The sequence below is a fragment of the Mesoplodon densirostris genome, chromosome 12 (genome assembly GCF_025265405.1).
Source record: "Mesoplodon densirostris isolate mMesDen1 chromosome 12, mMesDen1 primary haplotype, whole genome shotgun sequence".
In the NCBI taxonomy this organism is placed as follows: domain Eukaryota; kingdom Metazoa; phylum Chordata; class Mammalia; order Artiodactyla; family Ziphiidae; genus Mesoplodon; species Mesoplodon densirostris.
In genome coordinates this window covers 100,990,795-101,062,883 of record NC_082672.1, presented here as the reverse complement: position 1 = coordinate 101,062,883, position 72,089 = coordinate 100,990,795, and the positions used below count along the sequence as shown (strand labels likewise).

General features: G+C 43.1%; 1 protein-coding gene across 1 annotated transcript; it reads right to left on the bottom strand.

Annotated features, from left to right (window-relative positions):
- Positions 1–19,224: 19,224 nt before the first annotated feature.
- On the bottom strand, positions 19,225–62,562 carry LOC132499910 (uncharacterized). The gene is made up of 8 exons (XM_060114574.1): positions 62,520–62,562; positions 59,234–59,334; positions 57,322–57,612; positions 56,424–56,812; positions 23,535–23,662; positions 20,992–21,118; positions 19,766–19,916; positions 19,225–19,332 (listed from the first exon to the last, which is right to left on the bottom strand). The coding sequence occupies exons 1-6, from the start codon at positions 62,560–62,562 to the stop codon at positions 21,111–21,113; spliced, it is 960 nt and encodes a 319-aa protein (XP_059970557.1). The 3' UTR covers positions 19,225–19,332; positions 19,766–19,916; positions 20,992–21,110.
- Positions 62,563–72,089: the final 9,527 nt, after the last annotated feature.

The following is a 72,089-nucleotide window of genomic DNA, read 5'->3' as shown; positions in this document are numbered from 1 at the left end:
TAACCCTTTTTCTTTCACTATGGAATGGGAATTTTGATTTCTCATCTTCAAATTTGCCTTTAAATACATGTCTACCCCTATTTTTTTTCCATCTGGAAGCTAAGTTTTCAAGAGAAAATTTGTTTCCACAAATATTGAATGTCTTCATATTAGGAATAATTCTAATGCAACTACTTTGTATTTGGAAATGTGCCACTGTGTTTAGGAAGGCTAAACACATACTTTTGGGTAAGTTCAAGAAAGATTACTCCAATGATTCAACCAAATATATTTCAAGCATATTGATAAGAAATTTCAAACTAATTGTGTGTGATAGCCATCAATTAAAGATGTAAAATGAATGCCTGCTATTTTAAAACATAATTAAGCCAAGGAAAAGCTATGCATAACTAGCATGTTCCGTAAAGATAATTGGCTCACTAACTAAATTCTAACAGCCCATTCACATTTCTAGATTTTAATTGAAGAATGGATGGAAATAGTAAGGTGAGCTCATTGCCCAATACACATAAGCATGTGACAATTTTAATTTCTGCAGAGATGCCCATATCGTATGAAATCTTATTAATATTGTGATGGAATACAGTGAATCATGCTGTGAAAGAAGCACATATTTGACTGTTGTACATGTGTTCACACACACACACACACACACACAAACACACAGATACACACACATTTCTTTTCTCTCCTCTCTATTCTCATTTCAGTCCCATTTTTCCTTTTCTTAGGTAACTGGTATCATGAATTTAATATAAATACTTTGAATCCATGCTTGAAGTTTTTACTATATGCAAATGAATCCATGAAAAATACATGATTGCTTTGAGTTTTAAAAATTTGTATACATGTCATCATGCCAAATATGTAATCTCGAAAATCATTTATCATGTATATAATTAATTATTTCGAGTGAAGTATTGCATTGCATCTTAAAAATAGTTTACATATGTCTTTTGTAAGCAGCAAAAACTGGAATTTTTAAATTTATTTTTATTGTCTCTGTGATCAAATGTATTGTGATTATTGATCTATTTCTCCTTTATTTTTCCATGTTTTATCCCTCCTGGTACTAACTTCGTTTAAACACATTTTTCATTCTCTTTTTATGGTCTACCTTTTTATGAATCATATATGAAGTATTCATTTTTAGTGTTTTCTGAAAAATTTGACATATATTTCTAACTTCAAAAAGTCTAAAACTAATTATCTCATCTTCCTCCTAAGCGGTTCATGGACCCCTCAAATTTTAAATCTGATCTCCAGTATTTCAGTATATTATCTAGTGTTTTAGTTTTACTTTGTATATACCCCCATTGGCTATTATTTTTTACACTCAACCGTTATTCAGATTCATTCCAACATTACAAATTTCTTTGCTGGTCACTGTTCAGTGCACCTTCCTACTTCTTTTTATGCTTATTTTCTTTCTTACTGAAGGACATTCTTTGTACAATGGTCTCCAATCTTGCCTAAAACACATGAGAATTATGTGAGAACTTTTTAAAGCTCCCATTATTGAAACACAGCCTAGATCACTTTGGTTAAAAAAAAAAATCTCAAAGTATTGGCTTTAGGCATCAGAATATTTTTTAATGCCTTCAGACAATTCCAATAGCTGCTGCTACTGCTTTAGTCATTTTTTGTTGTTGTAGTTACAGTTTGTGGGTGGTAATTCCTCTTTGTCTGTGAATGAAAATTTCTTTACTTCTTGTTCTTGAGTAGTTTTTTAAAATGAGGTGTAGAGGTGTAGAATTTTAATTTGGACAGCTATATGTCTTCAGTACTTTGAAGATATTATTCTATTGTTTTCCAGCATCTACCTGTTTTCTGATAAGACAACAGCATCTACCTGTTTTCTGATAAGACAACGAATATTTAAAGCCAGCCCTCAAAAACAAGGCTTATTATTTCCAGGGCCCCCTTGAATTTCTTGGTTTCAACTCCTCCTCACTATTCTAATGTTGAATTTGTTTTTTCCCCTTAAATCCTGAGACTGGGGATCCCCCCCCCCTTTTGTGTAAGCTTGTTCATTTGCTTTTTATGTGTTCCTACATGTAAAAGCAACATATAAAAGAAAACACAAGTATAACAAACTGTGTGTTCAGATTGGAAGAAAGGATTCTCAATATCAGTTCAGCCTATCATATTGACTGAAAGCATTTACCTTGTTTCTTTTACAACTAACTTGAATATTATGAGTGTTACATCTAATATACAGTACTCTTCACCCTTCTTGGAATGTCTATGCTCAATAAGGACGTTAGTTGATTTGTCACTAATATTGCTTTCCCTACATGTGACCTCATTCAGAGTTCTATCCTGTCCCATATACATAGCATAATCTTATATTTTGTATCTAACTGGCATCAGTTTTCCGTTTTTTTTTTTTTTCCGATTTACTTCTAAGCTTTACTTTTAGCAGGACTGTACTGAAACACTCTTACACCTTAATAGATCTAATTGTCTGGACTTAAAATAATAGATTTCTCTATCACAGGGGAATTTGTCTTTACAGATACTGATTTCTGTTCTCTGCACATGTTTTCATGTTATATGCCCAGTGTAATATGAAGCGAGTTAATTTATTGTGTTACATAAAGAATCCAGCAGAATAATGTTATTTAGGTTTTTTTTCATTATTTCTATGAATAACAACAACATCAACAATAATAGTAATAGAAAAGATAATTTTTACCTATAGCAAGTCTCAGTTTTTTCTTAAATGCAGTAGAAGGCCCTTCACACTCTATTTGTCAGCTTGGCTTCAGGTTTTCATTTTGTTGGCTAGAAGACAGATAAAGGGGATTATGGACAGAACTGAGCCTGGTTTCTGCTAATCTCCGACTTGAATTCTTTCAAGGGTTGCAAAATATGATTCAAGTATTTCACAGGCCTTTATAACCTTTGTCATCTGTCTGGTATATGTGCCATCATGGGTGGATTTGGAACTGACATTTTATATCTCTGATCTCAACTGTATAAATATTTGTTTAGACTGACTATCAACATAGAACACAGACATCCTCTTCTGATGTATGGATGATACAATAGTCCTTAACTGGGCCCCTAAGGATGGGGCAGGCACAAACTAACAGAGGGCAATGAGGCAAATTTACAATGAACTCAGATTTTATAGTTTCCTTTAGGTAAAAGAGTGGTTGCTTCTATACCAAAAAACTATTTCTTATAATTTGGGTTACATTAAAAATATCTCATATATACAGCCATTTATCTGAATCTATAATAGTGACTTGGTTTTCTCAAATACATTATATATGGAGTCCTTTAGACTGGAATTAAATTAATCATGGTTGTATTTTTTTTCTATTGACTTCCCAGCTATTTACCCCTAGGAAAACTCTCTTAAATAATCAAGAGAAATATTTTAGGCAACATTATGTAAATCATCACCCTTATTAGATGAATTAATATTCTTGAAGTTACAGCTCATTTCATGGAAATCAGATTAACCTGGTGTTATGGGCATTGTCATTTATCAGTAGGTTATTTGTTAATATGCTCAGTATGTGCCATAAAATATGTAACTTTAATAAGAGAATGGATCACCTCAAATAATTTAGCAAATCTTGAAAATGATAAGGATTAAAATTGTGGATGTATAAAGGACACAGAAGCTTGGAGAACTTTAAAACCATCTATTTCTATCCTGTTTCCCTCAGACAAGGAAATGAAGGCTGACACGTTAGCATGGTTTGGAAATCCTTCTAAAAATTATCTGACTTTCTCTTAGAATTAACAAGTAATTTAAAGTTTTAAGAACTGCAGAACTGATCACATGAATTACCATAATTTAGTCAAGAATTTTTTTGAATATCCACCTTTTGACAAACATTGTGCATATATGTACCAGGCTGTAGAGATGAATAAAATCATCCTTAGTCTCAAATAACTGAAAGAAAAATCCCCCAATATTAGTGAATACTGAGGAATTAAGGATGCTGCTATGAGAAAAGTTTTATAATGTGAAATTTATTAAGTTAAATAAAATATTTTGCTTTTGAGATTAGAATGCCTTGTTTTTGTTCTAATGATACTGATGATAGATAGTGGTTGTATTTTGCAGAAGTTTTATGGGAGCAAATTAAAAACTTGGTAATGTGATATAAATTTGGTCCCCCAAGGCGATTTTTATTGTGATTTCTATTGGTGTTGTTAATGAGAGAAATTTCTGTGAGCTATTAGAAAAGAACATGTGGATATCAATATCTAATCAAAAAGAAGGACAAAGTAATGGATAATTAGAGAATATATATAACCAGTAAATTAAAAATATACTCACATGCTAAGGAAGCACAGTGGTGGAAGTTTTGCTCATCATAAAGCTTTAACAGTGAGTAGAAGTTATCTTGGTGTCTTGGGTGTGGGAAGATATGCTAACAACCAGTGATAGATCCGTTGTAAAATTTGGAACTGTTTCTTTGGTATTCAATTTCACTTAAGACCTGTGCTTCTGGACAGGATGGAGTAATAGGAACTGGATTTACTCTCCTGGCTTAAACTGCTAAAAGTAAAAAAATATATATATTAAACAATAATTTTAGACATTGAACAACAAACAGCACAAGACAACGGTTGTATAAAACTGTTAATTATAATGATAACCCATAAAAACCAGTGGCATAATGTTTTCTGTAATACAGTTAAATGTTGGTGTTTGAACAAGTCCCTGGTCACCTGTAAAAAATAAAGGTGGATTCTCTTTTCATATTTATTAACAAAATGAATTTCATAGGGATACAGTATTTAAATATGTTAAAATACTACAGTTACTAGAAGAAAACATTTTTGTTTTATTTAATAAAAGTTAATTTTAAAATTTTTTAAATATTTTTATGTGTTGCATTTATTGCTTTAAGATTATACAAATATGTTTTGATATAATTTAATACATGCAGCATCAACTAGAGCATTCAATACACAGAGTATTCAATGGGTATAGCCTTAGTAGTGGGACCAAATTAGCCCTAGACTAAATTGTTTCAGTTGCAACCTAATAAGGCTTACAAGGAAGGCTCAAAATGATCAAACTATTTCTTAACTACCTCTTTGAGCAAAGTTACAAATATTTAAAAAAATACAAAAACGCCCTGCAACCAGTAAAGTAAAATTCACAATATCTGACATGCAATCTAGAATTACCAGGGATGCAAAGACAAAGGAAAATATAACCCATAACAAGGAGAAAAATTAATTAATGAAAAGACACTGAAAAATGGTACAATCAGTAAACAAAGACATTCAAACAGTTATTATAACTAATTTTCATAGGTTCAAAAAGGTTAAAGGCAAGCATCAACATCTTAAATAGATATATAGAGGATCTAAAAATAACCCAAATTGAGTTCCTAGAGATGAAAAATATAGTTTCTGAGATGAAAAATAAACTGGATGGGATTAAAAGAGATGAGGCAATGCAGAAGCAAAGATTGACCTCCCTGCAAAAGCAAAATTTTGTTATTATAATCTGTCCCACTGAGTAGTCCAAATATAAAGTCTGAAATGAAAAATGCCAGCTTGGTCACCTTTTTGCATTTCGAATTTGCTTTACCCTTGCTTTACCCTTTCAAAAGTAATTAAAGTATAAAATTATGAAAATTGTATTCAATGGTATTAATACTAAGCATCTATCCATCTTATGGATTGCCCTGCATAATGCAAATATCTAAAATCTAAATATTATGTGTATATATACGTATATGTATATATATCTCACTAGCAGAATGAAAAGAAGATATGAAAGTACACCACAAGTTGTGGAGGAATATAGTAAAGGAAAGTAAAATAGTATTTTTGTTTTTAGATATAGTTGCTCTACGCAGTGGAAAAATGATATATGGATTAGCATATTTTATTTTCTGAGAAGCATGAATCAATTTAAAAGGCGAATGGGCAGATGAATTTAAAGAATGATTAATTTAAATACATTATCAGTCTTCAATTTTTCTGTTACTGACAACATCCCCTTTAAGATTTTCAAAATGCTGAAAGGTGGGATTCCAAGATTTTTAGTTGCTATAGAAGCAATTATTAGCAAATCCTTTCTTCTAATCTCATTACAGAAAATACTGCTCTTTGTGCCCAGAGAACTCCCATTAGAACAGATAGCTAGTGGGAAGCAGCCACATAGCACAGGGAGATCAGCTGGGTGCTTTGTGACCACCTAGAGGGGTGGGATAGGGAGGGTGGGAGGGAGGGAGACGCAAGAGGGAAGTGATATGGGAACATGTGTATATGTATAACTGATTCACTTTGTTATAAAGCAGAAACTAACACACTATTGTAAAGCAATTATACTCCAATAAAGATGTTAAGGAAAAAAAAAAAAAAAAGGAACTGCATTTCGGAGCAGCTCAGAACATAGGGTGTAGCAGTCTGGAGCTATCCCACATTTCCTGTGTCTTATTAAATATTGTGTATATGTGCTATGTATTTATATCTCCATCTAAATATACATCTATATCTCCTAAAATACTGTCTCACATATAATGAAGGCACAGTTTCCAGATAGTTGTTCTGGTAGTCATTAGACAAAATATAGTCTCATTTATTTAAAAAATGTGAAATGAGAGAAATGTATGAAAAACTTGATCCATCTTCTGACTGAATTTGTGTTATTAGTACCTTCAGAAGAGGAAATAATTAATTTATTGTAAATTATTTTATTCCTCATTTATTAGAGAGGAAATTTATAAACTGAATCTGTTAGGGCTTAAAGGTTTTTTTTCCAGAAGATAATATCTGTGGTTCTCACCTTACACTGAGCAGTATATCACTAGTGAACAATCTGACAAATATGTACATTATTAAGTTATTTTGTTTTAACCTGGCTTTTTAATACTATCATCTGATATACATCATATTAATTGACACTGCAATTTCTTCCTTGATTTGTATATTTTTTCTACAAACACTTTGCATTCCATCTTCCACGTACCTTATTTACTCAACCATGTGATGGTCTTCATCTTCAGACATCTTGCTGTCTGAGCTGTTCAACCCTGTGACAGTAAAAGCACACTCACTAGGGACTAGGAGTTTGAGAAGGACTTAGAAAATTGTTTGACACCTGAAAAAAATGGCTCCAGAATATGAAAAAAAAATCTGCAAAATTGAGATCAAAACTTGTGTAATTAATATTTTCAACTAATATTACTACAACAGCAATGTTACTCAGCTTTCATATAGTTATCTATAAATTATATTGGATATGTGACTTGGGCACATATTAATGCATTTGATAACATTTAGGGTAAAGCTTCTAAAAGGGCAATTGCCTAGGACTGAGGAAGGTTTAAAAGTGGCCCTGCACAGAATGAACTAGAAGTGACTTGAATGGGAGGCTGAGGCAGAGATGCTGGACCCAGAGAGTTACAGAGCAGGCGTACATTGGAGAGAGCTTTCCTATATAGGAGAGCCAAGAATTTGTTACTTATTGAGTGGGGAGCATGAAGGTAGTGGACCCTATAATGAGAATCCTAGGATTGCTCCTAGATTTCTAACTTGGATAAATGACAGGACGGTACTCTTTGGTGAATACTAAAGGAACAGCAACAGCAGCAAAAGCCTAAGAATGGAACTTTAACATATCACAATGCCACCTTTAAAGTAAATTTGGCATTCTTCTTTTTGAATGAATGAAAATGCATTAATTAAAGACATACACGTTCACACACCTGCTAATATCTGCTCTTCTGCAATCATGTGTTTTCTGTATAGTGTCTAAATATCTATTCCAGTTGAAGTAGTGCTTAAACACTGCAATATGCCTCTTTTCAGCCAAAAAGAAAAACTGTCTATGACTGCTTCAACATATTTTAAATATATGTATAATCATTGCCAACTTATCTGCTTTGCAGATACTAGTTTCCTATACAATATTTAATATCTCCCTTTATTGAAAATGTCATTGCTCAGTATTATGATTATTTTTCATTTTTATTATATGTCTGAATGTTAGAATTATTGATTAATCTCTTTATTAATGGAATGATCTCAGCACAATGTTAAATACTCTTCTTCTCTACCATTATTATATGTTATTTTAACGATTTTCCATACAGTTACTTCAAATGGGATTTTCAGATTTTTCAGGCTTTTTGAAGTCAGTAGGATAGGCTCCACTGAGTAAAAGAAATGCTGAACAACAATATGAATTAAACAAAATTAAGTAGTTAAGAAAGCACTAATCTAGTCATTGAGAAATATATAATATTTACATAGTATGTATATATAAATCAATAGTTTCAAAATGAGATAATCTATTGAACAAAATATCTTAAAATGAGAATGAAAAGATGTTGTAAAATCTCTATATGATTAAAGTACAAAAATTTTTATAAGCTTGGAATATAAATAATAAGTGCATTTTTGTCTGGGAGACAAGTTGTTATCTGGGAAACCTCAAGACATTTTGTAGATTATCGAAATCACTTTACTATCAATCTTGAGCATTTCTCCCATCAACTCTATAATTAATATTGGAAATTAGCATAATGACTATTTCACTATCAGGAACATTGAAGAAACTAAAGTGCTAAACATTGGTTTTAACAAAAAACAATTCATCTGAAGAAGATGTTACAATGAACTGAGGAATTAAAAGATCTCAAAGTAGAGAAATTTCACTGACTGCAGTATAAACAACTTGAGGGTAGAGAGTGTCTGTTTTTCCTGTTTGCCCTCCAAATTTGGAAATAGTGTTATATGCACGGTGCAGGGTAATAAGCAAATATTTAACAAATGAAAAGTACTGAATTCATTACCTTGTGGTACAAATTAGGATTTCTTTTGTACTGTAACAAGAAGATTTTAACTTCAGCATTATGAATTATTAATGTCTTTATCTGATTCCCAGTTCTGTGTCAACCAAACTTATTTGAGTGATAATTAGAGGACTTCATGTTTATCCTATCTTCTAGGATTTCACTTTTGCATATCTGTTAATTCATAATTTTGACATTTTTATAGCACAACCAAAGACTATAAAAACACATAGAGAGTGGGCTTCCCTGGTGGCGCAGTGGTTGAGAATCTGCCTGCCAATGCAGGGGACACGGGTTCGAGCCCTGGTCTGGGAAGATCCCACATGCCGCGGAGCAACTAGTCCCGTGAACCACAATTACTGAGCCTGTGCATCTGGAGCCTGTGCTCTGCAACGAGAGGCCGTGATAGTAAGAGGCCCGCGCACCGCGATGAGGAGTGGCCCCCACTTGCCGCAACTAGAGAAAGCCCTCACATAGAAACGAAGAGCCAACACAGCCATAAATAAATAAATAAATAAATAAATAAAATTAAAAAAAAAAAAAACACATAGAGCAAGCACTTGCCAAAGAACTCTAACTAAAACAGGTGTCAGATATGAAATTAGAGCCATGCTTGGTTATACTTCTAAGTGCTTCATCTAAAGAGAGACGTGCAACACTGCTGCATGAATTAATCACCTAGGGTGACTTTTAAACCTACCAACAGCTGGCCCCTCTATCATATCTGATTTTATTCAATAGTCTAAGTGATAATAATTTTTTGATCAAGAACTTTATTTTACTGGTTGTAAAGGTGCGTGCATGCACGCGCACACAATCCCCAGTGCTTTTAAAAATTGTGGGACAGAATTAATCATAACTATTGAGTTTAAATGTCATTTATCAACTTATTAAAGTGCAAGCATGCAGGGAAAATAAGCTAAAGACAAGACTTTCGTTCTTCAATTTATTTTTAAAAAGTCTTGTAGAAATCTTTATGAAATTAACACAAAATGGTGGTACCAAAAATCTTTTGGCTTTGTTTATTCCCTAGTCTGTGGCAATGTAAACAGTGGAAGTTAACCCGGAATTTAAGTTATGGAAAGCTATATTGTATTAAGTTTAGCCAAACATCGTCTAACTTGCCATCATATTTTTTCAAATAAATAAAATTTCTATTCTCTTCCCTCTCTCCTCATCTCCCTTAAGGTATGTCAACTCTAACCCCGACCCCCCCATACATACACCTTGTTGCCTCCGACATTATCTCCTCTACTAGACGCCCTTTTGTACTTATTGCTACACAATAGTTCAACAATAAAATGTGATAAATGCAGGCAAAGGTGTTTCAAGAAAGAAGGTAAATGTCCTTACACATTTTCAACATAGAAACAGAATTTTTCAAAAATGAGTTACAAAACAGCAAAATTAAAAAAAAATAGTTATAAAGTTTGCAGATAATGTTGTCATCCCTCTTAAAAGAAGAGGGATAAGGCACAGAAGAAATGTAGTGTTGAGGACAATGAAAATAAGCAGTTATTGCAATCTATTTATGCTGCATTCGATGGATTTAGAAGACAGAGGCTTGAGTGCTGTCGTTATTACTTGTTTGCCATTTGATGGTGGGCAAAATATTTAATTTCATTGGGTTTCTCTTTCTATGCCTCTAAAAGGTGGATTCCCAGGCTAAGAAAATATTTCAAATCTTTTCCAGGTCTAAAAGTCACAGACCTTAGTGTACCCTTTATAAAGGCCACATTTTCACAAAAAATAGCATTCTTGTAAAACACCTTTATAAGAAAGAAAAAGCTATATTTAGAAGGTCCACTCAGTGTCCAAGGTTTTCTGAAGTCGTACTGCTGTTTATGACCAGGTGTAGGCCAGTAGGACAACACATTTGCTTTAATAACTGTCCAGATTTCTTGGAGTTAAAGATAAGTTTTTCATTATTCTAAGTGTTGACCTAAGAAATTATTGAAAGTAAGAATTGTTCTAATTTACTTCTTGAATTGCCCAGTTCTTACATGGCCTGACATGAAAGGTGATTTAAAAGATTGCATTTAAGTTTGGACATATAGCCTTCATCCTGCTGTTTCATCACAGACCTCTTACAAGATAAACATGTGCAACCATTTTGAGTTTCTGAATGGGAGTGCTCCTTATAGTATTTTCCCCTTAAAAATTTCTTGCCAACTTACTCCAATTTGAATGCAGGTAGAAATTTATAAATTTCTCCAAGAACTTACTTTTATTTTTATGACTCTTTCTGATTTTGTTTTAATACCGAGGACTTTATCAAATTCATAGACATTTGATAGAATAAAAAGCAAAAGCATAATTAGGAAAAATCCAAAAACCTCAAATGGAAAATAAGATGCTATGTTGTTAGTAACAGAAATTAGCACAAGTAGACTGAAAAACTGACCACCATTGTAAACTGAGCTTTTAACTATGGGAGTCGCCAGGAAAAGGAGGGTTACCTGACTCAGGGGTCTTCTCCTCTTTCTTTGCCTTCTTTTAACAATCTCGAAAATTAAAGAAAGATTGAAATGACAATAAAAATAATTTATTTCTCAAACCATTTGAGAGTAGTTGCCAACACAATGCAATGTCTCCTCCAAATCCTCTAGTATTTCCTACAAACATATATCCAAATATAATCATGAAAATCAGGAAATTAACACTGACACATGACCACAGAGCTACTAATCCTCAGACCCCTTTCAAGTTTTGTCAATTATCCCCATCATGTCCTTCATAATAAAAGGATCAGCCCAGTGTCACATGTTGCATTTAGCTGTCCTGTCTCTTTAGTTTTTTAATCTGGAAAATTTTCTCAGGCTTCCCTTGAATTTCATGAACTAGAAAATTTTAAAGAATACGGATCAGTTATTTTGTAGGATTTAGCTGTTTGTATTTGTCTCATGATTATTCAGGATATGTGTCGTTGGCAGGAATAACACAGTGGTGAAGCTCTGCTCTTCTCACTGCTTCCTATCAAACAATTTCGGCCAACTTTTAACTTGTAACCTTACTGGAATATTATGTTACTCATTTGATTAAGGTGTATCACCCAGTCTTCTCCATTGTAAAGTTATTTTTTTCTCCTTCATTATTAATAATTTTTGTGGTAAGGCACTTTGTAATTATGTAAATATCCTGTTCCTCATCAAACATAATTTATTCAATTTAATTATTTAAATCAGTATGAACTCATAGACTCCTATTTTATTCAATTGACTATAATACGTTTCTACCATTATTTATTTTGAGGCTTAGATTGTTCAAGATGTGTCCAGTGGAAACCCCTTCAGTTTGGCTTCTATATCCTTTGATGTTTCCCAATTATTCTGTGATATCTCCCTTCTTTTTTTTTTTTTAACATCTTTATTGGAGTATAATTGCTTTACAATGGTGTGTTAGTTTCTGCTTTATAACAAAGTGAATCAGTTATACATGTATCCTCATACCTCTTCCCTCTTGCATCGCTCTCCTTCCCACCCTCCCAATCCCACCCCTCTAGGTCACAAAGCACCGAACTGATCTCCCTGTGCTATGTGGCTTCTTCCCACTAGCTATCTATTTTACGTTTGGTAGTGCATATATGTCCATGCCACTTTCTCACTTTGTCACAGCTTACCCTTCCCCCTGCCCATATCCTCAAGTCCATTCTCTAGTAGGTCTGTGTCTTTATTCTTGTCTTACCCTTAGGTTCTTCATGACAATTTTTTGTTTTTAGATTCCATATATATGTGTTAGCATACGGTATTTGTCTTTCTCTTTCTGACTTACTTCACTCTGTATGACAGACTCTAGGTCCATCCACCTCACTACAAATAACTCGATTTCGTTTCTTTTTATGGCTGATCCCTTACTTCTTGAAACAATAATATGTTCTAGGGTCATCTTATATTTTCCCTGTAGTGGTTCTAGAATCAGCCATTTCTCCAAAGAGCTTTTGTTCCTTCAGTTGGAGAGCTGTATTTAGAAACCAAGATCTGGACACTAGGTGTATTCATATTCATTGCTCTTGGGAAGTAGTGGTCCCAGGTACTCTCAATAGGCAGAGCTAGGGGATTTAGGTACATATATACATACACACATATGAAAACACATATTCATAACCACTTACACATATTCACAAGCACATTCATAAACATATGCAAACATATTGTCTATGTTTATTTCTATAATGTCTCTATATTGAAAATCATGTGTTCACATTAACATCCTCCATTCCCTTTCAACACACTTTCATTCTAGTTTTTGCCCTTTTCATATTTTAACTCCCTCCACAGATATTAAAATAACACTGATTACCATATCCTTAATATCCTTACTTATTTGATCAATCTTCCTGTATTTAAGTAAATTCTTGTAGCTGCCACTTTCCCATCCACACATTTTCTCCACCTGGCACGGGTTATGACTATCTGTACAGAGTGGTTGCCAAGGCCACTTCCTCACGTGGATGCCCTTTCACACGAATCAGACTTCAGCAGTCAACTCCAGGCTCCCTTATGCAGACATCCTCTCCCCTTTCTCAGACTCTGAGACCCAATGCCAAGTCATGTGGTTCCTTGAATGCCCACCTACCCCATGTTGACAAAGGTTATTTTACCTCACTTAATGGACTGATTTGTTCAAGAAGGGAAGGGATCACAACACTATAAAGCAATTATACTCCAATAAAGATATAAAAAAAAAGAAGGGAAGGGACAAGGAAGGGGATGAAGGGAGGTGGACAGGGATGAACAGGTATCTTTTTTTTCTAAACAATATTTGAAGAGGTCCTTCATTTAGAAGTTACAAAGACATTATGAAGTATCAGCTGAGGAACTGAAACAACGACATATATTTACACATCTATATCCCTACATCTATGACACACAATGTACACCTAATTTTATAGCAACCAAAATATAATTTAACGAAACTTATGATGCTTAGCCATACACTTTAATACTCAGCAACTTAAAAAAATATGCAGTGCCATTTGGCTGTTAACTATCAGTCCATTTATATGAATGGATTTGTAAAACTCCTAGCCAAGAGTGCTTGGGATAGCGTCTCTACTGGTCCTACTGGATCCTCTTCTTCTTTTGTCACTCTTTTCGGTCATTTGTTGATTCTCGATTGTATCTCATTGGTGACTTGCATGACCTTTGCTAATCATATCTGGGCAAATACCCCAGCTTGGTGTCTCTCAAAGGGCTGACTGAAAACCATCTGCAACAGAATCAACTGTGGTACTAGATAAAATTCAGGTCCACAGGCCCTGTTCTGATTTCCTGCTCAGAAGCTCTTTAGAGAGTAATGAGTATTTGGAAAATACCTTAGCTAATTCTCACACATTAACACGGAAACCATGGTGTAGTTTGCATGTCTACAATTCCTCAAAGTTCATGGTTTAAAACACGTAGGTCTCACCAACTGCAGTTCTTTTATTTTAGCTTCATCAATTCACATTTGTTATTTAACCAACTTGGAAATTGCTAGATGTGTGATAGCCGCCAAAGTAAAATTTATCTATCTTCTGCAAAAATGTCTTTTACCAAATATCTCTACAAAATGAAATGTAAATACCTTCTAAGATCTTGCTTGGAGGAATCTTACAGATTTTTAAAATCTTCCAGGTTGTAGGGAATAGCAAGTGCAAAGGCGCTGATGTTGGGAAAGCCACTGCAGAAAGAAAATCTGGATGTGTGTGTGAGAGAATAGCAGTATTAAACGAGCTTGGAGAGTAGGGCAGAAGAAATACTGAATAAAGCATGTAGGACACGTAAGAAGTTTAATTTTTATTCTAAAGTGATGGGAACGGGTTTTGCAAAATAATGTGATATGATTTATGGTTTTTTTTTTTAATTATTCTGGCTATTGTATTGCTTATAGACTATAAGGATTGGGGCAAGAGGGGAAGAAGCAAGGAGGTTGTGGAAGAGGCTGCCTATTGCATTAGATGAGGCAAGCAATGATGGCTTGGAGTAAGTAAAGATGGCAAGAGTAAGGTGAGAGGTAGGTGGATTCAGGATGTATTTTCAAGTTAGACTGGCAAGAATTTCTGATGGACTGGACATAGGAATTGTGGGAAAGTGAGAGTTTAAGGATGAATCTAACATTTTTGGCCTGAGCAACTGGATGAGTTATGGAGCCAGGAAAAACTGGAGTGCAATGGATGGATCAAAGCAAAATATTTAGTTTTATTTGCTAAGTTTGAAATGTCTAGTATGCATAGATTGGAGATGTTTAGTGGGAAATTGGAATTAGGAGTCTGGAGGTTAGGTGAGTGGTTAGGGCTAGAAGTATGAATTGGGGAGTCATAAGTCATCTTCCCATTAAAGTAATGGGACTAGATTAAAACTCATGAGTAGTTAAGGTAGATGGAGAGTGAAGGGGGCCAGGAATGAGCCTTAGGGCATTCTAACAGACTTTGAGGGAGGAGAGGCATCACCAAGGGAGACTTCCAAGGAATGGTGAGTGAGGAGGGGAGAAATCTAGGAGAGGATGGTGTCCTGGTAGCCAGTGAAACAAAATATTCATTCTGGAAATTATGAAGTTCATTTTCCAAAGTTTCTTGAATTGATGATCATTTGAAACTTGGTATTTTAAAAAGAGCTTTAGCAAACAGAAAAGAGAATAATTTTCTATCATGAGTGATTGATTGCAGTAGCATGGGGAATGGAAAAGTTGTGAAAAGGGAATCAAGAATTTATGTAAAAGACAATTTTAAACAAAAGTCTTCATTTAAAAAACAAGTACACAATACTTAGACATTATATTTTGTCTTTGTGTCAACAGCAGCTACAGCATGCTGTAAGTGAAAGATGAAGGATTACAGTTGAATATCAAATCAGGGAAAAAGGTGAACTAGTTGAATTCTTTGTAGATTTTTAATAGATTTCAAACCTCTATTGGTTTTGAATAATGTCATATTTCAAACATAATTTTCTAAATAATCATAACAATTTTAGAATCAGAATAAAACTTATACAAGCCTTATTTAAATGCACATATAGTTCATTTTTATGGGTAAAACTAGGACTCTAGTCTTCTGATTACCAGTACTATTTCTTATTGCAACACACTGTTTAAATGTATAGATGATTGAAAAAAAGAGCATACCAGTGATCTCTTAAATGGTTTACAAAATATTAAGTAATTAAAATTAGGGGAAATAAAGCTCATGAGGATTAAATTACAGGAAGAGTTTAAAGGGGGCAAAGAAGTAGGAGATGTATTTCCACATGGATAAATATGATATTTTAGGAGAAAATGACCCAAACTGCATTTATAAGGTCATGATACTAGCTAAATGAAATAAAGACAACCATCATGTGAATAACATATAATTTTGATGGTGAATTTTGAATATGGAGACTGATACAGATTAACATCTGATTATAATAAAAACCAGATAGGCAGGGTAACAAGGTCTTCTTCATCCAATCACAGCCTATCAGGAATAAGGGAACCTCTTGTGCCATTTTAGGACAATGAACTTGCTACAAAGTGAACACTTGACACAAGAAATAGCTTAGAAACATAAATATGATTCAAGAAATTCATGGATGGTGAAAGCTATGTTGGATTATTTCAAAAAGTTGGGGATGACTAGGTTAAGTAACTTCTCTTTTTAATAACAGAATAACTGTCACATGAAAGATCTCACTATGCCATTGACAAAGATAAAATCCCGGGACTCCATGGCTTCACAGTTTAATAGTCTAGAGATACAATGTCCAGTATAGTGTCCATTAGTCACAAGTGGCTATTAAATACTTGAAATGTGGGCAAGTTTGACTTAGGAACTTAAATTTTAATTTTATTGAACTTACATTTAAAAATTTAAAAACATATGTGACTAATGGCTATAGTTTTTGACAGCACTAAGAACATTTCCATTATCATGGAAAAGTTCTATTGACCAGAGCTGACCCATAACATTTTTATTTAATTTTACATTTATTCCTCTTTGCTAAGAAAATCCTCTCTCTTACTAAAAAAACAATATTAGCAAGATGGCTAGATATAAGCTCAAGATGCAAAAGTCTATTGGATTTCTATAATCCAGGAACAAAGAGAGAGCTTAAAAATTATTTAAAATGGAAAAAAAAAACTACCTAGGAATAAATCTCAATAAAAATGTGCAAGACATTTATGGAGAAAATAAAACCTTATTGAAAGATATTAAAGAAGTCTTAAATAAATGGAGAGGTACATCTTGTTTATGGAGAGAAAAGACTCATCATAATGATGTAAATTTTCCACAACTTAATTTATATAGTCAATACAATTACAATAAAAATACTTAATAGAGGTTTTACAGGATTGCCAATTCTGAAATTTATGTGAATGGTCAAGAACAGCTCAGACACACCTAAAAAAATCCATTCATTCCAAAATGGTCCTGGAAAACTTAATTATTCATAAGAAAACAAAGAAATTGGATAATACAGACAAGTCGATTGTAAGTGAATTAATGGCTTGAATATAAAACAAAGATACACTAGAACTTTCAGAAGAAAATATACTATATCTGGGTAGCATTAAACTAGGGAAGGACATTTTAAGTAGAACAAAAAGACACTAAGCTAAAAGATAAATTTGATTTCATTAAAATTGAGAGCCGCTATTTATCACAAGACAACATTGAAAAAGCGAGAAGGCATGAAGTAACTTATTTGTGTCATATATAGCTGACCAAGGATTATTTGCTTGTATTTAAAAAACAATAGAAATAAGTAAGAAAAAGATAAACAGTAGAAAAATGGACAAAAGATATTCTCTGGACTTTCATAGAATAGGAAACATAGGCAACTATTAAACAAATGAAAGGATTCTCAACCTATCGGTAATTAGGGAAATACAAATTAAAATTGTTATGGACTGAATTGTGTTCCCTAAAATTCGTATGTTGATGCCCCATCTCCCAATGTGGCTGTTTGGAGACAGGGACTTTAAAAACATAATTATGGTTAAATGAGGTCATAATGGTGGGGCCCTAACTGATATGACTGGTGTCCTTGTAAGAAGAGGAAGAGATACGGGGGATGTATACACACAGAGAAAAGGCCATGTGAGGACATAGCAAGGAAGCAGTGGTCACCTGCAAGTCAAGGAAAGAGGCCTCAGGAGGACCCAAAACTGCCAACATCTTGATCCTGGACTTCCAGCCTCCAGAACTGTGAGAAGATAAATCTCGTTTTTTAACCCACTGAATCTGAGGTATTTTGCTAGGACAACCTGAGCAGACTAATACAAGGAACAAAAGACTAGAATGGCCATTCTAACTGGTGAAGCTATAGAGCAAAAGGGCTGAAAATTGATTCCATATCTTTGGAAAACATTTTGACGTTATTTTTTAAAGTTGAATATTTGAATTCCCTACAACTCAGCAATTCTACTCTTAGTATGTCTACTCTTTTACTTACGCTAAATCTTGCACATGTCTACCAGGAAACATTAAAATAAATGTTCATGGAAGTACTGTCCGTAATAGGCCCAAAACAACCCAAATATCATTAATAGAATAATAAAGACATTATCTTGTATTTATACAATAAAATATTATACAGTAGTACAAATGAATGAACACTAGTTAAAGTAAAGTGGGTGAACCTTAGAAATATAATGTTGAGTAAAAAAAGCAAGCACAGAAGACTAAAGTATGATATCAATTTTATAAATCTCAATAATAAGCAAAATCAGATAAAAATTATGTGGATGTTGAACATAAAGCCAAGATCAGAGTGATTTCTTGGGTGAAAGCAGGAAGGTGGGATCAGGGTAGAGAACAGAGAGAAGACTCAGCAGTTTTGATTCTAGTTCTTAGTTTCGGTGGTGTGTTTCAGGAGTTTTTATTATTTATCATAACTTACATACAATTAAATATATTCTTTTGTATATTATCTAATCATATTCAAAAAATCAAAATCCATTGTATACCAAAGATAACCCTTAGACATTAATTATAGAGAGTCCACTTTGAAACAACATACATAGTTACTCATAAATCTTCTGTAGTTGAAAGCTTTTAGCTATGAAATTCTTCCCCCTTCATATGAGGACTTTATGTTCCATAATGAAGGAAAATTGTTCCTACTTTGGGACAATTTGCCTTCTTTATTTAAGTGATACTAGTCCTTTGGCTGCCTAGAAATTTTAAAAACAACCGATAACTACATCTACTGCCTGCAAGAGAATAAAGGAAAAGGAGCATAGGAGGCAATCTCATACATTATTGATAAACACATACAAAGACAGTATTGGTACAGAGCTATTTCTCCATATAGCAACTCTGAATTTTATTAATAAATACATATATGTATATATATCAAACATTAATAAAAGAATACAATTATCCAATATGAGTACATTTGCTCTTTTTTTGCAATTAGTTCCAGGATTCTATTTTAGATTATTACTTCATATCTGCAAGAGTTGGGTGTGCGTTTGTGTGTTTGGTTTTGTGGAAGTTGCATTGTGCTAAATTTTACATTTCTTTCTTGAATTAAATGGCTTTTGTTATCCCTTGGGAATACTGAAGATAGCAACAGCAGATTACTACCTACCGGTGGAAAAGTATAAACAGCAATTTTAGCTGCTAGTGATTCTGAAATTGCCCTTAACTTTGCCCTTCTAAAAATGCTCCAAGAATTACGTTTTGCAAATCCACAGATTTACTATGCATATTCAAGTCATTTACGTGGACAAAGAATGTAGCCTGCGGTATCAGTAACAAAGGATGTTACAGCCATCAAGCCATCAGCACCCTGAGGGGATTCAGGATGGAGAAAACAGGATACTGGCCCTAGATAATTAAAGTGCATATCAAGGGAAAGATTTCCATGAGACCAGATTCCTGCATCTCACCATATATAGGAAAGTGCTAAATTTATTAAGTTAACTTAGTTTCTTTAATTAACAGTAATCTTTTAATGTTCCAACTACCTGGGGTTTTTTTTTGCAACAACCCCTAAATATCCTGTGCCCTCCCTTACCTTTTCAGAAGGGTCTCTCAGAGCTATCTGAGAGGCTGTCTCCTGATTTAAGTCCTCAGTATGTCCTCCAAATAAAACATAATTCTCAACTTTCAGGTTGTGCATTTTTTTCAGTCAACATTTAATTGTATGGCTCACGTAGGTACTATGCCTAGATGTAATGGGATGAGATGTAAATTATTAAAACTAGATAAATTCTGTCAGCTCTACCACTAGCTGAGATCCAGGCTTTCATCTCTGGATACTTCTGTCATAGACCTTGGCAGATATGGGGTCTGTGTTGGTCTTAAATTATTCTTAGAATTGTGGGGACTCATTCATTCTTTCAACAAAATTTTATTGATTATATTCTATGTGTCACTTACAGTTCTGGGTCTTGGAATATAGAAGTCAACACACAAAAATACAAGGATAAAACACATTTTCTACCATATTAACTTTCTTCATTCATTAATTCATCCCTAAGTCATTCAACACGCATCTTCTTATTGAATACTGATGAGGGGTCAAATGCCATGCTAAACACTGAGTATATAACTGCAAATGAGATGGATAGGCCCTGATTTTGATGTCACTACTATCTTTTGTCCTGCCATATAATGGGACAGCTTCATTATTCCCTTTACCCTAAGTTTTTATCACAAATTGCTAATGAAAATAAAACTGTTAGTGGAGTTTCAACATGCATAGGTAAATGAGAACAGAGAACTCCCCTTTCGCATGCCCCATTCTCCTCCTTCTAACTCCCTATGTGAACTCACTTTGTGCCAAGACCAAGAAGATGTGCCCCAATAAGAACTAAGCTGATTTCCTCACACTGACTGGGGCTTTGCTCACTTAGAAGACTTGATGCTTAGTTTTGATAAGCAACTAGAAGACCATGGAGACAACCTATAAAAATGATTTGTCTTGGGAGAAAATACTAAAAAGGGTCAATGTGCTGTTCCACATGTCTAACCTCCTGGGATTAAACCACAGGCACCAAGATCACCAAGTGTACGTGGCAACAATGAGCTAAAAATGAAAAAAAAAAGCATCATACTGTTATTGTATTCGTCTTCCCCCAAGGCACTCTCTAATAAACACCACAACCTCTAAGGGAATTGAGACCAGCTTCCTTGTGAGGTAGGTTATATATGCATCTTTTTCCAAGAAGTTAAATCATATCCAGCTATCAGCACACCTTACTTAAGGTGATTGTAATGTATGAGATTAAATGTTCCTACCTGATTGGAAACCTTCTTGTCCTCAATTCATTGGCTATACTGGATTATTTTTCTTGGGTCAGACCTTCAGACTTCTACCAGAAATCGTTCCTTTGGGGAAACAAGGCCTTCCCAGGAACTCAGGAAACTGAAATGGAAACAGCAAGAGAGAAGGAAATTATTTGGACATATAGACCTCAATTGTTTGGTTTTAAGTAAACGTCCAAGCAAACATCTTCTAAATGGTATAATAACTTTAGGGAAATTCACGGTTTCTAAGTTTGTGTACTCATGAACTGAACATATTATAAGAGTACAGGTTGCATTTTGTGTCTTCAACTCAAGCAAAGACTTCAAAAAAGGCCCAGTTATCCTTTGTTCATTAAGATACAAAGAGAGGGCAAAAAGGGCAAGTTTCTAAGTCTTTTTCTTTAAAATTTACTTCCTTTCTTCAGTCTTCATCAAGATCTTCAGGAAATTAACTTTACTAAAGTTAATTATTCATAAAATAAACATAGGAACCTGCAGAAGACTATTTCACAGAGACCTGTAATGTACAATATCCATTGCATACATGCACCATGAGCTTGTCTTTTCAAGCCCTGGCATACACAAAACTCTGTGTGTGTGTGTGTGTGTGTGTGTGTGTGTGCACATGTGTGTCTTTTTTGTGATGGAGCCATAGGGAGAAAATAAAGCTATTGGCTGCAATTCAGTGATGTAGAAAGATTTAAGGGTAAAGGAAAAGGCTACATCAAGCGAAGCAATAAAGTCATGAGGTTGTGCTTCCATAATAATAACAATAGCAGTCTTCTGTAACCAAGGGAGCAGGCTCCTCAAATTATAGTCACAGCTGTTAGACCATCTGCCCATAAATTTCACACTATCATTAATGGAAAACAAATGGCACTGTCTCTCCTTCCCTTTATCCATTGGCCATTCTCATTCAAACGATTTTTCTCTTCAAGGTCATACTCTTTTCTATCTGTTTAAAAATATTAGGATTTAGGAGGAGTGATACATAATGTGCCATGCCTTGGTACTTGTACCAGTGATGGCTCTCTAAGGAAAACCGGATTGTTAGGAGGCTATAAATTGAATTCCCCTAGAAGCAGAACCTGAGGCAATAATTTGAATGCAAACTGTTCATCTGGGAGGTGCTTCCAGAAAACTCAGAAGTGGAGTGGGAATTGAGAATGGAGGCATGGAAGGAAGCCAAAAGAGGTGCATTACTGAATAAATTACTCCTGCAGGGACCTGCTGCCAGTACTTCAGGGGAGTTCTGTGAAACTCTACAGAACATGTCTCAGAGTTATCCCAAGAATCGGTGAGAAACTTGAAGTACTTATCTTCCAGTCCCCTCTGTCCTTGGTTGAAAGCTACACCCAGATACATTAACTCCTGTACACTTCTGGCCTGCCCTAAGGTGGATAATTGCAGGTGGTAGCATGATTCTATCAGCATATAGTGGAATGATGAGTGCTGGGGAGATATGAGTGGAGCAATGAAACCATCTAATACAGTTGGGGCAGAATATATTAATTATTGGCTTGCAAGTCCAAATGGATAACCTTAAATTCCTGGGTTAATGGTTTTACTTTGCGGTATTTAAACATGATGTATGAGTAAAAATTCCTCTATTAGATCAAGTTTAAGATCCTAAGTCCCTAATCTTCTGGAAAACTGTGGGTATCTTTTAACAGATTTTTGAAAAGTAACATGATTAAGATTTCAAATTGACCATTCATTCATTCATTCACTCATTCAACAAACATTTATTGAACACCTAAAGAATGCCATGGGTTAAACTAGGCAGGCACCAGTGTTACTGTTACTAAAATCATTATCGTGCCACCTAGAATTCAATGTATTGTGACATTCAAGTAAGAAAATCCATAGTTACCATAAAGATTATTACAGAATGCTATAGGAAGACACGGTAAGACCTTAATGCATGCTGTGGAGAGTAGTATATGGGGGATATCAGTAGGGCTTCCTGTAGAAGGCAATTGAAATGGGTATGTAACATGAAGGAAGGGTGAATTTTTGAGGAAAAGAGAAGATAAATTCATGTTTGCCAGAAAATGAATGGTTAAGGATCAGTCCAGAAAGGAGTTCCATTCATAATCAGTATAAGAAATGCTCACTGGGGCTTCCCTGGTGGCACAGTGGTTGAGTCCACCTGCCGATGCAGGGGACACGGGTTCATGCCCCAGTCCGGGAAGATCCCACATGCCGCAGAGCGGCTGGGCCCGTGAGCCATGGCCGCTGAGCCTGCGTGGCCGGAGCCTGTGCTCCGCAACGGGAGAGGCCGCAACAGTGAGAGGCCCGCATACCGCAAAAAGAAAAAAAAAAAAAAAAAGAAATGCTCACTGGAGTGTAAGAAAAGAAGACAATGGAGAGGGTAGAGGCCAGACCATGAATGGTCCATGTATGTATAGTAAGTACTAAGGTTTAGTCTTTGTGTTCCCCTCCAAATTTATACGTTGAAATCTTAATTTCCGGAGGTGATAGTATTAGTAGGTGGGGCCTTTGGGAAATGATTACGGTATTAGTGCTCTTACAAAAGAGACTCCACAGAGCTCCTGAAGCTCTTCTGCCATGTGAGGTTACAATGAGAAGTCTGGAACTCAAAAGAGGGCCCTCATCTGACCATACTGGCACCCTATTCTTGCACTTGCAGCCTCCAGACCTGTGAGAAAAAAATGCCTGTTGTTTATGAGCCACCCAACCTGCAGTATAATCTTACAGCAGCCCAAAAGGACAAAGAGAGTTTGGGTGTGAGATTTTACTGCAAGAAAGATGGGAATCCACTGAAGGATTTTAACTGGTAACTTAGAAGAGAGACAAGTTTCATAACACAATCAGGTATTTTTATAAGAAACATTTGTTTCATTTTCAGAACGATCACTCTGGAAATACTGTGACTAGATTTTTGGAGAAGGGTGACGGCAGTCCCGGATATAGAAAGATGAGTTAGTAGTCCATTAATGTAAGTCAAACAAGAAAGTGGAGATCAAAGTGTGAATTTGTGGCTGAGTGTTCTTTTCTGTTAGCACTTGAAAAAGGTTATGTCAATGCTTCTGACTCCAGAGTTTTAGACAAGAAATATGCTGTCATTGGAATTGGTGTTTCTCAATAAGTGATGCATTGTTTCTGCCTGTCCACTTGCGAGAATTTTTTTGTCTCTACTTTTCAGAAGTTTAATTATGACGCGTCTTGGCAAGGATATCTTTGTGTTTTTCCTCTTTGGGTTTGTTCAGATTCTTGAATTTGTGTTTATGTCTTCTAAAAACCTGGGAACTTTTTAGTCATGATTTCTTTGAATACTTTGTCAGTCCTACTTGCTCTCTTTTTTCATTCTGGAACTTTGATGATATGAAAGTTAGTGCTTTTGTTACTGTTTACAGGTTCTTGAGATCCTGTTCTTTCTCCCATCTCTACCCCTCAGTCTGTTTTGCTCTGTACATTTGGTACATTGTACTGATCTCTTCCAAGTTCATGATTCTATGCTTTGTAATCTCCACTCTACTCTTGAGCAAAGTTGTTTGATTGTTGTATTTTTCAGTTCTACTGTTCTCATTTGTTTTTATTGTTATAACTTCTAGTTCTTTGTTTACATTTTCTATTTTTCACATTTCTGTCAAGGAACGCATAATTGCTCATTGAAGCATTTAAGTGACAGCTTATTTAAAATCCTTGTCTGATCATTTCAATAGATGTCTTATCTCAGTGTTGGTGTATGTTTATTGTCTTTTCTCATTTATTCTGTGATTTCCTGGTTCTTGGTGTCATGAGTATTTTTCCATTGCATTCTAAACATTGTGAGTTATTACATGACTGTGTATCGCATTTAATTTTATTATTACTTTTTAGAAGGAAGTCATCCTATTTGAGGCGTAGTATGAGGACTGGGGGGTTACGTACAGATTTCCATTGGGCCCTACTGACAATACCGCAGCAAAAGTGGGCACTTACATTGTCTCACTGCAGACAGATCAAGTAGAAGTTCAGCTAGCCTATTGGCCCTTCTGACACCTTCCCCCCAAAAGTGGGAACATTAATATCATTTTGTTGCCTTTTAGTAGGAGTGGAAGTTCATGTCCCCAGTAGTTTTCTTGACACAAGGGGAGGGGAGAAGTGAAGTGTTTGCTGTCCTTCCTCCCACTTCATTCCTTCTTGTTGATGCCGGGTGTGGGTAGAGGGTCAGCTACCTGCTGGCCCCACTGACACCAGGGTAAGAGGAAGAGAAGTGCCAAGTAGCCCTGCTTGTGCCATCTCATTCTGTCTTACTGCCTCAGGATGGTTATGGGGATTCAGCACCCCAGTGGGTCTCACTGACATCATGTGTTGGGGGTTAGTGGGGTGCCTACTCCCTCCAATCTGTAACACCCTATTCTTATTGATGTCAGGGAGAGATGGAGGCTAAGTCCCACCATTGGACCCCACGACTGTGTGAGGGCAGCCCAGTGTTAACTAGCCTGTCAGGCACCACCTTTTAAAGTCTGTTTGCTCATGGAAAGGGGTGGAGGCTCAGCTCACCACTGGACCACACTGAAACAACCTGGTGGGGAACCAAGAGCGCTGGCTCTTCTGGAGGGCAGGAGTGGGGTGGTGTGGAAGATCAAATCCTACCTTGGCCCAACTGAAACGACAGGACATAGGGGATGGGTGCAATATTCCACTTGGCTCGAGTAGTGTGTATATTCCACTGGCACTTGGCTCGAGTAGTGTGTATATTATTGCCCAAATGGTCTTCTGTCTTTAGCAACCCCTTTCCTCATACTTTGGCTAGGGGGAACAGGGTTTTGTGGGGTTTTCTTCAAGTTTTTTTGTCTGTTGTTCTGTTGGTGGTTATTGATTGGGGGTCCTGTAATACCCTCTCCAGGATGTATGGGAAGCAACAGGAAACGCAGGGGACTCATCACCACATTATTCCTCAAGTCCCAAAGTCCCTAGTTAAGTCTGCCTTCTCATTTCCACCTTTCAGCGTCTTCCTATGTTTGTTTGTTGTTATGTTCAGGGTTTTAGTTTTAAGTGGGAGAACCTGGGAGAAATGGGCTACTTCATCTTCTTGGAAGCAGAGGTCTGGAGGTCTTTTGATGTTAAAAAGTACTGCTGACTGTAAATTAAAATTTGATGATATACACCTTGCCCTTTAAGAATTATTCTGCTAGATGATGTGGCTTCCCAAAGTTGCTACAATTTGATTTTCATACTTCTAGAAGCCAAGTGTTTTGCTGGAGTTTAAATTTAAAGATAAGCAAGAGATGAGGCTAAGATGATCTATGTGGTAACAGATTAAAGTTGGAAACATCAATATACATTCATGTTTAGCTTAATATTGCTTCATATTACCTTAATACACATGGTCATGTAGAGAGATACTTAGAGATATGTGCATATACATGGGTAATGTACACAGATATTATCTCTTTGCTCTGTCAGCTGAGAAGATCTAGAAGCAATGACATCTGAGCAGCAATTAGCACACCCCACACCCAGATCCTGCTGTCTAATACCGTTCTCCACTAAAAAGACCTAGTTATCCTTGAAGAAATAGCTGATTCTAGGACTGGGGCAGTAAATATACAAGATTTATATACAAGACCATCTTATAGTGTCAGAAAGTAAGGAAGTTCCAAAAAAAAAAAAAAAATAGGACGGGGATACCACAGAGTGGCACAAGAGCCAACTGAAAAGAGTTCACAAGGGTCAGGACTAGAGCAATTTGAGGAACAAAGTGACTAAAGTAGAATTAGATTATAACCCAAAGTATAAAATAAAAATCCATGAGTTCTTCTGATATAAATAAATAATTGGATACATAAATGCAGGAGAATAGATAAATCTCCAGTGCAAAGGAATTCCAAATAGTTTATGTAGTACTCCATCTTAAGCATAACTCCCTATTCCTTAGCTGTGGGCTGAGCATATTGACTTCCTTCCAAACAAGTACAGTATGAAAAAGGGAAAACAGTAATCTTACAATGGAGAAACCTGAAAAACACTACCTCAGCCTGGTGATCAAGGTCCACCTCAGCATTCATAATGCATATTGATACTCTGTACACTTGATGTGATCTGACAAAATAACCCTTCTACTCTGTGGTCTTCCTCCCCAAAACACATAATCCCAATATTATCATGAAAAATGCATCAAACAAATTCTAGTAGTAGGCATCCTACAAAAACCTAACTACTCAAAATTGTCAAGGTCATCCAAGGAAAACCTGAGAAGCTATCAAACCCAAGAGGAGCCTAAGGAAACATGGCAACTAAACGTAATGTGATGTTTTGGATGAAATCCTGGAATAGAAAAAGGACATTAGGTAAAAACTAAGGAACTGGACTAATGTATGGGTTATAGTAAATGATAATGTATCAATATTTGTTAATTGATTGTAACAATGTAACATACTAATGTAAGTGGATCATCATAGAGGGAAATAGGTATAGTGTATATGGAAACACTTTATACTATCTTCTCAATTTTTCTGTAAAATTAAAACACTTCTAAAAAATAAAGTCTATAAAAACGCTGTGTTTTCTTGTTTTATGATTATGTGCCTGTATTTCCTAATAAATATGTAAATTTGCTTTACCTTCCTTGATACTGATATTACAGAAAATACTAAGTAACTCTGAAAGAATTTGTAACTCCAATTCAACAAGCAATAATTCTTGGTATTAACTTTTTGGAAGAACCCACTGAATAAATCAAAGCAAATTGTCTTTAAAGGCTGAATTTCTTTTCAGTGTTTAATCTTTTATATGATTAATGCATACCACAAGCATGATTCTGTTTCAAAGGGCAGAAAATGTTGATTGTAGGCAATGACTAAAGTACAGTGAAATATTAATGCCTGATGCTATAACAACTTTAATGTATTTTATGTTTTCAAAATGATGAATTGTTTTTTCAGTTAATAAAGTACTCAATTTTATACATTTCCTACCCACCTTTTCCCAAAACACCCACAAGGAAATGATACTATCATCTGATATTAGGTTCATCGATTTAAATTGGAGTTTTTGGTAGCTGTGGTTGCCAATGGTACTGGAATGTGTGATACTTTTACAGATCCTATCCATGGCAAAATCTGATCTTCACAAGGTAAATCACAGTAGGTGCGTAAAGCCAAATGACATATAGCTTTGTAGCTAGATTACCAAGCATTTTACTTGGAGGCGCAATAGGATGTAGAAAAGGCCATTTCTCTTTCTGTCTTTTTCTGCTCAAAGGTCACTCACCATCTTACTTTTCCTCAGCCATCTCAGAAGTTTTCCACAAATTTAGACTATATAATGTCACTTAATGTGAATGTAGCTCAACATTCTGTTTTAGTACAGCTAATCTCACATTATTTTATTGGTGCTAAATATGTAAATCATCAGCAAATTTTTGTACTTAACTTTCTTTTTTTTGATGTGGACCACTTTTTAAAGTCTTTATTGAATTTGTTACAATACTGCTTCTGTTTTATGTTTTGGTTTTTTGGCTGTGAGGCATGTTGGGACCATAGCTCCCCGACTAGAGATTGAACCCACACCCTCTGCATCAGAAGGCGAAGTCTTAACCACTGGATCACCAGGGAAGTCCCTGTACTTAACTTTTAGAAATAATTAAAATAAGCTATTCAACACATTTTCCCTTAAAAGAAAAAAAGCAATTCTTCTTAGGCTGGCCCTGGGTACATACATGACTTTGCCATTTTTTCCATGCACTATTTTCTTATCTGTTTTACTGTGTCACATTTGTTCTACCTTCTCAAAAAGAAGCATTTAAAAATTCATCTACGTGTTCATGCATTCATACATTTATTAAATAAATCTATTGAACACCTACATACGGCACAGAAAAGAAGGCAGAAAACTAATCTGGGTTTCACAGAAAGTAATGAACTCAGTTAAAGTTTTTGGTGAAAACAGGTGTTATTCAATCTACTGGAAATTACATTTAATCATGGGGACTCACAGACTCAAGGAAAACCAAGACCTAAATAATAATAAAGTAATAAAAGTACTAGCCATTTACTGAGTGCCTGCTTGTACCTGACTCTGAAACTCTAAAATTATTACGGGTGTTTTGAGGATTGTCTGATATAATTGTAATCTCCATTTTACAGATGAAAATAACAAGGTTCAGAGACATTAGGTTACTTGCTAAAGTGAAGTGGTCCAGAAACTACAGAACTGGAAATTGAACCTTAGACTTCATAATGCCAAAGTCTGTGCTTTTAATCACAATGTGTGTGTGTGTGTGTGTGTGTGTGTGTGTGTGTATGTGAGAGAGACAGAGAGAGAGACAGAGAGAGAGAGACAGAGAGAGAGAGACAGAGAGAATGTGTTTAATAGAGAACTTCTGAGAAATGGCAAGAAAACTACCAGGTATCCATAAAACAATAATTTAGGAGCTTCCTACTATACAAGTAATTGTTAATCATAGGGCTGAACTAAGGATCTCTCACTTTTGAACTAAGAAATCAAAAGCTTCCAGAAGTTGAGTCTAAAGTTTACACTTACATAAGATACTTCATACAGAATGCTAAAGTATAATAACTAAAGAGCTCTGAAAATATTGGAAACATTCATATTAGTATGGTTTCATATTGTGGATAATAGAGGATTTAAGAAATTGGCAGATGCAACTGCAGACTCATTTGTTATCATTCTTGTGAAGGGCAAGATAAATGAACAAAATGAGAAAAATGAAAAAAGCATGGCTAGCAATTTTAGGTATTTGCTTAATCTCCATACTAGGAAAGACTAAGCAAAAAAAAAAAAAAAAAAAAAAAAAATTCTCGAAATTTTATTTTGAAAGCACCTACAAGTGTATATGGTCTTTTTATACCAAATAACTTCGAATTATGAACTGTCAAATAAGTCTAATCTCCTCTGATGATAAAATTGCTGACTTTATTTGAAACTATGAAATGAAAAATGAGGTAATAATCAGAAATTCTTAAGAAAAGGAGTAGAAAAAACAAAATTATAAGAGTTATGTTAAAAAATATTTTGAAACAAACATAAAATCCCCATTACTGGTACAGAGCTTTTAAAACCTTATTTTGGTTTTAAGTGTTAATAAATATTTATATGTTTACATAATTACTGTCATAAGGAAGACAATTTTAAGTCAGCTTTCTTCATTCTTTCTTTATTAAGCATTATTCTATTTTGCTCCATCATCTTGTAATTATAATATAGTAACTGTGTAGCTTTCTACTAAGTGGATATAATTTCCTTAACTATTTTCCTATTGTTAACAATTAAAGGTGTTTCCAATTTTTTGTTATTACAAATGACATGACAATGAGCATCTTTATATAATAATTTTCTGGATTATAGATTATTTATTGGCATAAGCTTCCAGAATTAGAATTAATGTGTAAAAAGCTATTAACATTTTTATCTTGCTAGACATTGCCAAATTACTTGTCAAAAGATGGAACCAAATTATATTGCAAAAATCTTTGCCAACAGAAGACATTATATATAATTTTTGATTCTGCTAAATTAATAAGTTGGAAACCTATGTTCCATTTCTTTGAATTCTTTGATAACAGAGTGCTGCTGGAGGCTGGGAGGGCAGCCATGTCCGTGAAGGCTCCCCAGAGTTGGAGCGGGGAAGTGGAAAAAGGTAAAAAAAATATTAATTGTATTTTCCCTCGATTGTTATCTCTCACTCTTTTCTGCCTCTGCGTAACTTATATCCAGGTAGCTGGAGAAAAATCATGTGGCAGGGCAAATTGGTATTCCAATAAATTAATAATCACCAACTTCAAATGGATTTTCAAGACTGGAAATATTGCTCTGACTTACAGTACGTTCTTTCTAATTCTCCTTACAGACTATTTTCTGAGAAGCTTTACCTGCCCTCCTCAAATGTCCCTCCATCCTCTCTACTTCCTTCACTCTGAGCTGGTGAGGTGCTTCATGACTCACTAAGAACACAGAAGTCAGTAAGTAAATAGTCCACTGCCAAATCCATTAATTCATTAGCATTTGCGTTGATCTTTGTATTCCCTTTTACTACACGAGTGAACGTTAAAAGGCCATGTGCACTACAGACAGCATTTCATTTTCTCTCATCTTCTCAAGTACTTCACAGCACTGCATTTTCTACAGCCCATCTACTCCTTATGAATGATTCTTGCCAAAATTCAACCTCATTCTAGACTAGTAACTCCAACTTAAAATATTAAAAACTATACGTGTAACATGAAAGCCTCCCTTCTCCCCTAATCCCTGCGTATCTTCTTTAGCCAATTCCTGTCTGAACTTTTCAAAATTGTTATCTTCATATATTGTTTCCATTTCCTCACGTCCCATTTACTCTATAATTTACATCCATCTGACTTCTCTCACCGTAATCTCTTTGCCCACTCTCCTGAAATTTTACTTATGAAGGTCACCAGCGATCTCCATGTCAGTATAGCCAATGAATAGTTTTTGTCCTAATTCTAGGCTCTTTCCTTCTTTAAAAAAGAAAAAGAATAAGAAAAACAAAAACCGTTTTTTTTTTTCTTCTATGCTTTTACACTCTCATCATCTTCTGTCTTGGTATATTTTACTGGCTTTCTGTGTTTAATCTGATTTCTAATATTCTATTAGTTTCCTTTATCTTCAGTGGAATAAACCACTATATGAAGGATTATTCTCAACAGTTAGTTCTCAAAATAACAGTACTAGTAGCAGCAGTCAATACTCTATAATGCTTACCATGTGCCAGACACTCTTCTAAGACACTGTTCAAATACATATACATAGACATATATATATATATATATATATATATATATGAGGTTTTCCTCCTCATAAGCCTATGAAATAAGCCTATTATTATACCCATGTTACAAATGAGAAAACTGAGGCAATGAGAGGCCAAGGTCACATGATCAGTACTTGCTGAAGCCCCGCCTGACTTAATGCCGGAACTTTAGAGTAGACAAGTTAAATAATGTCTCACAGATTAGCCTTAAAAGCGAGCAACATTTAATTAATGACTTGTGAAGTATCAGAAAAAAAATGGAACATTTTAAATTGAATGGGAACTACTAAGTCATGTATCAGTAACTAAGATTGACTCTTATTGAATGAAATTATTTTTCATTATTCTTTTGAAAGAAGAATATTCTTGTGTTAGTGTTTCACAGTATTTTTTCATTCACATATTTATTCATTTATTAGACACACATTTCCTACACACCTTCTATGTGCCAGTGTCTCCTGCAAGCTTTGGAAGATTCAGTGGTGAGCAAAAAATTACAAAGTCCTTGCTCTTAAGCAAGTGTCCAGTGGTGGAGGAAGACAGAGTCAACATGTAAATACATTTTGTACAGCGACAGAAATACGACTGGACAATGGGATGGAGAGGCAGTGAGGAGGCAGGTCTCTTTGGTCAAGATAGTAGTGGTGGCGTTTGAACCGAGGCCTTAGTGATCAGAGGGAAATTGGTCTGGGTAGAAGGATTAGCCAATCTAAAGCTGGGAGAGCAAGAACTAGAGCTTGTTGCATCTGAGGGACTGAAAAAGACAACTGTGCCTCGAACCCCATGAAGGTCAGGGAAAGATGTAGTAAGTGACCAGACCACATGGTCCCTGTGAACCTGGCTAAGTAGTTGAAAATTTAATCTCTTTACAATAGACAGCCTTTAGAGGTTAGAAGCAGTGCGATAATAGCATCTGATTTGTGCTTTTTGAAAGACTACTTTGACTGTGGAGAGTCCAACAAAAGCAAACTACCTGTGTCTCTATGAAGTGCAGAGAGTAAATTTTAAAAAGCCCAATGAGCTCATAAGCAGTTGGTTTACTAACTGTAATCATTTCTCTTAACTAGACTTCATTAATATAAGCTTGGTGACCTTGGGGTCTGGGGACATATTAGATTAGGGAAACCCAACTATTTTCAAATAGTGTGATTTGAAAAATTCTCGAAATTGTTGGGGTTCAGGAAGATTATTTTATTGCTGGGCCTGGATGGGAAGTTTAGAATAAGAAAAGAAAGTATGATGGCTGGCTTCCATCTATTCTCCCTTTCTGTGGGAGAAATGATGGTGGGGTGGCTACTTTGCTGTTGACCCAATGCTTAAATTTCAGAGCTAGTTCAATCCAGTAAATATTTGCTGAACAACTATTATATGTTAGGCACCTAGCTGAAACTGGGAATATAAAGAGAATAATTAATAATAAAAGCAGGTATTACTAACAAGAGACAGGCACTGTGCTAATGCTTAACATGCACCATCTCAAGTTACATTAATTTACACACTAACCGTATGGGGTAGATGCATTTATTATACCATTTTCCGGGTGAGAAATCTAATCCCTTTAAGGGGCTTAAGTTATCTCTCCAAGGTTACACAGCTAGTTAGGGGCATAGGCAGTATTTGGACTCAGGTCTGGTATCAGTACCAATTCTCTTAACCATTATGCTCTATAAGGACCTTACTTGAGAAGTTCGGGATTATACATATATGGGTACAACCAACCCTAAGACCATCTGGCAAAACTGGCTGCTTGAGAAGTCCTGGATTTATGTAAGATGCTCTTGGAATGGAGAAGATCGTGAAGGAGGGTCCCCAAAACACACTCTCTATACTAAGGGGCAACAGAAGAGAGAAAGAATTAGCCTACAGCAGTATGATACTGAGGACCAAGAAACAGTGTTTCTCTCTTTTGTGAATAGTTATTAAATTATTTCTACTTCAAAGTATCAGAAAGAAATCACAGTACTATGGACAGTTTGCGGAGCCACCCTATCTTAGCGTGAATCCTGGCAGGTATAGAGTCCATAGTATGACCGTGGCACCTAAGTGTAGTTAAGTAAGCTTTCATTTTTCTGTAGCCTTAAAGCAAAGTAGCTTTCTGATAGGTATAATTTAGGAAAGTCTTCAAAGAAAATATTTGAAGTCCACTATCTCAGAGAAAAGCAATTTTGCAAAAGATCTATCAGCAAAAGCAAGGCCAAACACACTAATTATTTAGTGAGACTTGTATTGTTATATCATTGCTCATGTTGTTTCTTTATGCATTTACCTGGAAGAAGGCTTTTAATGTTCAACAATTCTCAAAGAGATAAAGACCCACACTGATGTGTCAGAAGGAGCTTTGCCCCGGAATTAGATCAGTTTAGGTTTGGCTACTTACTAGAATTAGGTAACATTCTTAATCTTTCTGAGCCTGTTTCCTATCTGCAAATAGGGATAACACTATCTATTACAGAGGGATGGGGTTAAATTAAATGACACATGTAAATGAAATATATCCTTCCAGACTGAGGACATACCTAGTAAATGTTAAGTGATCTGCAAATATTCTGCTTTCTTGAAATGGATGAAACCTGTTATGTTCTTAACCAACGGTCTAAATATCAAGACAATATTTAGTTAAAAGTTATATTTGTTCTTTCACTGTCCATCTGCATTTTAACATATTCTAACATATTCTCCTTGATCAATTGTGTCAATATTAGTAACATTTGTCATTTAAGCTATTACTGTTCATATGTTTAAAATATTTCAGTGTGATATAAGTCATTACTCAAAGGGATGCCTAGCTGGCTTTATCAAAGATTTATTTTAAGTAAAAATAAAAGACACATTTTTCATTTTCACCAAGTTTTATTGAACAGTGTATTCATTAACTGTATGAACTTTCTGGCCAACCCAATACAGTAGCCAAGACACGGAAACAAACTCACTGTTTTTTTGTGGATAAATGGATGAAGAAAATAGGGTGCATACAACCTACAATTATTCAGCCATGATAAAGAAGGAAATCTGGCTATTTGTGACCACATGGGTGGATTTGGGGGGGCATTAAGCTAAATGAAATGTCAGACAGAGAAAGATAAATACTTTAGGATCTCATATGTGAAATCTAAAATACTGAACTCATGATAGAAAGAATGGAATGATGGTTGCTAGAGCTGGGGGTTGGAGGTGAGGAAAATGAGTGAAGATGATCAAAAGATAAAGACTTCTAGTTATAAGGTAAGTGAGTAACGGTGATGTCATGTACAGCTTGGTCACTGCAGTTAACAATACCGTATTTTATGTTTGAAAGTTGCTAAGAGAGTAGATCTTGAAAGTTCTCATCACAAAAATAAAATTTGTAATTATGTGAATTAAGGTTAACTAAACTTATTGTGGTAGTCATTTCACACTATATATATATATCAATCATCACATTGTACACCTTGGACAGATAGAAATCAATTAAATCTCAATAAAACTGGAAAAATCTCATTTATATTTTAGCATAAATATATCAAATTGGGTTTCTTGAAAAGATTAATAATAACTATAGATAAAAGGAAATAAGATATTGTTGTTGCTGTTGTTTGCTTTTCCGGAGTGCAAAACACTAAAAAGGGGGGAGGTGAGTATGGGCTTGCAAATGCTGTTCCATGGGCCCTAATGCTATGATACAGACATCTAGTCCTGATCTGAAAGAGAACTTGAGTCATTTCAACCAATCTGCAAAACAGTCGTGTTCAAACGTGAAGAGATGAAGAGATATCAGTAAATTCTTTTTCACACTGCAAGAAATCTGCCTTCAGCTTTCAGCAAAACCTCAGTTTTCGGGTTATGAGGGTAACAGTTCTTAAGCAAGCGGTACAATGCTTCCACCAGTGCTTTCTCCCTACGATGAATAAGTTTTCAGTCTCCCCACCAGTGCTCATCCCTTCTCCCCTTAATGTCTTGGCCAAAATTCAACCATCAGCCCAGGAAACTCTTTCCCAGTTTCATTGCCTGTACATGACCACGTTATTTCAATCACCTTGGCACATTTATATTACCTACTTCCTAAGTTAGGTATTATATATATGAGATTTTAAATAAAAGAATGCCTGTAAAGTACTTAATGCTCAACTCCTAGCACAATATGAATATTCCGTAACTGCTGACTAGCATTATTATTATATCATTTACATTAAAACTGATCTGTACTTTCTTTCACACACCCATGTTCTTTGTCCCCAACTGGGGTAAAGGAAATAAATGAACATTTATTGATTATCTACAGTAAGAGTATAGAATGCAGTGTAGGCTATAGAATTAGTGGTGTTCAAGACTGAAACTGACCTGGATTTGAATTCCAGACCTCTCACTTACTTAAGACTTTACGACGCCTCAGTTCCCTTACTGATAATTAGAGATAATAGACATTTCAGGGGGCCTCCCTGGTGGCGCAAGTGGTTGGGAGTCCGCCTGCCGATGCAGGGGATACGGGTTCGTGCCCCGGTCTGGGAGGATCCCATATGCCGCGGAGCGGCTGGGCCCGTGAGCCGTGGCCGCTGGGCCTGCGCATCCGGAGCCTGTGCTCCGCAGCGGGAGAGGCCACAACAGTGAGAGGCCCACATACCGCAAAAAAAAAAAAAAGAAAAAAAAAAATAGACATTTCAGGGACCACGGTAAGGATTAAAAATATTATAATGTTTGGATCCAGAAAGGGCATTCATTACCTCATTTAATGTAAACTCTTAGATAATCTGATTGAGTTTTGAGAATCTGATAACGGCTCTGCATCCTTTTGCTAAAAATAATTAGATAGGTAGATAACTATTCATAGCATTTTGCATAGAATTCCAGGGCTTTGCTAATACGAAAATCAATCAAAGGCTTTAGTTGGCACAAAGAACTCAGAGAAATTGTTATGGGGCAAGAATTAGAATTCTTCTTGAAATACAGACTATCATCCTGGAGAAGAAAGGACAACATTTTAATGTGGTTAAATTTGGGTCAAAACTATGCACTTCCTTAGTGGTGTTTCTACCAGGTCTTGATTTGACTGGGATTGAAATTTCTGACATTACTGTCCCCATCACAGACTTGAAAACCTGGCAGACAATCAAGTGCAACCTACAGTTAAAGGTCGCTCATCTAAAAACATGGGTATGTTACTACCATTCTGACAAGAGCGTTATGAAGATTAAGAAAAAGCACAAATAAACTCTCCTAACACCTGACAGCCAAGTAATACATCTTTCGGCTCTTTCAATTCTTTTTCCTGCTTACCTGACTTATTTCCTTCCCTGCTCTGAGTTCTCACTGTGTTTCATGTCCCACAATGCTGAAGTCATTGTAATGCTTTTACTCAGGAATCTCATTTAACATTTAGCATAGTAAATAAGAAAGCCTAAGAAGTGACTGAGGTAGACTGTCATTATTGCATCATTCTGATAACCTGATTTGTCCAGAAATGTAACTATGTGATTCTCCTTTACTTCCAGTTGCTCACCATTCATGGGCACAAACTGAGTGTATATCAGATATGTTAAATTCCTGGAAAATTATCTGTGGTGTGATTTGGGGTTCTATTTGTGTACTACAGCTTTCCTAAAACTAAACTATTATCATTTCTACCCCTCTTCTGTCTGAAAATCCTCAAAACATAAGTTCTAATTAATAGTTATACTAGTTGGCATTATAGTCATTCTTTTTTGCTTTTTCTCTGATTATAAGTATCTTCTGACTCTTAAGTCAATCAAATGGGTTCTCTACATATGAGGAAGCTCAGAGAGGAAAACAGGATGAGTAGGGTAAGAAGACATTCACACATAGAATTAGTGGAAGCCTTAGCAGTAACAAAGCTGGTGAAATTGGAGCTAATTAATTAGCAGTCAGGAAAATTTTGTCATGTGCTGTCATTAACTGATCAACTAGGGTAATTAGGCTTACAAACAATAGAAAGCAAAGACTGGAAAATCTATTGTTTCTGCCAGCTTCTCCTGCTTGTTATCAGCGCAATTTTCTCCTAGTTTATGAAACCATAACAGTTCGGTATTAGAATTTAAATGCCATCAATATAAGATATGGAGATATGTGAAGCCTACTACACTTTCTTCGTAAACTAGTACTATAGCATCATCAATTCCACAGTAGAATGATTCAGTTGAAAGACAAGATTCATGCAGAGTACACTATTTGTTTAAACTTCAAAAAAATCAAAAAAGATTGCTATATCTTGTTAGATATGTTATGAGCCCAAAGATATGTTATGAATCCCAAAGCCAGCCAGGCTATCCCTCTGCATTTCTTTGTCCTAACACAGGCTTTTGTCCACCAGCATCCCCCGTCGGCCCCTATACAGAAGAGAACACCGTCTGTTCATCAAGAGCCCCACGCCGCAGAGTTAGAGGCTCAACGATGAAGCTGGAGGAGAGGCAGGGATCTCCCAGTTGTGTCTGGCCTGGTGGGATTCTAGAGAAGCTATTTCTTTAGTAAGCGTCCCTTTCTTTAGACAGACTGGGGCATTTCCAGTGGCTGGCCACAGTGCCCCGAAAAGGTGGACTCAGATGGACTTGGGCATCAAGGAAGTTTCTGTGGGGGGCTCACGGGCTGTTCTTCCGTGTTTCGAACATACAAATCAAGTTGGGGGCAGGCCACCACTAGTGCAGGGCCGACCAGAAGGCACGTTCAACAAAGTGTCCCCTCCCTAACCCCTGCAGCCCCTTCTAACAAAAGGAAGACCACAAGGAAGATGTCCAGGGAAGCCTCATCTAAAAGGTGGAGGAGCAACATTCCTCGGTGCAAGTGTCCTGGCCGTGGCTGCAGCGGGAGGGCCACACCATGCCACCCCCTGGCTGGGTGTCATGATGAAATTTGGACATTATACCAGAAGCCAAAGGGTCACTCCACCAAACCCTTAAGAAAAGGATGAGGGACGAAGCATGTGTGCCCTCGAAGCCCCAATCTTCTGGTGCTCCAGTCTTCAAAACTTACACAAGCTGCCTCTTACATGTCTCCTTTAGTTGTCACCTTGGGACAAGGACCTCTGAGCACCTGACTGAGGAAACAGAAAGGCCGCTGCCACAATCATCCTACTGAGCCCTCTCCCCTCCCCTCAAAAAGGGCCAGCAGCCCCCTTCCCTTGAAAGGGCTTTTCTTTAGAAAGGGCGGCCTGGACTTAGCATGAGAGGGGAATGCAGTTTAGAGACACCTGGGACCACGGGGTGCTTTCAAAGCCTCTCCCCGCCCTTCCAGGTCTTGTCTGGTGGGGTTTTCAATATTAACGCCGCACAGAGAAATAACACCCAGTGTCAGGATGAAGTGTTCTTACGTGCACAGGTTCAGATGGAGGGTTGAGGCCCCGAGCGTGGTCCAGTGTCACGGGAGTGGGGGCGGGGCGGGGCGGGGGGCTGGCCGTGAAGAAACAAGAGGAGGAGGGGCAAGGCTCAGTACTGGATCCTGCTGACTACACACACACACACACACACACACACACATAATCTTTAGCTGCCCCATGAACTTTTTGTGAACTGTTTAAAACTGGAGGCTGTTGAACAAACAGCGGCGCCACTGCCAGCCATAATTTCATTGCAACGAGCTAAAGACTCTTTAACTCTTCAGGTTCCAGGCCAAAGATGGACCTGAGTGGAAAGGGCCAAGGAGCCGGGGGCCCTGCCTGGCGTGAGGCCCTTCTCCAGAGTGACAGCCCAAATCCTGGGCAGGAACACCCTCATCCTGGGCAAAGGCCGTACTGCGTACACCCCACCATCACTGAGAAACGGGCCCACCCCCCATCTCTCTGGGATGTAGAACTAACTAAGGGGATCTTGGGCACAAGGGACACAGAGATAGGGTCAGAGACACTGCCACGCTCACCCCATTCCTCTTCTAGAAGCGGCTATTGAAATAGTTGGGGGTCTTTCTTACTTTCTTCTTCTTCTTTTTTTTTTAACCTCCAAGGAAAAGTTCTTCAAAAGTGACTTCCCTCACCCTTGGCTGTGGGTCACGCTGCAGGGGGCAAATGACGTGATTTAGATGACAGACAGAGCAGGCGCTTTGCTGCTGTATATAAGAGGCTCATCTGCCCTTATTTCTCAACGACCCCCCCCTTTCTTCCACAGGTGGGTGATGCTTCTGGAAGTGCCAAGGTGTGTGAAGTCAGTCATGAAAAGCACTTTACAAGCACCAACCTGGTTCCAGTGGGAGCTGCTAAGCTACACCTTGGCTCTGGGTTTTAACCCTTTTTTCCAGCAGTGGAGAGAAGGGGGCAAGGATGTGGGATAGGGATGAAGAGGGAAGGTGGCCAAGAGAAGGGGTCAGCCGGGGAGACGGAGGAGCATCTGGTTTCTGAAGAACAGACCAGGAATTGTGGTGGCTGCCCGCTGAACACCCAGTTCTGGGAGAGACCCGGCTTGCAAAACGCAGACTCGCCGCGTGGTCTCCGGCTTTCGGTCTGGCCCTAGGGGCAAGCACAGGAGAGCTTGAGTCTCCCTCGACAGACTTGGGCAGTCATCTGGTCCGGGAACCAAGAGTTATGATTAGCATCCGAGCTTGGCCTGGACGCTGGGGAGAAGAGCCTGATTGGCAGAAAGAGGTCAAAGGGACCAAGATTAGGAGCTGTCCCACCACCCTCGGCATCCCTGAGTGAGGGCACCTTGGCCCTCTGTGAAAAGACACGAGGGGGCACACGGGTCCCCAGCTGCACCCATCACCGTTCTGCCGATTCCTGCCATGAAGACACCATTATGGAATGAGGAGAAGGAGAGAACGTTTGTTTTGTTTTTTTTCTTTAAAGGCGACTTCCCTTGGCAGGCAACAAACAGATTGCAAAGGAAGGAGCAGTGGCCGTGAGAGGCTGGCGTGAGCGCAGGGAGGAAGGCAGCACCAGGCCACTCCTGCCACCTCTCCTTTCTCTCCACCCCAGCTCCTCCTGGCACCGGGCCACTTTCCACTGCCTCCGCCCTTGAGGCGCTGATGGATTGGTTCAAGTCTGCACAGCACGCTTGTCAAGTGACAGCGACCGACGGAATGGGAAGCAGCGCCACCAAACCATCCCAACTCCACTCCAATACTAACGGTGCCCCTTCCTAGGGCCTCACTCTCTAGGCACCCCATGCCGCATCAGGCACTTATCCAGTTAGTGACCAAGAAGACCTGGACGGGTTTTGGGGAGCTTCCGGCTCAGAAGGCCGGGCAGACGGCAGGGCTCCCAGCCAGCATGCCATGTGCCACGGTCCTCCGTAGGCTGGGGACCTCTCTGGGGAAGGGGTGTCTCTCACTGCACGGGCATGGCTGGTTCTCTGTGGAGGACACGCGCGCGCGCGCGCGCAGTCACCACAGCCTCCCAGCTCCCACTCTCATCCACGGCGTGTCTTTGGGCAGATGGCCGGACCTCTTCAACTTTGGCCCCCTCATCTGTAAATCTTTGGCACCGTGTTTTCCAGAGGATTAAACTGCACTATGGACTTGAGTTCTGCCTGGCAATAGCTGGTGCAGGCCACATCTAACCCATTAAACAGCATCTGACTCCACTAAACATTCTACGTAACAAACAAACCCCAGAATGGCTACATAGTTTCCTTGCGGCAGAGGGAAGGCTGAGGCAGGGACACAGAGGGGGCCAGGGAGGGGTGACCTTCTGCAGAGTGTGTGGCTTTCATGGACGCCCAAAACTGATGGCACGGGAGCCCTTCCTGGGACTGCTCCAAGCGCAGACTGAGTCACACACAGGCACTTCTCTACTGGCGTCAAGGAAGGGAGGGATGAAGAAGTTCCCATTTTAGCACTGGGGGCCGCGAGGAGGTGGGAGATGAGAAAAAGCGGTCCAGGGTGTGCAGCGTTGGGGCAAGTCCTCCTGGGATGTTTTCCCCAGTTATGTGTAGCAGTGGGGAGAGGGGAACCCCAAGGATGCCCCCAGGTCGGGGGGAGGGTCGCAGGCTTCCTGGGGTGTGGCTGAAGGAGGTCGCCCGACTGGGTCCCGCAGCTGGGCATGGGTGCTGGGGGGGAGTGGGGGGTGGGAGGAGTGATCCAGCCTGCCCAGGCGCTGTCTTTTGGCACACTCCAAGCCATGGCTGTCGCCGCCTCCAGAGGCGTCCCCACTCACGACCCAAGTTTTGCATTAGTAACAGAGCTGCGGAGCAGGAGTGCGGGTGTGACGGGGTGGGGCACGGGAAACTCACGCGGCTGGCCCTGACCTTTTGAGCAACCAGAACCTTCCCTGCCTCCTCCCAGGGCGCCAGGATAGCGCCGCGAGCCACTCGGGTCAGTCGGGAGTGAACTTGGCCCGCAGCGGTGGCGGCGAGTCGGGGAGGGGCGCCCCCTCGCCCCCTCCCCCGCCTCAGCCCCGAGCACGGATGTCGGCAACAAAGGGATTTTCTCTCCCACCACACACACCCGCGCTGCCGCAGGCTCCTCGCCCCTCCTCCGCCAGGTCCGCGCGCGCGGGGCCGACCCCGCACACGCACCCCCTGCCCGACCTTCCAGGACCACCGGCTCTCTCGGCCAGCCCCCGACCCCAGCTCACCCCGCCCGCGCGCTCCTCTGGGATCCCCCTTCCCAGGCGCCTGCCGCTGAATCTCTGACAAAAAGCAACTTTGGGTGGGCGCGCGGAGAACCCAGGATGTGCGGCGGCGCGCCCCAGGGGAGTGGGCACTGACTGGAGACCGCTCCGGCCCATCGTCCTGCGCTCCCTTCGGCCAGTCTGGAGTGTTCTCTCCGTGGACGCCTCCCCCACCTTCCCCGATTCAAAGATGCAAGCCAGGTGTAGCCAACTGTAAAAGGGGGCTCGGGGGCTTGGGGAGGGGGGCACCAGCAAGGATCGACCGGGAGAGCCGCTGCCAAACCGGGGCTGCCCGCCACACACCCCCTTTCCCAAAAGCAGAGCCGTGGCCCCCCGTCAGCTCTTGGACCAACCTCAGACACTTCGCCTTCCCCCCGCCAACCCGCCCCCGCCCCCGACGCCAGGCCTCGGCTTTTTGTTCCTTTCACTTTCTTTCACGGTTGTGCCACACACAACCACGCGTGTATGCAAGAGGGGGCCCCATTTGGAAGCTGGTGTCCCTCAACAGGAGGCAGCAGCCCAGGACAGGAAACCTAGGTTGAATGCAATTAATCGACCTGACTCCACTCCTCCCCGCCCACCCACCCTCCACCCCCCCCCGGGTCTGGTCCCTACAGGCTGGGATCCCACTTGGAGTCTACACAACCTGGAAACAAATCCAGAATAAACGATCCATAGACCACAACTCTAGAGGGGGTGTCACTGCACTGCAGCCTCCATCAGGGCTTTGTAGAAATAAAGTGAACTCACTGCAAACTCCTCCCCCCACAAGGAACAAGCTATACCAGAAAGCTATTAACGACAGCTATCATTAGTACACACAGGAAGCACAAAGGAACTTTTTACGAATAAAAGATGCATAAAACACAGGGTCCTGTGATCTGCACCCGGCTTCCCTGCTGATTGTGTGCAGCCTGGGAGTCCTGGGAAGGCTGGGGATGAGGGTCAGAGGAGGACAGGGGCTCCCACTTTCTTCTTTACGAGGAACAATAGGAACCCCACGTCTGTTCATCTTGGAACCCGGAACACCCCAAACTAAGCTGTGGGAAAACTGCGGTAGACGTGGGGGCCCGTGAATTCTTCTAGCTGTTCAGAGCTTAATTACTCCTCCTTGATCCGTGGGACCAGACACGACACCACCAAGGTTAAAATGCCCCAAACAGCGCCCAGCAGATGTGAGCGAGCTGGCAGACGGGCAAATGAGGCCTGCCTCGGAGCACGATAACAAGAGACTCATACGTTGCATATCGTTGAAAGAAAATTATTTTTCTCCGATTTGCATTTGCTTCGGGGGAAAAAAAAGCCAACCAGAGTCCCTCTTCACAAGCACGAGTCTAATCCTGGAAATGCAGCCCGGCTGCTTTAAGAGAGCTGGAAGGAGGGAAAGACTGCCAGCGCTTTGGCGTTGCAGGCTTGTCTATCTTTCCGCCTTTCCTCCAAGGCGAAACTCGTTTTGCAAGCAACATTCCTACAGAAAATGGCACACGTCATAAAAAGAGACCACTTTATAGAACTGGCACCGAAGTTCATGTATCATTCCAGAAGCATCTCCCAGCTCCCCACTAGGGAACCCAACTAGATGTAGAAGTCCACATTATAACCCAGAGAGTAGATCTGGGGGCAGGGTGGGGCGGAGGTGGACCCATAATTTGCAGATATCCTGCAAGCTGTACACTCAGGGGCCGAAGTCACACAGAAGGGCACGATATAGAATTAAGTCAGCTCTAAATGATCCTCCAAAGCCCGGGGGCCAGGGCTGCGGAAGCCTTCAACCTTGAGGTTGGGGGGAGTGGTGTTTACACCCAGCTTGCCCCAGGACAGCCCAGGGGCAGGCCCATCTTCTGGACCATCCTGAGCCCAGCCAGCTTGGACCGGCCCAGCGGGGTATTGCTGCCACCCACCAACTGTTCTCCCTCCCACCCTGGCGCCTCCCCGCAGTGCCTGGCAGAGGACCAGGAACTCAGAGAAGGCCGGGCTCTGGGCATCTCGTTGATTAAGTCACACAGTGGGTGGCGCTGTGGGCAGAGCTCAAGACAGCACCGCTGGTCCTGCAGCTGAAAGGCAAGCGCGCTCTAAAAAAGCGGGAAGGCAAAGGGAGGAGGGTGATCGAAAGCCGACTTGCACCCCTCCCCACCCCCATTCACCCCCCTTCGGGTCCTGAACCTACACACTTGTGTTTCCAATCCAGGAAACGGGGCCGAGGGCATAGAACACAGCGGCCGCCTGTCTCTTGAACTTGTCTGAATAACAGGGCCATTTCAGAGGAAGAACAACGGCCTTCAGAGCCTCTGCAATTTCCAGAAAGCCTTCAGTTAATAATACATTCTTTCCAACAGGCTTGCTTTAGGGCGGAAAGTTATTTTCCCAAATCTTAACAACCCGGTCACAAGCCACTGAGGCCCCAGGTCAACAGATCCCGGCCAAACCCCTCCAGACAGTTGACACTCGTGACCCCGCAGGCCTTCTCCTGCCACCTCTGCCTAACAAGTTCCCTAAACCACAGCACACCAGCCAGCGCGCACGTCCACCACGATCCCAGGAGCCAGAAAGATGCGTGTCGCGGGGTGCGGGGGGGGGGCGGGTGCCGCCGCCGAGGGCTCTGTCGCAGCGCATCCGAGGGCTCCCGGGCCAGCAAGGGGCGGCCACCTCTGCAGCTCTCCGCGGGCCTGCATAGTGCGCGCTTTGTGTGAGCGCCGAGGAGGCACAGCGCTGCTCGTGCACCAACAGCTGTCACATTATTTGCACTCGCTGTAAACAGCCTTCACACTCCTCCCTTACCACACAGTTAAAGCCAGACTAACAATCCAGTTAGAGATCAAACCAACAACAGCAGCATTGTGTCTGCCTTCGCACCAAGCCCAGCAGCTGGCAGGTTTCTCCGGAACAAGAGACCCCCCTCCCCCCACCCCTCCAGGCTCCAGCCAAGGCTAGCCGAGGCAGCAATGCGTGTGTCGCTGCTGATTGTTAAAGCAAGAGAACACAGCCATTTCGCGCAGAGTCTGTGCGGTTCATCAGCTCTCCCAGAGTTTCCTCCTCCCAGGCCCCCTCCCCCATTTCCTCAGCTGGGAATAAAGGTTGTTCAGACTCCCAGGGTCGGTTTCTCTGCTCAGCAAAGTGTGGGTCGGCCTGCCCCGGCCAGGCCTGGGGTCCTGCAGCCCTCTCTACCGTGGTCCCAGAGGCTAGGCAGCTCGGCACTTTCTGCAGCCTAAAGCCTCGTGTGTTTCGGAAAACCGTCCAACTCCCTGAATCCTTCCTGGTCGCCCCACTGACCAAAATGTCTCCTTTTATGATTTTTGGTTAAGTCGAACATTTCCATAATCGTCATTATTAGCGCAAATTACATGCTTAATCGGTCCTTAAATAGATTTTAATTAAATAATCATACAAGGCTCATTTTATGACTTAAGAAAGGCATTAGTTTTCGTTATAAACTTTCCACCAGGATATAGAATAATGATAGCAGACAAATACTTATTCTTTGAAAAGCACCAATAACCGATGGGCAGAGTGTTGGGAAAGCAGACCCTGCTTCACACCTTCTGGAATCCAAGTGGAGACTAGACAGACCACATCTGCACAACTTTCCTCCGGAGAAGGGAGAGGGGATTTCTTCCTCCAAAGCATTACTTTTGTCTTCTCTTTGGGGCCAGGAGAAAGGAACCCCAAATGTTCCTTTTCCTTGCCCATCTGAAGAGATTTCTCCAGCTTAGAAGTCTCTTCTAGAGACCACTCCTCGCCACCCCCATCTGTTTTCCACCCCTCAGTCTGCTGAGAGCCGTGGTGGGAAGCAGGCAGGCTGTGCTTGTTAAATGCTGTGTAAAATGCTGTTAATAAAATAATAAATACAAAGGATGGAGGCTGCTGGTTCCATGGGTGTTTTGACTGGAAATGCCTTGGCAATTGTCATGTGTTTATGGGAGGGCAGACAACTCTAGGATTTACATAGTTTGGACATCTCTGTACTTCATTTATTCTTTCCTAATTGACGTAGGCCTAGAGCTATTTCAAGTTTGCATTTGTACACAACTGTTAAATGCCTAAGAGTTTCTCCAATTAAACCAAGTTTTAAATCAGACCCAAGGCTGGAACGTACTCTCGGCCTCGCCCCACTCCACCCCTCTGCCTCTGTGGCTGGAGAAAACAAACAGACACTCAACAACGATCCCCTGTCCTTGCTCTCCCCACCTTCACCACCCCCACCCCCGGTGGGGGCACCTAGGGCAAAGGTTAAGGTGTCTTCAGATTACAGGCAAGGTCCTGGCTACACACACTGGAAAGCACTGCAGTTGGGCGCATCCTGGGCATACTCGAACCTCTAAAATAGTGAGCTAAGATGGGGGGAAAACTGCTGGCCTGGTAAAACCCACTGTTCACAAAACAATGTCAGCAAAGGCTGAAAGGCATTCTTTAGAGAGGTACCAGGGACTCATGCCTACTGAAGCTCTTTCAGCACAAAGGCTTTTAGGGGAAGAAGGGAAAAGGGGGGTGGGGGGGAGGAGAGAAAGGGAGGGCTCCTGTTTCAGAGCAGGCATCCCCAGAGAGTCAAGAACCAAGTGTAGCTTCAATCAAACGCTGACTTCCCCTCTGGGAGTCTAGTAGGAAACCTGATCACAGTAGCTTACTACCGGCCTGGATCCATTCAGGTCTGGTTTTCTTCTCATGCTAGTAATTTTTTAAAATACATATCGATAGAAAAGAAGCAATCCCTGACAGACTTTTATTGAAAACCACACTGAGACCTCATAACATCCAGACTTAATCCCTATCAGACAAACCACAGCACCTCTGGCCTCTGCAGCGGGCCAGACCCTTTCACCTCTTCCCACCAGGTCTCTCCCCTCCAGCCGCTGCTGTTCCCTCTCCCCGAAAGAATGATGGGAGGACTTGCCAAAGAGCACCTAGATACCGGTTCTGGAATCAATTCCTAATTCCTAATAAATGACCCCACTTAGGGGGAGAAAAAAAAATCCCAGCATTTTCATATGGATTCCTTTAAAGCCCAGAATGCAAAGAACTGTAACAAAGGGAAAGAGGAACCCACGGAGGCAGACCTGGAGGAATAGCCTCAGGAATACCCTTGGAGGGGAGCTTAACCCGCAGGTTGGCCCCCAGACACTGGCCTACGCAGGTCTTGGGGGGGGGGGCTCGGGCATCTCAGGGGCAGCAGGGAACGGAGAAGCAACCTATAGGAATCTGACCAGTCATTCAAAGCAATTACTAATCCTCCGGGCCTACTATGTGCCAAGTATTCTTTGATCCTAAAGGTGGAAAATTATTCCCAGTCTTACAAATGAAGAAACTTACTGAGGCTCAGAGGCCATAAATAACCTGCCCCCAAGGTCACACAGCTAGTAAAAATGGGCCACGGTCAAACTCAGTCCTGGAGTTGCGGAGAGGAGCCAATTATTGGTCAAATTGTGCCATCCAGAATCCCCAAGAAGTTCGGAAGGCTTCCTTAGCCCTTGTACTCCAATACAGAGTAAAAGGATAGCACTTAACACCTATGAAATTCGGTCCACAAGGAGCCCGCACCCTAGTTTCTTCTACACCCAGAAATCTCTTGGTCCATGTGAAGTCTTTCGAAATTTCTGCCAACATCCTACCCATCTCCCTACACTGGAACACCCTGGTGTGAGGCCAGGGGTTCCCAACAAGGCTCCACTTTCCCCTCCTCCAGGAGCCCAGAACAGGCAGTGGGAGGTGGGTGCTACTCTTAGGGCTCTATAAAAAGTGCTGACACCTGGAACTAGAAGAAGGCTTGCCACACTAGTTTTGCCACATAAAGCAATAAATCAAATTATCTAGACAGAGCAAAAGCCCTTTGGAAAGACTGCCTACATCTACCTTTCCTAGGACTTTAATGAAAAACCCAGAGACCAAAGTGGGCTGGGGAGGCAACTGAGGGGGAAGCGGCTTGCAAGATGCTGGACCCTCCTGGACTCCTGGGGGTCCCCACAAAAAGCCAAGTCCCGAGACAAGCCGGAGGTTGGGGTTCTCTCTCCTCTCCCCAACTTCTCATCCCAGCAGCGCAGGGTCAGCGCTCCACATGCCCTCCCCACCCCATCCTCAATTTCCTGCTCTGCCCCGGCCTTTCAGAAGCTCCGGGAACCATCCGCACCCGATGCCACAGACGCCACAGGCTCCACGACCGAGGGCCGTCTCCAGCTCAGCTCGGTGGGAAGGGGAACGGGCAGGAGCGCCGGACACTCAGCCGTCCCTGCGGCTTCCCGGCCCCGGGCGGGTGGCTCCTCCAGTGGCCGAGGCTCCGGATGTGTGAAATGGCTCCAGGAGCGCCCGGGGCAGGCCAGGGCCTCCGCAGCGGGAGGGACCGAGGCGATGGCGGAGCCGGGTCCTCACCCCTCTAGTCAGCCAAACACGCCCCGGCGGCCCGGCAGCCCCTGGCTCGCAGCCAGTGGCTTTCTCTCTTTTTTAAACTTTCCGGCCTTGGCGATCAACGCCGATTGGGACAGGATTTCCAGCCCCCGCCTTCCCGCCTCCACACCCTCCGTGCAGGCCCTTCCAACCTCCAGGGAGGTGACCCCCGTCCCCGGGCACCGTGAGTCCCTGGCCCCGGCAGACCCTCCCCCGCCCCCGCCACTTGGGCCACCTGGAGCGAGCCGCTTCCCAAAACGATCAGCGTCCGGCCGAGTCTGGGGCTGCTGCTGCGTCCAGGGAGGAACTCCCGCAGCCTCCAAAGGTCCAGGCCTGCCCTCAGCGGCATGCAGAACCGCCCCCTACTCTCGCTCTCTTCGAAAGACCAGACGCGGGCGGGGGAAGTTTAAGGCCTGTCTTTAATAAAAATTTAACTCTTCAGATGCAAGAATTTGGGTGCCCTTGGCACGGTTATGAGCGCTCAGGTAGAACAATAGAAATGGGGGGTGCCGGAAATGGTGCAGGAAGACCCCTATAACCCTATAAACCTCTCCTCCCCCCTCGCAGTTACTATTAGCATTAAAAGATCCCAGTGCCTTCAATGCAATAGTGCCTGTTTATAACTTTTCCCTGCTGGATCCCCACACCCTAAACAAGCCCCCTCCCTCACGTTTTGAAATCACCAGGGCAAAGATCGCTCCCAAATCTGTGACCTCCCGGAGCTCTTGGGCCTCTCACCTGCTCTGCCCCTGGCACCCTGACCTGACTCACCCTCTTCCCCCTAGTAGTTCCTCTTGTTTGCACCTAGACAAGAAATTTAGTTTCATTTAGCTTCCGGTCTTTAATTTTAGCAGGTCTCCTTTTTGCATGCAAATCAATATGGCAATTACCATCTAAAAGCTCGCCCAGCCCCGGGTCAATGTAAATTGATCATTGTCCGCCTTCCACAAAATAACACCGGGAGTCTGTGATGCATAATGAGATTATACTGGAAACTGTCTTTTAGATCAAATTCTATTTTATGCTGTCAGGATCTTCTCCTAGCGGACTTCCCCGCTAGTCTAATCACGGGGCGCCGGAGCCCATGGGTGCTGAGGGGCGATGGCTGGCCGGGGAGACATGGTTCTAAGAAATAACAAAGTGCGGGGACGCCCCCCCCCCCCCCATTTCCAACACCCTCGACTAGGGGCCGGCGGAAATGAGCCTGCGCTGGGAAAGGGGGCCTTCTACAGAAACGTTGCTGGGGGGAAAAGTTCGTTGGTTAATTCCCATCCAACAGAAAGTCAGCTATCCCTTCCGGAGGAACACATGGGGGGCAACCAGCGGAAGCCGTCGGGCCGGGCTGGAGGTTGGGAGACGTCCACGGCCAAGTGCTCGGGGCACAGGCGGCTTGGCTGCCACGGGGGTGGCCTGAGAAGACCTTCCACTCCTGCCCCGGCTGCTTCTCAAGCCAGCGCCACCATCTAGGCCCCGGCAGCGCAGCCAGCCTTGCAAACAGACGGAATCCTGCTGGCCGTACACTCGGGCGAGGCAGCCCGGTTGGGCCGGGCCCCCTGACTGGGCGAGGCCCCTCCAGGCCCGAACCGTGTGAGCCGAGGGCTGGAGGCCTCCAGCCAGGAGAAGGCTCCCGGGGCACGGGTGTGACCCAGCTTAACAAAGGGCCTTCAGAGCTCCTCGGGCTGGCGGGGGAGCGGTGGGGCCAGCGGGGAGAGAAGCGGTACGGCGGCCCAAGTGAGGCCCCCCGCCCCGCCGGGCTGGGTCTGCCGGGCCCGCCACCCTCGAGGAAACCACCGAGGTGGCATTGCCGGGGCCGCTGGGCACTCCCGAGGACCGTCCTGGGGTTCGGGCGGCTCGGAGGCCGGCGAGCCTCCTGCCCAGCCCCGCGGGCCCGGCTGTCGTGCCCGACCCAGCGCGGGCTCCACCAGAGTGCGGTCTTCCCCATAAAAGCTGGAATTCCCGGCTGGGCTCAGACAAAGAGGGACCGCGGCAAATCGACGCCGCGGGCAAACCAAACCCAAGCCGAGTTTACGCGCGCGTCTGGGGTCACATAGGCGCCTGCTAATCCTCCCTACGCTGGCCGTCCCCGCACGGTCTCCTCAAGGGGGAAAAAAAGGGAAAGAAAGCATACCTCCCCTTGATTCCGCCCAGAGGCCGAGCTTCGCACTTCTTTCAGTTCAGTCTCTCTCAGTTCACTAGGCTCTGCGCCACCTTAGCAAACAGGGCTTAGAGGAGCGCAACATCCCTTGCTTCCGACCCAGAATGCAAAGCTATCCCTCTTTTTCCTCCACCATCCATCCTCTCAGGGTCCAGAACTCAAAAATCTTTCAGAAATCCTCCTACCTGCTCAAGACATACTCTCTTCCCCACTCTAGATGGGAAGAAACTATAACCAGAAGCAATCTTAGTAACCAAGGGCCATCCACCCTTAGCTAGGCACCGTCGCCCTCAGTTTCCCTCTAGCCGAAGACACAGTATTTCCCAGTGAATGAGTGTGCGAATGTGGTTGTGTGGCCCACACTTCCGCGCCCTGCTCTGTCTCACCGGGCAGGAAACTCTTCATCAGGCATGGAGGGGTTTTTGTCATTCAGCCTGTGTATCTAAGCATGGATGTATGCATGTGAATGCTTTTTGTGTTTCCAAGTGACCCTCTTCACACCTTTAAATGGGCTTTTGTCTCTCGAACGAACTTACAGAAATTCTGCTCCAGTTTCCAGCTCAACAAAGTCTAGAATCTCGCTCTAGGTCTAGGTATTTGCATACCCATGTTTACATTCCTCGCGGCCAGTTCTTTCTCTCTTCTGTATCTCTTGTTCCATGTGGGCACCAGAGCCCAAGTGTCTTGATTTGTCTCAGCACATGTCATTCAGGCGCACATCTTAATCTGTGCATTCCTGTCTAACACGTACACCTCCCCACGACTTACATTCTTGCTTTGCCTATAATGGGGCTCGTTCCCAGACCAATATGGGTTTGCAGTTTAATGTAACTAGAGGATCCCCTAAGACTACAAACCCTAAAAGGAAGAGGAGGGGGAATGAGAGAGGAGTGTGACTAATGATTCATTTCTCTATAGGGTAACCCACCCACCAATTTCTACCTCAGGGAAAGAACGAGACCAATGCCTGCAGAGTTGTATTAAATTTTTAGACCCATTCAATGTTGACCCCATGGATGTGTATACAAATGATCGATCTTGTACACATCGCTGTCCAACTCCTGTTTGGAGGCTGCCTCTCTGCACATCTTATTTGAACTCTCCACAAGTTCATGGTTAAAAGTGTTTTTATTTACATCGACAACTCAAGGACCCCTTTGCTCTCTCCGACGCATACCTGTACGCACTGGCCAGGCATTTCAGGCTTGGGTCTTTGGTAGGCAACACTCTCGGTCAGAGGCCCCACTGACTAAAGCTCTGAGCAGACCTTCACATACTGGGCCGCTGGGAACGGTAAGGTCTAACCTCTGCATCTCCCCAACTCAGTTCCTTAAGTGAGGGTGCCCACTGTGTGTGTTCACACCTTCCCCAGTGAGAAGTATCGGGTCAAATTAGATCACCTAGCAGCTGCGTTTGGTTCGTCGAAGAATCGAGCCCAATGTACCAGGATGTGAGACTGCATACACAGAAGAGAAAGGAAAACCCTAAGCCAGACTCCCGCCTCCTCTCCCCAGGGGGCTACTTTGCCTCCAGGAATTTCTACTACACTCCCCACCCCCACTCTCCCTATCGTCTTTAAAGGGTTAAGAGAAACCCTCGCAGCCTTCCCTCCACCCTGGTCGCTTGGGCCCGAAGGCTCGCTCGATCACGGGAGTCTGCCGCCGCCTCCGCGGCCCGTTCTTCAGCCGGGAGGGAGCCTGCATGCCTGTCTAGACCCATCTATCACAGGCACATCAACAACACCCGCGAGAGCGCGGAAACCCTACCCAGGTCCCCCTGCCCGCACGGTTCCCGGCGGACAGAACGCTGGAGCGTGACCGCGCCTGCAGGGTCGGGGTGGGACTCTACGGGCTCAGGCTGCCCCGAGCGCACAGCGGGTCCGCCCCGGCCCCGGCCCACAGCGCTCCCGCCGGCCCGGCTGCCGGGGCACAGTCACAGCTCTGCGCGCTGGGCAGCCCTATTTTTATCTTGTCTAATCCCAAACTGGCTGGGGAGCACAGGCGTCGTGCTTAGAGAACAAGAGATAGGCGAGGGAGGCGGGGAGGAGCAGCCAGGCAGCGACGCGAGCGGGAGCGAGTTAAAGACACAGTCGAGGCGACCGAGAACAGGAAGAAAGAGCGGGCTGCGCGGGCCTCGAGGCGCCGCACGCAACGCGCCGCCCGGCCAAGTTACACTCGCCTCCCGGTCGCCCCTCGCCGCCCATACCTCCCCACTTCCCAGAGGCGCTCTCCGCAGCGCGGGCCGCGGGGCCCCGGCCTGTGTGGGAGGCACAGGCCCGGCTGGCCCTGCAAAGGGCTGGAGAGAATCGCTAATGAGCTGTGCGGCCCATTGATCCGGAGAACACTTCCTAATTAACTCTCAGTCACCTACTGGTGACAGCACCTCAAAGGACAGCGCTGGGGCCGTCCGAGCCCCAACCCCGACCTGCCCGCGGAGCGCCTGGCGCCCGAACCCCGCGCGGGCCCCCCCCCCCCACTACCCCAGGCAATCCCGGTGAGTGGCGGCGTAAACCCGCACACTAAAGGCCAGCCTCGGGTTAAACCTGGACGGCATATTCATCATCTCCATCTCCCCCCTTCCTCCTCGCGGTGAAATCATGCCCAAAATAAACACGGGAACCAACACTGCAAAGCCCAGACCAGATAACAGGTCGGGGGTGGAGTGGGAAGGGTCGAGAGGCAAATGTATTTTCCAAGCGTCCACGTACAGGAGTCTCGGAGGCCGACAATTAAAATGCCTTCCACACAAGCAATTCTGTTGGCCAAACCGAATCCAACACCTCGTAAGGGTTGATTTCGGCCCGCGGTGTCCGTTTCCAGTGCCACAGGAAGTGTCAGATGGCTACAAATACCCAAGTCTGTCTGCGTTCACCACCCACCACCTTCTGGAGTGGGCCATTTCCTCCTCGTTTTTATTCCCAAGTCATTTTAAGGATTTTTCTCCAGAGACTACCCCTAGAATCAAATACCACTACCCCTCCTCTGGCCTTGTCTCAAAAAAGAAAAAAACAAACAAAAAAACCCAGCTAAAACCCTGAGGTGTCTACTCTAGACACAAGAGGCTGTACGAATACCTATTTGAAGCGCGCTGGTTTCTTTTTTTAAGGTTTGTTTTTAAATACACATAACCCTCCCCACTCCTTCGCTCTTCCATCCCCGCAACCCCCCAACCCTTTAGACGCCGGTGGCGCGCGCCCTCGCGCGCGGGCACTCACAGCCTCTAGCTGGAGATCGCGGACTTTCTGGAAAAGATTCATTAACTGCAAATTAAGCCTCGCCCCGGCTTCGGCCTACACGCGGCCAGGCTCAGCCATCTCAGGGACCCGGGGACGTGCCCACTCGAGAGTGCAGGCGGCGGGAAGCCCGCCGGGACCACGCGTGCCTCGAGCCGCCCTACTCCGCACACGGCGCCCCGGGGCTTGCTTGGTCAACAGCAGGAGCACGTCGCCGCCGCCCCGAGCCCCCTAGTTGGCGGAGGCTCTGCAGCGCAGCCGCCCGCCTGCTCCGAGCGCGGGCCCCGCGGCGCAGCGGCGCCTCGCCCTCCCCGCCTCGGCCGAGGATCGCGCCCGGGTGCGCAAGTTCCTCTTCGCCCTCAGCCTCTGCGCCGCACGCCCTCCGAGTGGGACCAACTTCCTCCGGCCGCAGACTCGCACACGCCCTACAGGGCTTTCCACCAGACTCCACGCTACCCAGAGGAGGACCCAGGTCTCGCCCCCCCGCCCGCCGCCGCCCCCGCCCCCGCACGATCTACCCCCACCCCTGGGGGTAGATCTTAAACTTAAAACCAACTTAAAACCAACCCCACGACGTCGCGGGGAAGGTGGGGGTGGACCAGGGTGGCACATTAAAATTTTTAAAGAACATTTACAAAACAAAGCGTCTGACCTGACTGGCTGGCTGGCGGGCGGGCCGAGTCGGAACCCCTCGCTCTGCTGGATTTCCTAGTATTTTTTAAAAAATCCATGTGATTCACGCTTTGGAGCAATCCAAAAAAAGCCAAAAAAACAAAAAACCGGGACTCCCCTCCCGAGTCGCGCGGCAGCGGCGGCAGGTCGAGCTCGGCTCGGCCCGGGGCGCCCGCCACACACACCCTCGCGCACGCACACGCCGTCGTTCCACGAGCAAGAACGAGCTGCCCCCGGAGAGGTGAGACGAGGCAGCGGCGGCTGGAGGTTTTTACAGTTCTTTCCCGAGTCGAAAAAGAAAGCAGACGGGAACCCGCCGCCCTCCCCTTCCTGCTAACGAGCTAACGCCGAGCCGAGCTTCCCAGCTTCCAGCCCAGCTCACCCCCCCGCCCCCCACGCCCGGCTCGCGGCACTCAGCGACGACCGCGCTCCCGCGCACACAGGCACACACTTCCTGCAAACTTCCAATCCGCGAACTCCCTGCTCTCCTCCCAGCCCCCAGGGGGGCGGCAGCCCACCCCCCCGCCGCGCCCCTCCCTCCCCGAAGCCCACGCCGGGCCGCTTAGGTTGCCTGCATTTTTAATAACTTACAGCTAGGAAATAAAAACGAAAGCGAGCAAAGCAGCCAAAGTGAAGCGCGAGGCACAAGCTTCGAGGGGTACGCCAGAGAGTCAGAGGAGCCACCCGCCGCTAGTCTGGGCCCCGAGGGAGGGGGCCGACTGCAGCCCGCCGCACGCACGCCCGCCAGCCCGCGCGGCCTCCGCGGGGAAAGGTGTTCCGGGCACTGACCTGAAATCCCCAGCCGGGGAGTAAGCAGGGAGCCTGCGATCCGGCGCTTTGAAGTTTTCCCCGGAGCAGAGTCGAGGCGGCGAGGAGGAGCGACGGGAGGTGGGGTGGGTGGGGAGAGGTGTGCGGGGTTGGAGGAAAGTGGGGTGGCGACGTTGGCGATGGGAGAAGGGGCCGGGCCGGGAAAGCGCGGCGAACAGCAAAGTTTGCCGTCCCCCGCTGCCCGCAACCCGCTCGCGGCGCCGCGCTCGCTCGCCTCCCTCGCCGTCTGCTGCCAGCCGGCTGCTGCCCTCGGGGTCGGCCACGCCGAGGGGTGGGCTCTGGGCCGGGTGGGGGCGGGGGCGGGCTCAAAGCCTCCGGGCAGGTGGCGACAGCCCCGCGCGATCCTCCCGGCTCCGGCGGCTGGGCCGGGCTCGGCCGGGCTCAGCAGCTCTCGCGTCGCCGCTGCTGCCGCCCGCGCTCAGGCAGGAGCCCCAGCGCCATGCTGACGATTAGCCGCGAGCGCCCGCTCAGGCTGGGTGTGTGAGTATGTGTGTGTGAGTGTGTTGGCCAAGTCTTCCCTGCGCGGCGACAGCGCGGCTTGGGCTCCCCGCCCGGCAGCTCGCGGGCTCCCCCTCTGCCGCCGCTGCCGCCTCGCTCCCGCTCTCGGTCGCGGTCTGGGCTCCGGCGCGTCTTCCCCGCTGCCGCCGAGCTCGGTCCGCGTTCAGCAAGGAGCGTAGCTCTGCCTCCCCTCGCCGCTGGGAGCCCAGGCTCCGTCTGCCGCCGCACGCCGCGATCCCAACGCGTCCCCCCTCCCTGGTTCCCTCCTCTTCCTCCTCCCCCTCCCTCCCAGCAGCCGCCTCCCCTCCCCCCGCAGGCGCAGCGCTCGGGCGACAGCCAGCCGCCCGCCCGCCGCCGCCTCCAGCTCTCGCAAGTCTGAGCTCCCCCAGCCTCCGCTCACCCTCCGCTCACCCTCCGTTGCAGCGCCTGGGCGGTGGGGTGTCGGAGGGGTGATTCCCCAAAAAGGTTTGCCCGAGTTTCCCCAGCCGTCATCGATTCCCGGCGCGTTTCGCCTATCTGGGTCCGAACCCCAGACCACTTGGGTGGCGTCCCCCTCGCCCCTTGTCCTCCCCTCCCCCGCTTGGACCGAGTTGGCTGCGCACACCCCGCCCGGGCGCGCGTCCTGGGCGAGCGAGAGACCGACTTGGGCGGCGGCGGCGGCGGCGCGGGCGGCCCGTTGATCCTGAGCCGAGGGGATGGGGGGCGGCGGGGGCGGCTCTCCCAGCCGCGCGCGGAGACTCCCCTCGCTACCCAGAAGGCCGGTGGAGGACCGCAATTACCGTAAAGCGCCTAGCACTCGGCTCAGCGAAAGCTGTCAAACCCCAGCGGCAGTCGCCGCTGCCTCCTCTCGCCACCAGCGCTGCGCTCTCCCGGTCGTGCGTCCCCTCCAAGACGAAGCAGAGCCTGGCGAGTGCGCGTCGGTGCCCATCCCCACCCTGGGTCCCCCCTTCCTCCCGGAGAAGCCCTTTACCATTTCGGTGTCAAGAGCTAGCTGAAAACACTACTGTGGGCAACGGTGGCCGTTCCGCCAGAACTCCGCGCCCGAGTTCCCCGGACGTTTCGATTGTGTGGGAATTGTTTGGAGAGGCGGGGGATGGAGGAGGCAGCCCGTGGGGCACAAGGAGGCGGGAGTGGGGGCGGTAGGGGAGTGGAGATCCACCAGAATTTCTCCCCGTTCTCGGGCATTTCACAGTCTGCATCTCAGATGATTAGAGGGTCTGTCCTGGCCCCTCACCCCTGCCTTGGGAGATTATCTCCCGCGTTTTATTTTCCTTGGCAGGGAGCAACTTTTGGCTTACACCGTTCGCTCCATAAATTTCCACTCGGTAACGTCGTGCTGATAGGAGCTCGGCGGCGGCGTACAGCCTGCGCCCGCAGCAGTTCAATTCAATTGACATGTGTTGAGCTTCTCCAGCGCACCCGGCGCGGCGCTGGGCGCGGGGGCGGGGGGCGGGGCAGGCAGGCGAGAGGGGGAAGCGGAGAGGCGAGGTTCCGGCCTCCCCAGAGCGCAGAGCTTCTAGGGCGAGCCGAGAAGCCCCAGTTCGTGAAGCGGGCGGGAAGGGGTGGGAGCGGGGGAGGGGTGTTCCGGCCTAACCGGGCCCGGACACCGCCGCAAAAGGTGACCCCACTCCGTTGCTGGATAGGCTCTTTTTATGCTGAACGTGTGCCGGAGTCCAGCTCCAGCGAGTCCAGGGATACCCGAGGGATGGATAGCGTCGGTGAAGGAAATAATTCTATTACACTTCTTAAAGTATCAGCATTGCATGTTTCTCTTATGTCTTTATTCTTCACAATCACAGGTTTATATATTGTAGTTGATTACATTACCAGGTACGTGGCCAAACAATCTTAGCACAATCAAACCGCAAAATGTTCTATAAAGATTTTTTTTAAAAAAATCCCCTAGTTTCTAGATGTCCTATTAAAATATTTCCCCAAGTTCCCATTAATCACAGGTTATTTCTTAGTAACCAAGCCAAGCAGTTATATGATTATTTCAATTGTAAAAGTTTGAGCTACTTGTTCCTATTTCTCTTCTTGCATGCGCAACCTATTACAATGGTTCCATGAAAATATTTACAATATACCCTGCATGCTCTTTCTCCTTGTTTCCTTCAACTGAGACAGCGTTTTCTCCCTACCCTAGCAACCAATTCTGCTCTAGTCATTTGCTTTTCTATAATTAATCTTCCTTTATAATAGAACCATAAATTTCCTGTGTCATCAGAAACTCCGGCCCATGGCCATAACTCCATACTAGAGGGTGTTTTTCATAAAAACATCCCCTTAGTTCCAGGCTCTTAATTCTTGACCTATTTCCCCGGGGCTTTAGTGGGTACTTCCCATTCTGTGGTAGTTTCAGGAGGGGGAGTCCTAGAGGAATTTTTCTTTCACGTGGAGCAACATCCCCCCAAAATTGCCCCTGTATGTAAATTTATTATCATAAAACATAACAACAGAGCTGTAGTCCACCTTCCTGGCACGGCGCTGCCTTGCAGTTTCGCCTTCCGTTGCTCATGACTTTGTCATGGTGCAATGGCTCCAGGATGGCTTCCGACATCTCCCCCTTTTTTATTTTTTAAAAGTGCAGTATGTAGCTCCACGGAAAGTTGTTTGATGCTTTTAATAATTATTCTGACGATGACTGGGAGTAAAAATATCAGAATTAGTACAACTACTGCAATGATTCCTCCATTGATGAGCATTGAGAATAAGGTTTTATGTGACACAAATGACTTAATACTTTCAAAAAAGTTCTGAGCAGGGCCTCCCTGGTGGCGCAAGTGGTTGAGAGTCCGCCTGCCGATGCAGGGGATACGGGTTCGTGCCCCGGTCTGGGAGGATCCCATATGCCGCGGAGCGGCTGGGCCCGTGAGCCATGGCCGCTGAGCCTGCGCGTCCGGAGCCTGCGCGTCCGGAGCCTGTGCTCCGCAACGGGGGAGGCCACAACAGTGAGAGGCCCGCATACCGCAAAAAAAAAAAAAAAAAAAAGTTCTGAGCAGACTGTGCCGGAGATAAATCTAAGTTTGTATTTCCTATGTCATGAATCTCTTGAGGTAATTTAGTAAGGTCTAAACTAACATCTGTTTGGTTCCAAACTCCCATAATCTGAGTCTGAATTTGTTCCCAAGAATATAATGATTCATTCACTTTTAGAGGAGTAACACAAATCCATCTATATTTTTTATGACACCTCAAAGCTAATCTTACTTTGAGCGCTGTTAATTCCTGCCCTATGTGTAAAATTGCTTCTTCTAAGGCATCCACCTTTGCTTCTAACTTTCTGTCTATAACTTCCTGAGTAGCCAGAGCTAAAGATACATTTTTTGAAAGCTCATTTACATGTTGAGCTGTATGTACTTGTTGAGCTAAGGAACTTACTGAAAGAGAAAATGATTCTATTACAGCTGTAAATGTAGATATTCCTAGAATCAAAGCTGCAACAACTCTCTTTGAATGTAATAAAACTTCAGTTTCATGCAAAACTTGTAAGCCATAATCATACCAGGCAGAGGATAATTTTACAGGCAACATAATGTATGGTGGTCGTTTATGAATCATTAAAACTCGTACATTCATAGAGGAATTTATACAACTTGTCAAAATACAATCATAGCAATGTGTCCAAAAAGTAGAACCAGAAGTATTATGATAAATATTTAGATCCACATATTTTGGGGCTACCAAGAATACATAAGGCGCTGACATACAACCCTGCATAAAATAAATGCCCATATTTTTAGGTCTATGAAGAATAACTGGCGATGGTGCAGCAACAGCTTTCCAAAGCTGGGTCTGTGCATAATACATATTATCTTGAGCCATAGTTAGGATAGGAGGCACCCATCCTCCAGTGTGCCATCTATTAACACGCATAGAAGCAGGAATGAATGAATTATTCCAATCATAACGTGCATGATGTTGTAAATAAGATCTATAATCCTTAGATGGATCAGGATTACTCCAATCATGCACATTTTTTGTGGTATCCTGTATGGGAATATCTATTCTTGAAGACTATATACAATAATTCCATGTAGGAAATCCTGTATTGGTATCTACAGCATCCCAGTTACTATCCAATTGGTCTTCCAGAGATTGTAATATAGATGATTGTACTCCTGTACGAATACCATAAGGAGGATTACAAGGAGGAAATTTTAAAGGATGAGAGGAAGGCTGATTATAAGTTGGATCTTCTCCGGGTGCTAGATAAATGAAAGACCAAAGAAGTCTCTTATTAGATTGACTCGAAGGAGAAGCAGTAAGCTGTCCTTTAAGAAAAACCGGTATACATCCATCCTTACGAGAGGCTACAGAAGTATTAATTGATGGAAATATAAAACATATAGGATGGGGCCTCCCTGGTGGCGCAAGTGGTTGAGAGTCCGCCTGCCGATGCAGGGGATACGGGTTCGTGCCCCGGTCTGGGAGGATCCCATATGCCGCAGAGCGGCTGGGCCCGTGAGCCATGGCCGCTGAGCCTGCGCATCCGGAGCCTGCGCGTCCGGAGCCTGTGCTCCGCAACGGGGGAGGCCACAACAGTGAGAGGCCCGCATACCGCAAAAAAAAAATAAAAAAAATAAAAATAAAAATAAAATAAATAAATAAAACATATAGGATGGAACCCTGATTTTCCATGAAAAATAAAATTATTATTTGTTTTAAATTTATTATACGGATAGGAGCTTAGGGCTCCTCCCATTAACCTGGGCATAGTAGTAGATACTGGTATATCCTCATTATCCCAGGCTACAGTTTGTAAAATCGGTGGATCAGGGAGATAAGTCCAATAAGAATTACCCAAAACATTTCCCCTAGTTACCTGGCAGGCCGATATAGCAAGCATAGCAACAAAAAGATTTCCAGGTGTTAAGGTAGCTCCCTGGTCTGTTACCACTTTCTCGGCGTCGTCAGCAAGTCATTTAATCTGACCCCAAGTTGGTGGATTCGAAGTTCTCATAGAGATGGCTTGTCTCTTGCGAGGTCTCGGGCGCGGACGCGGCAGACAAATAATTGGTCTCTCTCCGATGGTGAGGTTTTGTATCTGCTGCAGCAGCGGTTTCTATATGAGGAAATAGCTTAACCACATACTGTGAGTCTGAATATAAATTAAAAGTCTGGTTCTGCAGCTCAGCGAAAGCATGTATTATTGCAATTAATTCTGCTTTTTGAGCAGAAGTTTCCTGAGTTTGAATTACCTTTGGAACATTATTAATAAGTAAAGCAGCTTTTCCATTAGATGATCCATCTGTAAAAACTAAAGCTGCATCTTCTATTGGCTGATCAATGTAGAATTTAGGAAATATAACTGGAGTGTAGCAAAAAATTGTAATAGCGGATGTTTTGGCAAATGAAACAGAATTTGTCCAGTATAAGAACTAAGAGCTATTTGCCAGACTTCATCATTCTGTAATAAAATTTGTAGTTGATCTTTATTATAAGGGATAATTATATTAGTTACATCCTTTCCAAACAACTCCTTACTTCTTTTTCTTCCTTTAGCTATTAAAGTTGCTGTTAACATAGGATAGGAACTAACTATTTTCTTTGAAGTAGCTGGTAAATGGATCCATTCCAAAGGTCCTTCCTGCCAAAGTATACCTGTAGGTGTAACTGGAGTGGGCAAGATTAGCAAACACCATTCTTTTGTGGAATCTATTCTTTGTAAGAAGCAGTTGTTTAAAGCAGATTCAATAGACTGAAAAGCCTTTTCTGCTTCAGGAGTCATATTTCTAGATGAGGTTGGATCTGAATTTCCCTGTAATATGTTAAATAAAGGCTTCAATTCTGCTGTAGTTATTTTTAAATAAGGCCTAATCCAATTAATATCTCCCAATAGTTTTTGATAGTCATTTAATGTTCGTAAATTATCTTTCCGAAGTTGTAATGGTTGATGTGTCACAGTTTATGTATGTATTATTCTCCCTAAATAAGTCATAGGTGGTTTAGTTTGAATCTTTTCCGGAGCTATTTGGAGTCCATTTTTTTGCAATGCCTCTGTTAAATGCTGTAAGACTTATTGTAAATATCCTCTATGTGAATGGGCCAACAATATAACATCCATATAGTGTATCATATATACTTCCGGATTATTAATTCTTATTTCTGTTATAGCCTTATCCACAAATTTTTGACATAAGTTTGGACTATTTTTCATTCCCTGAGGTAATACTTTCCATTGATATCTTTGATAAGGTTGTTTAAAGTTAGTAGAGGGTACACTAAAAGCAAATCTTTTTCTATCTTGAGGGTCCAAAGGAATAGTAAAAAAGCAATCTTGTAAGTCTATAATAATTATATTATAATTTATTGGAACAGCAACAGGAGAGGGCAATCTAGGCTGTAAAGCTCCCATATCTTCCATAGTATTATTAATTGCCGTTAGATCTTGTAAGAGTCTCCATTTTCCTGATTTCTTCTTTATTACAAAAATTGGTGTATTCCATGGACTGTTAGAACTTTCAATATGTCCTGCTTCTAATTGCTGTTGTACCAATTGTCTTGCTGCTGACAATTTTTCCATAGTTAACGGCCATTGTTCTACCCATACAGGAAGATCTGATTTCCAAGAAATGGGGTCAGCAGCACGAGCAATGGCCATATTTATAAATTTGGATAACCCAAACCTTGCCTAAATTTATGTTGTTTAGTTAGTATGGGCAACATATCACCTTGTTGTTCCTTACCTAATCCGTTATTGGGATCATATCTCATATTTAACATTTGAGAAGTAACCTTTTCATCTGGGCTATATAATAGCATTCCCATTTGTGCCAATATATCTCTTCCCCAAAGGGTAAATGGCAAAGAAGGTATTACATAGGGACAAAATTACCTGATTGACCTTCCTCATTGGTCCAATGCAATATTTGTGAAATTTTTGCTACAGATGGAGCTTTCCCCAAACCTGTAAGCTCATTATGAGTACTTTTAGTTGCCAGGCTGGAGGCCAATCCTTACCAGCCACACAGGACACATCTGCTCCAGTATCCAATAATCCTATAATCTCTTTTCCATTAACCCTTAGTGCTTTTGTAGGTCTAGACTGGGTAATTTCCTCTACCCAAAAAGCCATATCACTAGATCCAAAACCTCCTTCATTTCTAGGTTTATCAATTACAGATGGTCCCATCTGATGATATGGGAGCAAAAGCAATTGAGCTATTCTTTGACCTTTAAATATTTGTTGCGTTTTTGTAGGGGGAGCCACCATAATTTGTAGTTCTCCTGTATAGTCAGAATCTATAACACCTGGCAAAACTGTTAACCCTGCAAGAGATGATGAACTTCTTCCCAATATGAGACCCAATACACCTTCTGGCAATGGCCCTTTGATTCCAGTAGGAATTTTTATTGGAGGAGCATCAGGAGTTAATATTGTTGAGGTGGTGGAACACAGGTCCAATCCTGCACTGTCTGGGGTTGCTCTGAAGAGTTCTGAGATGGAACAAAAGGAAGGAAGGGGTTCAGATGTTGGGATGTATTTATTTGTGTTGCCCCTATCATTTTTGGGGCCTGGGGCAGGGCCCCCTGGAAGTTTCCCAAATTCCCTGTGTCAGAATTAGGTGGTAAAAGTTGTCCATTCTTATGAAATTTAGATCTACATTCTTTTGCCCAATGATAACCCTTCTGACACCGTGGACATAAAGTCTTTGCAAGATTGACTTTTGAATTTATAGGTGAAGGAACCGATAGTGGAGGCATGTTAGGTGCTTCTTGTTGGTTATCTGCATTCTTATAAGGACATGCTCTACTAAAATGACCTGGCTTACCACAGGCATAACAATAATTTCCGGGAGTACCCCCAGCCATAATGACAGGAGCTCCTTTTTTCTTTATTATATTTTGTACATATTGTGGTTACATTTCCCCTTTTAATGCAGCTGCTATAGCAACACCCTGTATAAAGGCAGGTCCTACGTCTGCACATTGTTTAATAAAATCAGTTATATTTCCAGTTTTCCTAATAGGTCTCAATAATGCTTGACAGGTACTGTTTGCATTTTCAAATGCCAATTGCTTAACAAGCATATCAGCTACCTCTTGATTGGTAATTACTCTCTGTACTGCCTGTGTTAATCTTGACACAGTCTTCATATGCTTCATCAGCCCTTTGCTTAATTTCCCCCAAGGTAGTTGCTTTCCCAGCCACCAAAGGAAGAGATTTCCAGGCATTAACAGCACAACTAGTGACCTGCATCAAGACTTCCTTATCTAGGTACATTTGACTTTGTGCAGTATCATAATCTCCCTCACCTATTAACATATCCAACAAGATATCAGCTTTCCTTTGTCTTTTATTAATTGCAGTTTGTTTTCTAGCTAAGTCTTCATATTCTCTTCTCCACAACAGATATTGCCCACCTGAGAGACAGACTCGAGCCGACCCAATCATATGGTGTCATCCATCTGTTAGCAAGAGCATCTAGCAAAGTGAGTGTATAGGGAGCTAGTGGTCCATAATCAGCACATGCAGCCTTTAATTCTTTGAGAATCTTATAAGGCAGAGGTTCCCATGTCACCCCATCATCAAAGGCTCCTTCAAAACCTACAGGGAAACAAGCAGCAAATTCTGGATCATCAGAGACCTGCATTCTTCTGGAATGCGTCTTTGGCTTAATATTAAATGTATTTTTAATAATTTTGTTAGTTGGAGGAGGTGGCGGTGGTCTCAAAGGCATCTCTTGTTTATAATCTGGTAATGCAGGATAACTAATTTTTGGCAAAGGTGTTTTTGTCTCAGAATTAATAACAGGAAAATCCCAAGGATTTGGCTCTCTATGATAAGCAGCAGCAGCCTCCTCCAGGTCTTTTTGGTCCTGAGGTGACAACTCATCATCATCATCATCATCTATTTTACATTTTTCAAATGTAGCTGCCAATACTTTCTTAGGAGGTGGTTTTGGAGGTATTAAGGGAGTACTTTCATCTGGAGTTCCCATATAAGGTATTCTCTGTCTTTCTTGTACTGGATCTAAGGTATCTCTAATGAGATTCCATAGAGCAAAAGTATCTACAGGAACTTTTTCAGGCCCATGAAGTGAATAATATGTTTTTAATTGATCCCCTACCTTAGCCCATGTATCCAAATTAACTGTACCTTCCTCTGGGAACCATGGACATTGTTCTTGAATAAAGTTTAAAAAGTTAGCTAATTGACTAGTAGTTACCTTAATACCTCTTCCAGATAACATATGTTTAATAATATCAATAAATAATTTTCTCTCTTTAGATTCCTTATGACCCATAGTTAACTTACCTTTTATATTACTTATTAGATTATCCACCCTTCACTTACCTTTCCTATACTCTGCAAGGGGGTCGGCAGCACCCTAGGTGGAAGCCTAGCTATCCCGAACTCACTCTATTTACACTTACCCTTCAGGTCCCTGTTCGGGCGCCACTTGCTGGAGTCCAGCTCCAGCGAGTCCAGGGATACCCGAGGGATGGATAGCGTCGGTGAAGGAAATAATTCTATTACACTTCTTAAAGTATCAGCATTGCATATTTCTCTTTCTCATGTCTTTATTCTTCATTCTTCTTCTATTGTTTACAATCACAGGTTTATATATTGTAGTTGATTACATTACCAGGTACGTGGCCAAACAATCTTAGCACAATCAAACCGCAAAATGTTCTATAAAGATTTTTTTTTTAAATATCGCCTAGTTTATAGATGTCCTATTATTTCCCCAAGTTCCCATTAATCACATGTTATTTCTTAGTAACCAAGCCAAGCAGTTATATGATTATTTCAATTGTAAAAGTTTGAGCTACTTGTTCCTATTTCTCTTCTTGCATGGGCAACCTTTTACAATGGTTCCATGAAAATATTTACAATGTACCTGCATGGTCTTTCTCGTTGTTTCCTTCAACTGAGACAGTGTTTTCTCCCTATCCTGGCAACCAATTCTGCTCTAGTCATTTGCTTTTCTATAATTAATCTTCCTTTATAATAGAACCATAAATTTCCTATGTTATCAGGAACTCCGGCCCATGGCCATAACTCCATACTAGAGGGTGTTTTTCATAAAAACATCCCCTTAGTTCCAGGCTCTTAATTCTTTACCCATTTCCCCCGGGCTTTAGTGGGTACTTCCCATTCTGTGGTAGTTTCAGGAGGGGGAGTCCTAGAGGAATTTTTCTTTCACGTGGAGCAACATCCCCCCAAAATTTACCCTGTATGTAAATTTATTATCATAAAGCATAACAACAGAGCTGTAGTCCACCTTCCTGGCACGGCGCTGCCTTGCAGTTTCGCCTTCCGTTGCTCATGACTTTGTCATGGTGCAATGGCTCCAGGATGGCTTCTGACAGGGAAGTAGGACCGGCTAGCAAAAGCACTCGAGGAAAGAGAGAGGGGTCGCCCCAAGATTCTGTTGCTGTTTAGTGGTGTCCTTAGTGGACAGATGTTCCCCCTTTAACTCCCTGGCCTTGCCCCAAGTGGAATGCCTGGTCTGGTGACAGCTGTAACATTTGGAAACAAACAAGCTGAAGCCACATTAACAGGTGGCTGCGTCTCTTTCTTTCCCGAAGGATTTATCAGAATTGGCTTTAAGAATAATATTAGCATATACGTATATAATAAGCCCTTTCCTTCTCTCTTTAAATTGGCACCAGCTATTAACAGGTTTCTCTCTCTGTCTCATCTTCCTCCCTCCCTCCTTCCCTCCCTCCCTCTCCTAAGCTGACCAGATCATCAGTTTCCGGACTTAAGGGGGAAAAAAGGCCAAGGATGTGCTCTCTTTACAGCTGAACCAGGGCTGATTTTCCCAGTGTTGAACCATTCCCAGGTAGAGAGGCTCTTTGACACTAGGGTTCTCTGTGAGTGAACTTCTCACATTCAGCTTGCTTTTGGAATTGCCCATCACTAGGTCCAGGCCAGTTTTATCCTTGGATTTGTCCAGCAACCTAAACAGTATAATTGCACAAGGCCAAGGCAGTACTTTTAATCTAGGAAGAGTTCCCAACTCTCTGTTTAGCAGTTCCAAAATTAGGAGGTAGTGTAGCAAACAGTTTCAACAAGGCTCAGTAAGAATTCTTGACCCTAGAATGCGGGCTTTTTAAAAGCTGGAACAACCTAATTCATCTCTCTGAGTTTCACTTTCATAAAATTAGACCTCACCAAAGAGCAGGGGATTCTTAATATGTATCAAAGTGTATGTGGAATCTGGATGGGAATATTACATCTTTAATTTCACTAACCTCTAGCTGCAATTTAGTATTTAGCATGTCCTTTAAATCTAAATGCAGACAACAAACCACAGTAACATTAGGAGTACCTGTGACTATATCCCCAGCAGATTCCACAGACAATTTCCTAAGGCAGTTTTTATAGATATCTCAAAGTATCACTAGTCTGATGTTACAATCAAATCATCATTACCTTTTTTGTTTTATCTAATAGACTATATCTATTTTAGAATGGTTTTAGATATACAGAAAAATTAAGGGGATAATACAGAGTTCTTATATATCTCATTCCCAATTTCCTCTATTATTGACACCGTACACTAGTGTGGTACCTTTTTTACAATTAAGGAGCCAATATTAATACAATAATATTAACCAGAATCTGTACTTTATTCAGATTTCCTTGGCTTTTGCCTAGTGCCCTTAATTCCATTTCAGGCTTCCATCCAGGACACCACATTACATTTAGTTATCAAGCCCCCTTAGGCTCCTCTGGGCTATGGTAGTTTCTCAGGCTTTTCTTGTTTTTGATAACCTTGACAGTTTCTTTTAAAATTTTATTTATTTAATTTATTTATTTTTGGCTGTGTTGGGTGTTCGTTGCTACGTGTGGGCTTTCTCTAGTTGCGGAGAGCGGGGGTTACTCTTCATTGCAGTGCGCCGGCCTCTCATTGCAGTGGCCTCTCTCGTTGTGGAGAACGGGCTGTAGGCGCGTGGGCCTCCGTAGTTGCATCATATGGACTCAGTATTTGTGGCTCACGGGCTTAGTTGCTCCCTGGCATGTGGGATCTGCCCAGGCCAGGGCTCGAACCCATGTCCCCTGCATTGGCAGGCGGACTCTCAACCACTGCGCCACCAGGGAAGCCCCAACCTTGATGGTTTTGAGGAGCAGTGATCAAGTGTTTTGTAGCATACCTCACTAATGTAAACTGTCCAATGCTTTTCTCATGGTAAGACTGGGATTATGGTTTATTGGGAGGACAACCAGATAAAGTGCCTTCTTTATAACATCTTATCAAGGGTACATGCTATCAATGTGGTTTGCCTGTTGATGTTGACCTTGATAACCTGGATGAGGTAGTGTCTCAGATTTCTCCACTGTAAAGTTACTCCTCCACCCCTTCCACACTGCACTTGTTGGAAGGAAGTCACTATGTGAAGTACAAACCCAAAGAGTGGAGAGTTATGATCCACCTCCTTGAGGACAGAGTATGTACATAAAGTATTTGGAATTCTTCCACACAGATTTGTCTATTTTCCCCTAAACATTAATTTATTCAATTATTGACATTTATTTATATCAGTATAGACTCATGGATATCTATTTTATCCTTTGGGTTATAATCCAATACTACTTTATTTTGTTGTTTGAATTGTTCCAGCTTTGGCCATTGGGAGCTTTTGCTTTTGGCGACTGCGCTCCTTTGACATACTCCCTTTGGGGTGTGTGAGTTTGTGTGTGTCTGTGTATCTGTGTGTATCTGTGTTTAGCATGCATTTTTGTGTGTGTGTGTTTAACACTGCCTGACTTTCTGGTACCACAAGATGCTCCAGGCTCATTTTGTGTATTTCCTGCCCCAGTCCTAGAATCAGTCATTTCTCTGAGGAGCCCTGATTCCTTTTATTGGAGAGTAGTAATAGAAACCAAGATCTGGGCTCTAGATGTGCTGTTGCTAATGGGCTATTATTTGATTAGGCTCTCTTAACTGAGAGAACAAAGAAATATATATGTATACTAACCCATGTATATACACATATCAGTAAATATTTCTATATATAACTATCTATATCTATATTGAGCTGAGTGTATACTGATGTCTGCAACTATAATCCATTAACTCTGAGATTAGTTTAGCCTTCTCCTCTTGTTTATCTGTAAATTCATACTTCAATATTGAGAAATGTGGCTACCACCATCCACCATCTATTTAATTGTTCAATTTCAGTACCCATGTATCAGAGTTGTGAACCCATCTCCCCAACATCACTATTTTTAAGTATAGTAGTTAATAGAGTCTCTGTTATATCTTCTTATTTAATGAGTTTAAATACCCATTTGTTTCTATATCACAAATTTGGTTCTTAAAATAGTCTAATGACTGCATTTAAAACATAGTGAGGAGCCGGAGGAAGATGGCGGAAGAGTAAGACGCGGAGATCACCTTCCTCCCCACAGATACATCAGAAATTCATCTACACGTGGAACAACTCCTACAGAACACCTACTGAACGCCGACAGAAGACCTCAGACCCCCTAAAAGGCAAGAAACTCCCCACATACCTGGGTAGGGCAAAAGAAAAAAAGAATAAACAGAGACAATAGGATAGGGACGGGACCTGCACCAGTGGGAGGGAGCCGTGAAGGAGGGAAGGTTTCTACACACTGCAAGCCCCTTCGCGGGCGGAGACTGCAGGTGGCGGAGGGGGAAAGCTTCGGAGTAGCGGAGGAGAGCACAGCAACAGGGTTGTGGAGGGCAAAGTGGAGAGATTCCGGCACAGAGGATCGGTGCCCTCAGGCACACACCAGCCCGAGAGGCTTCTCTGCTCGGCCGCCGTGGCGGGCGGGGCTGGGAGCTGAGGCTTGGGTATCGGCTTTCAGTCGGAGCGCAGGGAGAGGACTGGGGCTGGCGGCAGGAAGAGAGCCTGAAGGGGTTAGAGCACCACGGCTAACCCGGAGGGAGTCCGGGGAAAGGGTCTGGAGTTGCTGAAGAGGCAAGAGTCTTTTTTCACTTTCACTTTCGTTTCCTGGTGTGCGAGGAGAGGGCATTAAAAGGGCTGCTTAGGGAAGCGCCGGAGACAGGCGCGAGCCGCGGGTAAGGCGTGGACCTCGGAGACGGGCGTGGGCCGCCGCCGCCGCCCGCCGCCGCCGCGGCCCGCCGCCGCCCACCGCCCGACGCCGCCCGCCGCCGCCCGCCGCGGCCCGCCGCCGCCGCCGCCGCCGCCGCCGCGGCCCGCCGCCGCCGCCGCCGCCGCCACCGCCGCCGCCCCCGCGGCCCGCCACCGCCGCTGCCTGCCGCCGCCCGCCGCCGCTGCAGCCGCGGGGCCTGTGTGCGAGCGCGGGTCGCTGTCCGCCCCGCCTTCCGGGGGACCTGTGCACCCCGCCACTGCCGGGGTCCCGAGACCCGTGGACGGCTTTCCCGGGAAAGCGCACGGAGCGCCACGGGCTGCTGCAACGTCACGCCGGCCTCTGCCGCCGCAGGCCCGCCCCACACTGCGCGCCCCTCCCTCCCCTCTGCATGAGTGAGCCAGAGCCCCCGAATCAGCGGCTCCTTTAAACCCGTCCTGTCTGAGCGAAGAACGGACGCCCTCCGGCGACCTACGCACAGAGGCGGGGCCAGGTCCAAGGCTGATACCCGGGAGCTGTGAGAGCAGAGTCAGGGAAATCTCTCTGTGCAGCCTCGGAGGCAGCGGATTAAAGCTCCACGGTCCATTTGATGTGCCCTGCGTCTGTGGAGTGCATGAATGGACAGCGAATCATCCCAAATCGAGGAAGTGGACTTTGAGGACAAGATTTAAGACTTTCCCCCCTTTTCCTCTTTTTACAACGAATTATTCCAAAGTAAGGAGGTGGACTTAGAGAGCAAGATTTCAGACTTCTTGCCCTTTTCCTCTTTTTACAACGAATTATCCCAAATTGAGGAGGTGGGCTTGGAGAGCAAGATTTTTGATTTTTCCCCCTACTCTCTTTTTGTGAATGTGTATGTGTAATCTTCTGTGTAAGATTCTCTCTGTATAGCTTTGCTTCCACCATATGTCCCAGGGTTCTATCGGTCCGTTTTTTTTTTTTTTTTTTTTTTTTTCAATAATTACTTTCTAATTTTAATAACGCTACTATATTTCATACTTTACTCTATTTTACTTTACCTGCTCTTTCTTTTGTTCCTACCTTCCCTTCCTCCCTCCCTCCCTCCGCTCTTCCTTTCCTTCTTTCTTTTTCTTTCCTCCCTCCCTCCCACCCTTCTTCTTTCCACTTTCTTTTTCTTTCCTTCCTCCCTCCCTCCCTCCTGTCTTTCTTTCTTTCTTTCCTTCCTCCCTCCCTCCTCCCTTCTTCCATTCACTCTTCCTTTTGCTTTCATTGCCCCCTCCCTCCCTCCTTTCTTTCCTTCTTTCTTTCCATCCTTCCTCACTCCCTCCCTCCTTTCTTTCTTTCTTCCTTCCTTCCTTCCTTTCTTCCCTTCTTCCTTTCTTTCCCTCTCTCTTTCTTTCTTCTACTAATTCTTTCTTTCTGCTTTTTCTCCCTGTTATTCTGAGCTGGGTGGATGAAAGGCTCTTGGTGCTGCAGCCAGGAGCCAGTGCTGTGCCTCTGAAGTGGGAGAGCCAACTTCAGGACACGGGTCCACAAGAGACCTCCCAGCTCCACATAATATCAAGCAGCGAAAATCTCCCAGAGATCTCCATCCCAACACCAGCACCCAGCTTCAGTCAACGACCAGCAAGCTACAGTGCTGGTCACCCTATGCCAAGCAACTAGCAAGGCAGGAACACAACCCCACCCATTAGCAGAGAAGCTACCTAAAAACATAATAAGGCCATAGGCACCCCAAAACACACCACCAGACGTGGACCTGTCCACCAGAAAGACAAGATCGAGCCTCAACCACCAGAACACAGGCATTACTCCCCCCCACCAGGAAGCCTATACAACCTACTGAAACAACCTTAGCCACTGGGGTCAGACACGAAAAACAACGGGAACTACGAATCTGCAGCCTGCAAAAAGGAGACCCCAAACACAGTAACATAAGCAAAATGAGAAGGCAGAAAAACACACAGCAGGTGAAGGAGCAAGATAAAAACCTACCAGACCTAACAAATGAAGAGGTAATAGGCAGTCTACCTGAAAAAGAATTCAGAATAATGATGGTAAAGA

Excerpts from the sequence above, each read along its gene's own strand:
- LOC132499910 (XM_060114574.1), bottom strand. The coding sequence starts at position 62,562 with ATGGCCGTTAACTATGGAAAAATTGTCAGCAGCAAGACAATTG. Across the intron at positions 57,613-59,233 it reads AGGAATTAACAGCGCTCAAA|GCCGGAACACCCCTCCCCCG; the intron begins GTAAGATTAGCT and ends GGGCCCGGTTAG. Across the intron at positions 23,663-56,423 it reads CAACGGAGGGTGAGCGGAGG|GTCTGGAGGCTGCAAGTGCA; the intron begins GTGAGCGGAGGC and ends TTTTTCTCACAG.